Genomic DNA, 72089 nt, shown 5'->3' with positions numbered 1-72089 from the left:
CTCTAATCGAGGGACGACACTTTGGGCCACACCCACTACTGCTGCCACAGTAGTGACATTTCGACCGGCTTCCAGCAGTCCAACTCCAGATAGTAAGCACTCTTGCACACATGTTGCCGTACCACACGCAATGTCGCACTAATCGGTTCCACAACAACCTTCGTCAAACACCGCACTGCATGAGCTGTCAAATTCATACAGAGCGTCCGTGCACAGGGTTCGCTGCAGTTAACAAGTTCCGCCCTCTGCGTTTTCGTTAGCTGTCACTGATCCCGTGGTCCGTAGCAATTGGCGGTTATTCCGTAGCAGCAGTGGGATGTTGAAACAAAATTACGAGGTAAATGGAGGAAAGCAGTCTATTGACACATAACCAGCACGGATTCTGAAAACATCGTTATTTTCATACACATCTGTGTCTTTACTCACACGAGTTAATCAGTGCTATCGACAGGGAGACTCTGGATAAGTTCATATTTCTAAATTTAGTAGAAGGCTTTTGGCACCGTTTCTCACAAGCGGCTTCCAATCAAACTGTTTGCCTATGGTATATAATATCATCTACATCTACATCTACATCTACATGACTACTCTGCAATTCACATTTAAGTGCTTGGCAGAGGGTTCGTCGAACCACAATCATACTATCTCTCTACCATTCCACTCCCGAACAGCACGCGGGAAAAACGAACACCTAAACCTTTCTGTTCGAGCTCTGATTTCTCTTATTTTATTTTGATGATCGTTCCTACCTATGTAGGTTGGGCTCAGCAAAATATTTTCGTATTCGGAACAGAAAGTTGGTGACTGAAATTTCGTAAATAGATCTCTCCGCGACGAAAAACGTCTTTGCTGTAATGACGTCCATCCCAATTCACGTATCATATCTGTCACACTCTCTCCCCTACTACGTGATAATACAAAACGAGCTGCTCTTTTTTGCACCCTTTCGATGTCCTCCGTCAATCCCACCTGGTAAGGATCCCACACCGCACAGCAATATTCTGACAGAGGACGAACGAGTGTAGTGTAAGCTGTCTCATTAGTGGACTTGTTGCATCTTCTAAGTGTCCTGCCAATGAAACGCAACCTTTGGCTCGCCTTCCCCACAATATTATCTATGTGGTCTTTCCAACTGAAGTTGTTCGTAATTTTAACACCCAGGTACTTAGTTGAATTTACAGCCTTGAGAAGACAAGATGTCTGCATGGTGTGAAAAGTATCAGTTGATCATGTGTGCGAATAGATTCTTGAGTGCCTGTTACTTCGTAGTAACTGACGGCAAGCCATGCAGTGCAAACTAACTTATCTCTGGAATTCCCTAACGAAGTGTTGGAGCCCATCTGCTAGTCTTAATCTCGATACACGACTTAAGAGACAATCGGAGCAGACCTCGTGCACTGTTTGCAGATGACGCTATCGTTTATCGCCCAGTAAAGTCTGCAGAAGATCAAAAAAATTTGCAAAATGATTTAGACAAGATGGAAAATTTGTGGTACGTTCTTGTCTTACGCGACCAAACTGCTGAGGTAATCCGTCCCTAAGCTTACACACTATTTAATCTAACTTAAAGTAAATTACTCTAAGGACAACACACACATCCATGCCGAGGGAGGACTCGAACCTCAGACGGAGGGGGGGAAGGGCGAGTGGGGGGGGGGGGGGAGACGCGAACAGTGACAAGGCGCCTGAGACCACTCGCCTACCCCGCGCTGCTAGACAAGATGTCTGCATGGTGTGAAAAGTATCAGTTGATCATCTCGGCATGAGTACTGATAAAATTCTGTTAAATATCCTTTACACGATAAATTACACAAATTTAATGGTTTTCGATTCAACTAAATAACTAAGGATTCAATTACGAACAACTTAAACTGGAAGCAGCGGGTAGAAAATGTCGTTGGGAAGGGTAACCGAAGATTACATTTTACTAAAAGATCGTTTAGAACATGCTGCAAGTCACTAAAGAGACTGCCTACACTAGGCTTGTCCGACGTCTTCTGTAGTGTTGCTGTTTGCTGTGCAATCATTAGCAGATAGGGCTGACGATGGTCATTGTAAAATCTCAAAGGAGAAAAGCTCTTTTGTATTGTCATGAAATGTGGGACAGAATGTCAGAAATGATGTGATAAGCGTCTTGGGGTGGTAATCATTGAAAGAAAGGCTGTCTCATTGTGGCGAGATCTTGCTACAAAATTACTATCTCCAGCTTTCTTCTCCGAAATCAAAAGATTTTCTTGGCTCCGAGTTGCGTATGTAGTAATGAATTGGCAGAACAACAAAAATCAAAGCCCACACGGAGAGATTTAGGTGCTCATTTTTCCCACGTTCTATTCGAGAGTAGAAACGTCGAGAAATATATGAAAGTGGTTCTATAACTCTGTGCCAAACACGTAAATGCGAACGGCAGAGTAATCATTTTGAAGTAAAAGTTTCGAGAACATACCTTCACCGAAGAGTCAAGCAGTATATTGCTCCCTCCTACGTATATCTCGCGAGGAGACCATGAGGATAAAATCAGAGAGATTAGAGCCCACACAGAAGCATACCGACAACCCTTCTTTCCACGAACGATACGAGACTGGAATAGAAGGGAGAACCGATAGAGGTACTCAGGGTACGCTCCGCCACACACCGTCAGGTGACTTGCGGAGTATGGATGTAGATGTCGATGTAGATGTAGAAGTAGATATATCAGAAAAGACATCTTGACGCAGCCAAAAAACTTGTGATGATAATTGTTACCAGCGTCGAGAAGTTACCTAAAGGTAAACTGCAATGCCGGAAGATGGTAATGCAGAAAGACATGCAGAGCATCCACTATGCATCTAGGGACTGGCAGTTGATCGAGGACGTGATTGGTTCAGAAGTGCAATCAGACACCAGTAGTGGTGAAATTTTTGCTGTCACAATTTTAGCTAATCCATCTTGTCTTGCGAGTCAAAGTAAAGCTGGCGATCGTTGTTAAATAGCTTTCACCTCTAGGTGACAGAGGCGCGTAGCGAAATCACATGCATCGGACCTCTTGTGGACGTAGTGAACCGTAGCAGTGGACATCCTCTAATGGTTCAAATGGCTGTAACGACTATGGGACTCAACATCTGAGGTATTCATACTAGATTTAGAACTATGTAAACCTATCTAACCTAAGGACATCACACACATCCATGCCCGACTCAGGATTCGAACCTGCGACCGTAGCAGCCGCGTGGTTCCGGACTAAAGCGCCTAGAACTGCTCGATCACAGTGACCGGCTTGGACGTCCTCTCGAGTTTACAGACAGAAGACTGGTAGGGTAGTTGTTTAGAAGAGTTCTAGGAGTGTGCACAAGCGAGAGTTTGAAACATGATGACGTGAATACAGTTTTCCGTGAAAGGAAATATCCTACTTTCTTTTCACAGGCCATTATGACATACAGACTGTGACACTTGAATTAAAACCCATCTAACGAGTTGCAAGAAGGAGAAAAAAGTAACTCGATGAAGTTTGATGTCCATGTCTCTGAAAAGATAATGCGGTGCGCCAAAAACGCAACAATTCAATAATATAACGCTGCAGTGCTAAAGTTTCAGCAGTGGATTATAAAATGAGAAATCTAGAAATTTAAAGAAATGATAAACATAAAAGAAAAGCAAAATATCCCCACATTTCTGACAGAGGTACATAAAAGAGAAAAAATGAACATAGATGAACTGTTGTGTAGAATATCTGTGTGTGTGTATGTGTGTTTGCCTTTGTGTGAGTGCGTGTGTGTGTGTGTGTGTGTGTGTGTGTGTGTGTGTGTGTGTGTGCGCGCGCGCGCGTAGGAGGGGAGGGGTCACATAAACGTTACGGACCAGTTCCACTCGTGACGGGCAAGCAACGTTTAATTACTGGTATTAGTCCGGACAGGACGTAAACACTCACGAGCACAGCACGCACAATTACCTGGAACTCCAGCTTGTTGCTAACAGCAAGAGTCCGTGAACTATCTCCCGAGAATATGGGGTGCATGTCAATCGAAAAGACAATGTTTTCTGGCGCAGTTAAATGGGCACATGCAGATATCTGCCAATTAAGCAGTCATACACAGTGTGTACTCCCACACTCCGCAGTTTGCACGTCATCGCGTGCCACTGGCAGCGTTACCCATGCAACAGTTTGGTTTCCTAGCTTTCATTTGTTTCCAGACAAGATTTCCCTATCTTGTCCGAGGGAGAGCTCTCGAATGAGTGTTCCGTAATCTGCTTTTCTCGTGTATGAAATGTGTTTCCTTTGGAAGTATCACGAGAAAATGCAACTCATTTACAAGCAAAGTGGCACATAAAACAGTCATCGACTAATTCTTGAGTACCGTTCGTCAGTCTGAGGCTCTTTGGAGGTACAGTTACTATTTTCGACTCGACGCAAGGTCAGATGCAGTTGGCTGGGCGCGACATTTTCCCGCGCCTATCGCAACCAATCAAGTAGCGCGTTTTTCTGAACGTCTGTACAGCAACTCCTTAGCGTTGTTGCAGCTCTACAAAAGGCAATTGTTTTCGCCGACAGCCGTTTGCGCTTCACAGGTGAAAGGTGGCAACAGGGTCGCAGATGTCGACTACAGCGCATCGATTAAAGGACTTGTCGAAGCCGTACCACGCAGAATCGCTGATGTACTGCGTTCCAAAGGTCGACCAACACGCTGTTGAGTAGCTGATTATAATATTTTGGCTCGTCAGAGTACTTTTAGCAGCTGGACAAATTAGGATCAAATTAATTTAAACTATCACAGCACTGCTACAGCTGTTCGGCAATGCTTTCGCGTTATTTTATTTAAATTTTGTAAAACATTTGTAATCACAGGACCGTAAACAGTTTTGAAGGATTGTTCAATATGTAAAGATACTTTACCTTCAACTCCTCCCCCTCTTTTAATTGTTTTGTGACATTTTACAACGTTTTTTACCTACAGAAAACAAATTTAAAGCCACAGAACCATAGAAGACCTTATGTACGTTATTTTAAGTCAGCCAATTCTAAATCTGTTCCCTTCCCACCCCATTCTAATCTCTATAGTTTCAATTTTTATTATTTTTTTGTCAATTGCCATATATAGACTTACAGCCTATGGTATATAATACCTATTTCTGTAAGAGTTATCTTTGATTCACAGAAAAAATTGTGATGTGTATTATAAGTAAAAGGGAACAAGTTACATGTGTACCATTAGCAGTAATGCTGCGCTGTTTTCTACGTGATGGGTATTTTGAAAGGTGCTTTAAACTAATGTTTAGGGTTTAAGGAATTTTAATTAGATAAGGCAATCTGGGACGGTAGCCATATGATGTTAATGGAACTGTTGTATGGGGCCCGAACACTGCGCCTTCTTGTTTGAATTTCTTGTACGGCGTCTATGTATTTGCTCCCACTGACGGAAATGACAATGGATGGGCGCCACCTGTTCAACATATGTGAGTGCTACATGCATTAACCGGTATTTTTACAATAAATGAAAAGCACCACTTTGCTTTTGTTCTACAATATTACTTTTATTGTTAACCGATTTTCGTCTTACAAGGCCATCTTCAGACATTCACTGAGTATTATCACCAAAAAAGTTACAATGTTTGCAAACAACATTGCATTGTATTCCACATAGATTGTAGTTTCAATAGTTAAGGCCTTCTTTTGACTGCGACTTGTATTACTGTCCATGTTTAACACCCCTTGTACTTGTCTCGTCAAGTACAAATTCATATTTTACTTTGCTCATTTATTTAATGAAAACTGTTACACAGGCACTGTTTTGATTATAATGTTAATGTTAAAACGCAGTACCACGACACTATCAAAGATTGCATTTAATGCAGATTCCCTCAAACGCCTCCATTTTCCTGCAGTTATTTATTTCTGTATATCTTACTGATATTACTTAAGTTCCTTATGTACTCTGTAGTTACATTGATAATTGCTTCTTCTTTTAATTGGTTTGTGTATCACTCTCCATTTTTCATACCTCCTGATGTAGCTTTGTCTAGTACTAATGTTATTTTATTAGTTTTGTTTATTAATAGAACCTGCTGCGTAAGGCATGCTATTCCTATTTTGTGCTAAAGGTTTTCCTGTCTACTCCATTGTTATTTATGTACTGTTCAATTATTACTTTTTCATTGCATTATCACCACACTGTCAAAGATGTTACTTACTGTATGTTTCTACTTCAGTCTAGACGTGTTACTTCTCTACCATTGTTGTTTACAAACATTGTAACTTCTTTGCTGATAATACTCAGTAAATGTCTGAAGATGGCCTTCTAAGCCGAAAACCGGTTAACAAAAAAATTAATATTGTAGAACAAAAGCAAAATGCTGGTTTTCATTTATTTTATAATGTTGTTCTACCAAGAACCGACGGAAGATTCTGTTAACATGGTATTTTTATACTTTGCAAATTCTTAAAAAAATTGTATTTATGAACTACTTACGGACGCTAGAGAGTTATATGCTTTTAAGCTGTCGAAAATTATTTGTTAACAGACAATTTGCCTCACGTACCCTAGCGCCGCTCACCGGCCTCTTCAAATGTATTATTTTCGATCGTTCAAATGGTTCAAATGGCTCTGAGCACTATGGGATTTAAGTTCTGAGGTCATCAGTCCCCTAGAACTTAGAACTACTTAAACCTAACTAACCTACGGACATCACACACATCCATGCCCGAGGCAGGATTCGAACCTGCGACCGTAGCGGTCGCGGGGTTCCAGACTGTAGCGCCTAGAACCGCTCGGCCGCTCCGGCCGGCTTTCGATCATTCAAAAGATCTGTTGCACACTGTTTAAAAAGAAGAATACCTTTTTGTAAAACATTGTTAAGTCTTTTCCACGAATTGTTAACTGATGAAATTGTTTTATACGATGAAACGATGAAAATGCAGTTGTGAACAAACGAACGCAGCAGCGCCTAGAGGTTTAGTCCATTTGGTTTCCAATTTGTTCTTTTGGATTAAGAACGTCGACGATGTGGAATGTATCTACTGAACAATTTTTATATGATTGTCATAACACTGATAAGCTAGAAAACCATATTATACCATGTCTGTAATCAACGTTAATATATCTTCATATCTTTTGATACCAGTTTTGTGCTGTATTTTATAGCCTTTGAAAATGAAGGAATGTCTAAAGGTGACTTTGGAAGCAATAAAAAGTGTGGTCAAGACATCTGAAATTTATTAATGTGTATTCAAAGGCCGCTTCGTCTGATGGCATTTTCATGCAAGTTACAGCTGAACTGTCTATTTCTTAATCTAAAAAAAAGGATCAGGTAACCGGAATATGTGTCATTATACACTCCTGGAAATGGAAAAAAGAACACATTGACACCGGTGTGTCAGACCCACCATACTTGCTCCGGACACTGCGAGAGGGCTGTACAAGCAATAATCACACGCACGGCACAGCGGACACACCAGGAACCGCGGTGTTGGCCGTCGAATGGCGCTAGCTACGCAGCATTTGTGCACCGCGCCGTCAGTGTCAGCCAGTTTGCCGTGGCATACGGAGCTCCATCGCAGTCTTTAACACTGGTAGCATGCCGCGACAGCGTGGACGTGAACCGTATGTGCAGTTGACGGACTTTGAGCGAGGGCGTATAGTGGGCATGCGGGAGGCCGGGTGGACGTAGCGCCGAATTGCTCAACACGTGGGGCGTGAGGTCTCCACAGTACATCGATGTTGTCGCCAGTGGTCGGCGGAAGGTGCACGTGCCCGTCGACCTGGGACCGGACCGCAGCGACGCACGGATGCACGCCAAGACCATAGGATCCTACGCAGTGCCGTAGGGGACCGCACCGCCACTTCCCAGCAAATTAGGGACACTGTTGCTCCTGGGGTATCGGCGAGGACCATTCGCAACCGTCTCCATGAAGCTGGGCTACGGTCCCGCACACCGTTAGGCCGTCTTCCGCTCACGCCCCAACATCGAGCAGCCCGCCTCCAGTGGTGTCGCGACAGGCGTGAATGGAGGGACGAATGGAGACGTGTCGTCTTCAGCGATGAGAGTCGCTTCTGCCTTGGTGCCAATGATGGTCGTATGCGTGTTTGGCGCCGTGCAGGTGAGCGCCACAATCAGGACTGCATACGACCGAGGCACACAGGGCCAACACCCGGCATCATGGTGTGAGGAGCGATCTCCTACACTGGCCGTACACCACCGGTGATCGTCGAGGGGACACTGAATAGTGCACGGTACATCCAAACCGTCATCGAACCCATCGTTCTACCATTCCTAGACCGGCAAGGGAACTTGCTGTTCCAACAGGACAATGCACGTCCGCATGTATCCCGTGCCACCCAACGTGCTCTAGAAGGTGTAAGTCAACTTCCCTGGCCAGCAAGATCTCCGGATCTGTCCCCCATTGAGCATGTTTGGGACTGGATGAAGCGTCGTCTCACGCGGTCTGCACGTCCAGCACGAACGCTGGTCCAACTAAGGCGCCAGGTGGAAATGGCATGGCAAGCCGTTCCACAGGACTACATCCAGCATCTCTACGATCGTCTCCATGGGAGAATAGCAGCCTGCATTGCTGCGAAAGGTGGATATACACTGTACTAGTGCCGACATTGTGCATGCTCTGTTGCCTGTGTCTATGTGCCTGTGGTTCTGTCAGTGTGATCATGTGATGTATCTGACCCCAGGAATGTGTCAATAAAGTTTCCCCTTCCTGGGACAATGAATTCACGGTGTTCTTATTTCAATTTCCAGGAGTGTATATATCTTTCTCTTACGAAAAGAAGTGTTCTTCATTACGATTTTTAGGGTACCATATACTGGAGGCTGGCTGAGTGGATGTCCGGAGAGGCTAAGTAAAAAGGAAAGAGAAGCAGGCATTGGCTGCAGGCGGCTTGTACCTCTCGCCTGCGGCACAACAAACGGTGGGCGGCTGCCCGCGGGGAGTGCAGAGCGCATGCGCGTCCTGTCGGTATATTTCAGGGGCGGCGAGCTGGAGGCGCACCGGCGACACGCAATTACCGCGCGTACGGCGCGGCTGCAGCTGCCGCTGAGCAGGTATACCTGCGGCACAATGGCGGCGCCGTGATTTGTCGGCCGGCAGGTCGCATTGTGTGGCCGGCGGCCAATTATTGGCGGACGCTAATGCGACGCTTGTTGCGCTCGCGGCGATACGGGGGCGCCGCCGGCTGCGCAGCGGACAACCGCTGCCTCGCTTTGTTTCGGCGCGAGAACACATCTTCAGGCTCCACGGCGACAAGGGCGACGCCTGCTTCGGATGCGCGCTCCGACTCGCTGTCCACCTCTTTCTTCAGAGGCTCTCTCTTCTTCCTCTTCCACTGCGTATCCACTAATCAGTGTCGTTGCTTCGGTATCTGGAAGTGATTCTGATCCCGCGCTGAGTCTGAGAGTCGGTATGGAGGACAGGTCAGAGGTACTTAGGATTCGTACAAAGACCTTGCTACAGCGCAGGGCGAGACCTCTGCTGTAGGTCGTCCACTGACGTGAGAGAGCCTGTAAATACACTTGTCAGTTAGTTCTCGCTATTGTACGAATCTTTCGATAGCGCCATAAATAGTAGAGTGACTGAGTCAGTTTTTTGTTTCCGACTTGGATTACTCTCTTGGGTTTGTGCACGCTTAGAACAACATCCATTATTTTACTAGACCTACGCTTTGTGAACTCCGCCATCAGTAACTTCCTGTTTATTCCGTCGGTTTCTCCCTTAGCGCCTGTGCGATCGATCATAGAGTGTTCTGCCTACCGTTAGTGGGAAAGAAAAATAACCAGGGTTTGGCAGCTGAGATGCGTGTTTCTGTGGGGGACCAGTCTGGTGACGAGCGAAAGAAAGTGGATGGGCAAATGAAAAGAGGGAGGAGAGAAAAAAGACGAAGGGGAGGAAACGCCGAAATGAACAGAACTGAAACATACGGAAAGTCCGCATTTCTTATTTAGACAAGTGGTTGTAGTATCCTGCTGATAGATGTTTGGCAAAATTTACAATCATAATGTGGCTGGTGAACAACTATTGCGTATGTTCCACATCTTCATCCACACAGATCTGCCACAACGTTATGACCTCTGCCCACTGCGGTATTGGATGCCGTCCAGTGGCGTAGCGGACATGTGACGCGTTAACAAAAGTATGTAAGCGTAGAAGACACGGGCGGGGGATCACCCTAACGAAGATATGGGCTGAAAATGGAGAATGGACTTTGACACATTATTATTACGCAGAGCCAGAGAACAAGTATCTCGAAAACGGCGAAGCTGGTCGAATGTTCACGTGCTACTGTGGTGACCATCTACAAAAAGAGGTAGGAGGACATTGAAACTACCACTAGGCGCTAAATGGTTCGACGTCCACGACTCTTCACAGAACGTGGGATGCTCTGTAAAGTAGGACAGATGGTGATCTGTAGCATCTCTGCCGAAAGAGCGCAATGGTGTTGCACGCACAAGTGTTTCGCAGCACACTGTTTCGGAGCACACTGTCCATCGTATATTGTTGAACATGGGGCTCCGCAGCAGACCACCCCTGCGTGTTCACATGTTGACCCAACGTCATCGTCAATTACTACTGCAGTGCTGACGGGACCGTTGGGATTCGACCGTCTATCAATGGAAACGTGTCGGCTCTTCGAGTGAATCAAATTTTTGCTGCAGTAGGTTGATGGTCGACTCCACAAATGTCGCCATTGAGATGAACGTCGGCTCAAAACATGCAGAGCGCCACGGGCGCAAGCTGGCGTGAGCAATGTTATGCTATGGGAAACAGTCTTCTGCGCTTGTATGGGAGGTGTGGTAGTAATCGGAGACACGCTGACAGCTGCGAACGACCAGCATCACTTCATGCTCGGTGTCTTCCCCAGCTGCGATGTCATCTTTCAGCAGAATAATTATTCGTGTCTCAGAGCCAGAACTGGTTTGAGGAGCATTATAGTGAACTTCAGAGGTGGCATGAGCCCCCTCTCATATTTCTATCTTACGATTCTCCTCTCTAATTGCATGCGGTGGAAAGTTGCTATTCCTTCACACGCGGACTTCCCATGCAGCGTCTCTCGTCACCCAGGTGGTCCGGTGACAGGCGGGCTCCACTCATCTCGAGAGGGTTAAGCCGACGTGTGTGAGGCAGTCGAGTGAATGCTTTCCAGACGCCGACATTGTCAAGAGACATGCCCGCCGGGGCCTGAAGTAGCGGCTGGGCTAGAGGTTCCGTTACTTCGCAGAAACTTAGTGAAAACACTTTCTGGCGGGCTACCAGCGAGGCGTGGGAATGACTTGTGTACCCAGGCAGTTGTGGCGGAAAAATTCCCGCGCTTTGTGCAAAATAATAACTGTGATTGGCTTGCTCAGGGCATAGCTCCGTGACGTAGCAAAATCAGCGCAGAAATTGGCGCCAAGAATCTCCATTGGTGGAATGGTAGTGCTCCGGCAATGGGGTGGAATTTTCCGCCGGTTTTCGAGTTGCTGATTGGAACGTTTAACCATGGCCACTGTCGTGGGGGCGGGAATGTTCTGTGTTCGGCCTGTACGGGTGCTCTTGTGGGGAGTCGGCTCTCGCCTTTCGGTCGAGGACGTCGTAGCAACCAGCCATCGCCTACGGTACGCCAGATCGTGTTCTGGCAGTTAAGAAGACAGTTTGGTAATGTATGTCCGCAGCACCGGCAGATAGGGATTTTCCTAGGTGATAATCAGAGCTCAGCAGAGCGCGCCTGTTCGTCTTTTTCTAACTTTGTTCTGTCTTGAGTATCAGCAATTAATGTTGGGTTAGTTGTGTGTCTCTCTTATGATTTGAGTAGCAAGGAATTGGCTCCACATACCACTTCGTCTTAAACCTCACAATCTAGTTTAGGGACAACTTCACCTTTACAGTGTTTGTATGAGTATCCAATTTGAGCCAATTTGATGTATTGTAAATGTTTCATGTGTTTTGGTTTAGTATTTTGTGTTTAGTCTTAATAAATCATATTGTTATTTTGGACAGAACTTTAATTCTGTTAATCGGTAGAGCAAACCTATCATTTCTCACTATGTTAATGAAACCTTCGTTTATTTAACTTATTTATCAAATTAAATTATTGCAGGTGCCAAACTCTTTTCTACTCCACTTGCAGGGTTGATTACAGTCAGTTCGCGTATATTTTTTAATCCATGTGCAACAGCAAAAGTCGGAGTTAGAATAGGGGGGCGGTTTAGAGCATCATTTACATATGTGGATTCTAGAATTTAGTGTTAAATACACTGCTAGCCCCGGCACCTCGCAAACTCACGTTGATTTCTAAGTAACGAAATTCACCTGATCGGAATCCTATGGAACCAATCCGGGTCGCTATCGGGCGGCATCACCGCGTACGCAGATCAGTGACTCTCTATTTACGCGAATTACATGACCTGTGGGTAGATATCTAATGCCATATACCTCCATAAACCTGTAGTAATACGGAAGAGGGAATAGGCAGGACTCAAGTTGCACAGAACGTTAACTCACGTCTCCTCTCAGTTGCAAAGTTAATTATTTTCAAACATCAAAACCTGTCGTATTATTGTTTCGCCGTAATGTGCGTAACTTTTCATGTCTAGCAGCGATTCGTTTAAAGTATCGAAACCAGAAGAACTGTGAATTCGTTGATAAGTACGATGACGAACGTTCGTCCGAAACGCAGGAGTAGCCGACCCGATAACGTCAGCAGACACTGTCTCTACCGCTGTCTGCGAGAGGTCCTTTAGCTAAGCTCAGTCTTTCTTATGACGGAGCATCTATGGGGTAAAGCCAGCTCAACGAATTTGTTCTGCATGACAGGGAGCATAAAAGTATTATTTTCTCGGAGTAGTTGAGCTATTTGATGCTGCGAAAGCACGAAAAATATTTATTTGAACAACTAAGTCTTCCGTGAATACAAAATGGCTCGAATTTTAATAGTTTTTATGTTATTCTGGTTAAATCAATGGTAATTTAATAATTCTCTGTGGCACAATATCAATGTTCCTTATTTTATAGAGACAGTGGCTTGAGTAACTTCCTCATTAAAAAAAAAGTTTCATATTTGAGAAAAGCAACGTGAGTTTCACTTTGAGTATAGTTTTCAGTTCTCTGCCTTTATAATGTAGAAGTATATGCTTAAGATAACGCGGTATTCCACAGGTTTTTGCGTTACAATAGAAAGACTTATCACGCTACGAAAAAAATCTTTTGCTAATGCCGAAGTACGTTCTTTATTTTGAAAAGTTATGGAGACTGATTTTAAATACGAATTTTACCATTTTTTTTCTTTACATGAAAATGATTTGTATTCTGTGGTTTCTTTTTATCAAGTAAAACAACAAGTAATTAATTATTTGTAGCAGTTAACTCGAATTTCGCCACTGGTGCCAGGTACCATAGTCATGTCGTTGCCAGTAACGGACGTTTGCCTTCTAATTTCTCATAGAGTCGGCTTACTTTGGCCAACCCGTCTGAGTGGTTGACAAGACTCTGCGTTCGACGTACTGCTTACAGATATGCTGCATAACCAAATATGAGACTTCCCCAGCAGATGAAAACGTGGAACAGATAGTCTTTGAGCCAGGCGAGTGACTCGCAACTCGCATATCGATACATAGTATGAAAAGTGTTTCTAAAAGACATCTTTCAATGTGAATTCAGAATCTGAGCATATGTCGACATGGTTGAGAATTTTGATAAAGGAAAATACCGAAGTTAAAATGGCATGTTGAAACAACCAAAGGAGTAATAGTAGATGCGATTGCCTGCTCTAATATTATTCATTTCTATACGTCTACAAAACTTACTTGTGCCCTTAAGAACTGTGTGCCTGGCTTTCATACAGAGTGAACGTTAATACAACCGTCAAATTGTAGGGACGGATTCCTGACTGGTAATGGAGGGAAAACGCTCTTATGAACATGTGTCCGGAAATGTGGCGCTGACACGGTAGATGGGACTGACGAATGACATTTCCTCTGACCACCTGCCGTATGTTGATTGCTTGCTGCAGGCTTTGTGACCCACGCAGGGTATTGTAAGCGGGAGAATGGTCCGGTGTTCGTGTCGGGAACATGCCGAGATGTGTTTGTGTGCGGCTATACCAAAACAAGTACCCTCACAGACACAACCATATCACAGAACATTTCAAGCACTCTTTGGACGTTTGTGTGATGATGGGTCCTTTCAGACAGACGAACGTGCAGGGAGGCGGCGGTCAGTGCGTACAGCAGATTTGGAGGACCGGGTTCTATAGGATACAGAGACGAACCCTAGTATAAGCTCCAAGCAAGTGGCCCGCCAACATGGTGTAAGCCAGTGTACGATTTTGTGTCTCCTGCATGATAACCATAACTATCCCTTTCACCTGCAGCGAGGGCGAGGATTATCAGCAGCAGATTTCCCTCCGCGGGAAGGATTTTGTCGATGGGACGGTTTCTTGTCGTTGCACGCTCGCCGTCCATTTCCGAACAGATGTTCACAGCCGTCTCTCCTCATATTCCAGTAAGGAACCCGTCCGTGCAGCTCGCCGGTTTTATTAAAGTTCAGCCTGTACATTCAAAGTCAATCGACTTTAGAGTCGCTAAACTTCAAGCTGTGGCAGTACCATCTCCCCCAGAGATGAATTAAATACGCATAAAAATTAGTACTCCTGTATGGCACGCTGATATAACTGCATGTATACCATCACCAGATTAATTAACTATGGGAGTCAAATGTCGGACTAACGACGCACATTGAACGAAACAGAAACACTGTGTATCAAACGACATCACTTGGATCCTACTTGCAGTGTTGGACAGCAATATTGGGACTGTTGATCGATTCCAGGCACCAAAATGAGTGGGGATACATCGTACAACCTATTATTTGTGGTGGTCACGTAGATAATTTATAAACACTGGAATCCTGCTGCAAACTGCATATATCCTTAATGCGCTTCAATGCGCAAGCTTGCGTTTTGGGAAAAACGTTCACAAATCCGATGAAAATAGGAGAAAGCAGAGGAACAATATTGTGTCAGGGTTTTGCTAAGCGCGGACAGTTTACCTGCGTACTGCTTCATGGTCTGCTGTAGCAGCAGTGGAATCGGTGGTGCACGAACCCGGCGTCGGAAGAAGAGGTGCATCGTTCACGGAAACGGCTGCTGGACACGTCTTGTCTCTAACACTGTCTGTGTAGTGAGTTGTTGTTACATTCCAGAAACGGTTGGCCTTTCTTCTACTGCGGTGGCACCTCTCTCTTTGTCAACCCAACTGGTATCGTAGTGAATTGGCCTGTCTTGGTATCATAAGAAGCGAGCACAGCAGTCAGTACGTAAATGCTGGGCAGAGTGCAAGAAAGGTTCAAATGGCTCTGAGCACTATGGGACTTAACTGCTGTGGTCATCAGTCCCCTAGAACTTAGAACTACTTAAACCGAACTAACCTAAGGACATCACACACATCCATGCCCGAGGCAGGATTCGAACTTGCGACCGTAGCGTTCGTGCGGTTTCAGACTGTGCAAGAAAGGAAAGAGCCCTTATGTTGCATGTACTGTGGCCAGAAGCAGAGCTAATTGTTGCACATCACTAGAGCTGGGTGTCTAAAGTGCAAATGCAGCAGAATGACGTCATGGAGAGAAGAGGATGTTGTCACAAAGCTGGCCATGCAGAGTGAATAACAAAGCGTTAAGTCAGACTTAACAACAGTTATTCATAACACTGACGCTGCAGCAAATGTCCACCACTATTTCTAAAAGGTAAACTTAAGACATTTTTCAACTATAGCTAGAGAGTCCAAGAAGCTGACTAGTCAAGCAAAGCAGGCCCAGTGAAGCCATCATCGCCTTGCAATAGCAACGCATGCGAGATAGTTTCTGCATAAATGTTAGTCTTGTCCAGTGCCTTGATCCACTTGTACTCAGTTTGCACCTGACCAACCCGAGGCCGGACCTGTGTCGGCCTAACCTGTGCTCGTTCAGACCTCCCTACGACTCTGATGGAGCAGCGAGTCCTGCCAGGAGGTCATTGCCACTTCAAGGCACAGTGTTGCTGTTGGAGACTGATGGGGAGCTGTCGGCGACGTCTCTACATCTACATCTACATCCATCCTCCGCAAACCACCTGACGGTGTGTGGATGAGGGCACTTTCAGCACCTCTATCGGTTCTCCCTTCTATTCCAGTATCGTATTGTTCGTGGAAAGAAAGATTGTCGGTATGCCTCTGTGTGGGCTCTAATCTCTCTGATTTTATCCTCATGGTGTCTTCGCGAGATATACGCAGGAGGGAGCAATATACTGCTTGACTCCTCCGTGAAGGTATGTTCTCGAAACTTCAACAAAAGCCCGTACCGAGCTACTGAGCGTCTCTCCTGCAGAGTCTTCCACTGGAGTTTATCTATCATATCCGTAATGCTTTCGCGATTACTAAATGATCCTGTAACGAAGCGCGCTACTCTCCGTTGGATCTTCTCTATCTCTTCTATCAACCCTATCTGGTACGGATCCCACACTGGTGAGCAATATTCAAGCAGTGGGCGAACATGTATACTGTAACCTACTTCCTTTCTTTTCGGATTGCATTTCCTTAGGGTTCTTCCAATGAATCTCAGTCTGTCATCTGCTTTACCGACGATCAACTTTATATGATCATTCCATTTTAAATCACTCCTAATGCTTACTCCCAGATAATTTATGGAATTAATTGCTTCCAGTTTCTGACCTGCTATATTGTAGCTAAATGATAAAGGATCTTTCTTTCTATGTATTCGCAGCACATTACATTTGTCTACATTGAGATTCATTTGCATTTCCTGCACCATGCATCAATTCGTTGCAGATCCTCCTGCATTTCAGTGCAATTTTCCATTGTTACAACCTCTCGACATACCACAGCATCATCCGCAAAAAGCCTTAGTGAACTTCCGATGTTATCCACAAGGTCATTTATGTATATTGTGAACAGCCACGGTCCTACGACACTCCCCTGTGGCACACCTGAAATCACTCTTACTTCGGAAGACTTCTCTCCATTGAGAATGACATGCTGCGTTCTGTTATCTAGGAAAATTCAATCCAATCACACAATTGGTCTGATGCTCTTACTATGTTCATTAAACGACTGTGGGGAACGCCTTGCGGAAGTCAAGAAATACGGCATCTACCTGGGAACTGGTGTCTATGGCCCTCTGAGTCTCGTGGACGAATAGCGCGAGCTGGGTTTCACACGATCGTCTTTTAAGAAACCCATGCTGATTCCTACAGAGTAGATTTCTAGTCTCCAGAAAAGTCATTATACTCGAACATAATACATGTCCCAAAATTCTACAAATGATCGACCTTAGAGATATACGTCTACAGTTCAGCACATCTGTTCGACGTCCCTTCATGAAAACTGGGATTACCTGTGCCCTTTTCCAATCCTTTGGAACGCTACGCTCTTCTAGAGACCTACGGTAGAATAGGGGCAAGTTCCTTCGAGTACTCTGTGTAAAATCGAACTGGTATCCCATCAGGTCCAGCGGCCTTTCCTCTTTTGAGCGATTTTAATTGTTTTTCTATCCCTCTGTCATCTACTTCGATATCTACCATTTTGTCATCTGTGCGACAATTTAGAGAAGGAATTACAGTGCAGTCTTCCTCTGTGAAACAGCTTTTAGTCTGTCATCCTCTGTTTCAGTACCATTTTTGTCACATAGTGCCTGGACATTTTGTTTTGATCCACCTACCGCTTTGACATAAGACCAAAATTTCTTAGGATTTTCTGCCAAGTCAGTACATACAACTTTACTTTCGAATTCATTGAACGCCTCTCGCATAGCCCTCTTCACACTACATTTCGCTTCGCGTAATTTTTGTTTGTCTGCAAGGCTTTGCCTACTTTTATGTTTGCTGTGAAGTTCCCTTTGCTTCCGCTTATACCACGGTGGCTCTTTTCCATTTGTTACGATCTTGCTTGGCACATACTCATCTAATGCATATTGCACGACGATTTTGAATTTTGTCCTCTGATCCTCAACACTATCTCTACTTGAGACAAAACTTTTGTGTTGAGCCGCCAAGTGCTGTGAAATCTGCTTTTTGTCACTTTTGTTAAACAGAAAAATCTTCCTACCTTTTTTAATATTTCTATTTATGGCTGAAATCATCGATGCAGTAACTGCTTTATGATCGCTGATTCCCTGTTCTGCGTTAAATGTTTCAAATAGTTCGGGTCTGTTCGTCAGCAGAAGGTCTAATATGTTATCGCCACGAGTTGGTTCTATGTTTAACTGCTCAAGGTAGTTTTCACATAATGCATTTAAAAAAATTTCACTGCATTCTTTGTCCCTGCCACCCTTTATAAACGTTTTAGTCTCCCAATATAAATCCGGCAAATTAAAATCTCCACCCAGAACTATAACATTGTCAGCCGGCCGGAGTGACCGAGCGGTTAAAGGCGCTACAGACTGGAACCGCACGACCGCTACGGTTGCAGGTTCGAATCCTGCCTCGGGCATGGATGTGCGTGATGTCCTTAGGTTAGTTAGGTTTAAGTAGTACTAAGTTCTAGTCCCATAGTGCTCAGAGCCATTTTTATAACATTGTCGGGAAATCTACTCGAAATATTTTCCAAATTTTCCTTCACGTGCTCTGCCACAGCAGCTTCTGAGCCAGGGGGCCTATAGAGACATCCAATTAACATGTTTGAACCTGCTTTAACCGTGACCTTCACCCAAACTATTTCACATTTCGGATCTCCGTCTATTTCCTTCGATACTATTGCACTTTTCATCGCTATAAACATGCCTCCCCCTTCACTGTCCAGCCTGTCTCTGCGGTATATATTCCAATCTGACTTTGGAATTTCATTACTGTTTCATCTGGTTTCAGCCAACTTCCTGTCCCTAGTACCATGTGGGCATTGTGACCTTTTATTAATGAGAGCAGTTCTGGGACCATTCCATAGACACTCCTGCAGTTTACTATTAGCACATTAATATTGTTTTTCCCTGTTGCGTTGTGCCCACTAATACCTTGTCACGTCTCAGGAGGCGTCTCCTCGGGCCTAGGGAGGGAATTCTCTAACCTAAAAAACCCACATGTGCACTCCACACGTACTCCGCTACCCTTGTAGCCGCTTCCTGCGTGTAGTGCACGGCTGACCTATTCAGAGGGACCCTACATTTCTCCACCCGATAGCGGAGGTCGAGAAATTTGCACCCCAGATCTCCGCAGAATCGTCTGAGCCTTTCACTCGGCTCCAAATCAGAGGACCGCGATCGGTTCTGGGAACGATACTACAAATAGCTCAGATTCCACCCCGGTGGCCTAACCAGTGTGTCCAGAGAGCAGTCAACATTCGACATCGCAGAGGTGCGTGTCGCAGCCACTGCCTATCTTCCATTCCTGTAGACTCACCTCGATGCTTCAGGCCGTACTCTTGTCGAAGTCCGGAGTATGACCCAGTCTGGCGTTGCACTCTCCGTGCAGAGCCAGTGACTGCTCACCGGGGCTCCATCTACGATGTCAGTTAGTGAATCCTGGCAATCCACTGCCGAGCTGCTGACACCAGAGGCGGTGCGGGCAACGCCGACCGACCTGCGGCCAACGTGTCATGACACGGCTGGGCGTTGAATAAGGGCCTCCACTGCTGCAATGACCGAGGACGCTACGGCTCAGCAATGCCTAAGAAGTGATGGTCCGGCCTGGCCCCGAAGAAGAGCTAATGCTTCCACCTATCGTGGCATTCGGACACCTATCGATTACAGAAGGGACGGTCCTCCTTCAGGAATGACAGAACAATTTGTCTCTGTTGAGTTTCCTGGTGATTTTGCGCGAAGCCTGAGACTGGCAGTACAAGGTGCATTCAAGTTCTAAAGCCTGCGATTTTTTTTCTCCGGACTGGAAACATGCGCATTGTTTTAAAATGAGGCCGCGTTCATTGTCAATACGTCCCAGAGATGGCAGCACCATACGGCAGATGGAATTTTACCGCCAGCGGCGAGAATGAGAACTGTTTTAAATACTTAAAATGGCGACGTTTTCCTTACTTGAACAGCGTGCAATCATTCGTTTTCTGAAATTGCGTGGTGTGAAGCCAATTGAAATTCATCGACAGTTGAAGGAGACATGTGGTGATGGAGTTATGGATGTGTCGAAAGTGCGTTCGTGGGTGCGACAGTTTAATGAAGGCAGAACATCGTGTGACAACAAACTGAAACAACCCCGGGCTCGCACAAGCCGGTCTGATGACATGATCGAGAAAGTGGAGAGAATTGTTTTGGGGGATCGCCGAATGACTGTTGAACAGATCGCCTCCAGAGTTGGCATTTCTGTGGGTTCTGTGCACACAATCCTGCATGACGACCAGGTGGGTACCACGAATGTTGAGGGACGACCACACGGCTGCCCGTGTGGCATGTTGCCGAGCAATGTTGACGCGCAACGACAGCATGAATGGGACTTTCTTTTCGTCGGTTGTGACAATGGATGAGACGTGGATGCCATTTTTCAACCCAGAAACAAAGCGCCAGTCAGCTCAATGGAAGCACACAGATTCACCGCCACCAAAAAAATTTCGGGTAACCGCCAGTGCTGAAAAAATGATGATGTCCATGTTCTGGGACAGCGAGGGCGTAATCATTACCCATTGGGTTCCAAAGGGCACTACGGTAACAGGTGCATCCTACGAAAATGTTTTGAAGAACAAATTCCTTCCTGCACTGCAACAAAAACGTCCGGGAAGGGCTGCGCGTGTGCTGTTTCACCAAGACAACGCTCCCGCACATCGAGCTAACGTTACGCAACAGTTTCTGCGTGATAACAACTTTGAAGTGATTCCTCATGCTCCCTACTCACCTGACCTGGCTCCTAGTGACTTTTGGCTTTTTCCAACAATGAAAGACACTCTTCGTGGCCGCACATTCACCAGCCGTGCTGCTATTGCCTCAGCGATTTTCCAGTGGTCAAAACAGACTCCTAAAGAAGCGTTCGCCGCTGCCATGGAATCATGGCGTCAGCGTTGTGAAAAATGTGTACGTCTGCAGGGCGATTACGTCGAGAAGTAACGCCAGTTTCATCGATTTCAGGTGAGTAGTTAATTAGAAAAAAATCGGAGGCCTTAGAACTTGAATGCGCCTCGTATCTGTGTCTTCTCCAGTGAGTCTGAACTTAACAGATTCTTGGGGTTGTCCCCATACTCATACGCGTCCATCCACTCGATACAATTTGAAACGAGACTCGTCCGACCAGGAAACGTGTTTCCAGTCATCAACAGTCCAATGTCGGCGTTGACGGACCCGGGAGAGGCGTAAAGCTTTGTGTCGTGCGGTCATCAAGGGTACACGAGTGGGCCTTCGGCTTCGAAATTCCATATCGATGATGTTTTGTTGAATGGATCGCACGCTGCCACTTTTTGATGGTCCAGGATTGAAACCTGCAGCAATTTGCGGAAGTGTTGCACTTCTGTCACGGTGAACGATTCTCTTCAGTCGTCGTTGGTTCCGTTCTTGTAGGATCTTTTTCCGACCGCAGCGATGTTGGAGATTTGATATTTTACAGGAGTGCAGTGCTGATATTCATGGTACACTTCATTGCTACCTGGAAGATGCTGTGTCCCATTGCTCGTGCGCCGACTACAACATCACGTTTAAACACTCTATGAAACGTCTCCATAGAAAAATTATACATGATTGTGTTTAAACTGACACATAATATTTTTAGCGCAACGCAATCTGACTTACAAAAATCCCTACAAAAGAATGGCCCTGACTGACATTAACCTATACCTTTCACAAATCACTTACCTCACCAAAAATCTTCGTTACTCGAACTACTGCAATACAGCGAGCGCCACTACTGCCAGCTAAATAAAAGATTCAAACTACTGAAGGCACTAACTGCTGATAGGCATAGTTAGCAAATGAAAGATTTTGATAGAGAAAACACAATGTATTTACCTTACTAGTGTTCAAAAGTCATAATATATATAGCAGTTCATGACATCCAGTCTTACAAAACTCCGCCATCTTTCTCCCCACATCCACCACCGCTGGCGGCTCACCTCCAACTGCGCAACGCTACGCGCTGTTCACATCCAGCTGCCCAACACTACAATGACAGACAACAATGCAAACTAGCCACAGACTGCACACAGCACAGCCAGTGATTTTCATATAGAGCGCTACGTAACGTTGCCAATAAGAAAACATAAACAGCCTACTTACAACTCTTAAGTCTTGATAACCTGCCATTGTAGCAGCAGTAAGCAATCTATCAACTGCGCCAGACACATGTTGTCTTAAATAGCCTTTGACGACCGCAAAGCAGTATTCTGCCTGTTTACATATCTCTGTATTTGAATACGCTTGCCGATACCCGTTTCTTTGGCGCTTCAGTGTGCAGCAATTTCTTTGGCGCTTCACGATGATGATAATGATGATGATTAGTGTTGTAGGGCGCACAACAGCGAGGTTATCAGCGCCCGCGCTTCACGATAATACGTCCAGCTCTGTGGCGACACATCAAAATATCACTACAAGGCTATTTAGCAGACGGTAAGAAGTCAACGATGTCGAATGTACTTGATCATAAGCACGATATTCATCTAGTAAAGCCGGTATATGATAGCATGAGGCTGCCTTTACTGCCGTGGCCTTGAGCAAGAGTTTCTACATCGATGATTTCATACCGTCTTCTAAGGTTAGCGACTGCAATACCATTTACGTGTGAACTCAGGGTGGTCATAAATTCTCGATCCATTCCTGACAAATAACGGATGTATTTACATAAATCGCGTGTATATTTATTGTCAATGCGTACATACATTTTCATCGCACATCAACAGAGCCTCCGTCCGTTTCAAAATGTTGTTCCTACCGCTGAAGAGCGGACGTGGATATGTTGTGAAGTATATCTTGTGAAAAAATCAACGCTGCATCTTGGATTCGGGCTCTTAGATCCTGGAGATCTATTACCTAAGTTTTGTACACCCTCAACTTCACCTATCAAGGCGCAGCAGTCCACAGGTCGAACGCGAGGGCCGTAGTCTTGCTGAACCTCTGTCTGTCCATATCTTGGCGAATCTGCGATTAAGGCAATCCATTACTATGGGAGCAAAATGAAGGGGCGCTCCATCCTTTTGGAACACAATATTGTCAGCAGTTTTTGTGCTGAATATGTGGTTCTAGGAAGTGTGCTGGCATACCTAGGAAATGTTTCCTCTAAGTGACTCATCTGCAAAAATGAATGGACTGTAAACTGCAGCATTTGTGCATCCAAGCCACACATTCACTTCTGGTGTTTCTCTTCGCCATTCAGTGGTCGCGTGAGGTTGCTCACTGTCCCACATGTGGCAGATGTGTTGTTAGCTTTTCATTAGATGTGACATGTGGCCTCATCATTAAACAAAATGTGATCCACGATGTGTTCATTGTGCGCAGCTTCTATCAAATCGTAACAAGAACCTAGGCGAGCTGCATAGTCCTCGTGATCTACTTTGTGAAGTGTCTGAATGTGGTATGCAATTTTCTTCGACTTACAACGTGAAACTTGCAGAATCGTTGATCTTAGCACGTCTAACTCATTGCTTAAACGACGAGTTAATGCATTTGGACGGTTTTCGATCGATGCTGTGATTCGGTGAACAGTCTCCTGTGATACAGGCAGGAGGGGCTCCCGCAGCGTGATTCGTGGGCAACGTTTCCAGTTCTTCGTAAATTATTGACAAGTAACCTGACTGAGATTTTTCACACTGCAGCGGAGTGTGCGCTGATATGAAACTTCGTGGCAGACTAAAACTGTGTGCCAGACCGAGACTCGAACTCGAGACCCTTGCCTTTCGCGGGCAAGTGCTCTACCAACTGAGCTACCCAAGCACGACTCACGACCCGTCCTCACAGCTTCAATTCTGCGACTACCTCGCCTCCTACCTTCCAAACTTCACAGAAGCTCTTATGCGTTGGTAGAGCACTTACCCTCGAAAGGCAAAGGTCCCGAGTTCGAGTCACGGTCCGGCACACAGTTTTAAACTGTCAGGAAGTTTACAGTAACCTGATGTTTGCCTTTGTAGGTGCTACCTTCCGAATATACTCTTGTTGATCTTTCAGATAATACGAGTATAAACCGTGCGGTTGCGCAGTAACAGTAGTTACACGTTCTACAGTCGTAAAGACTCTTCTTGACTGTCCTAAAAAAAGAGAAATAGGTCCACGTTATGAGAGAAATAGATCGTAATTTTGTATATGGAAATGGAACCATTATTTCTTAGAAACGGATCGTGACTTTACGACCAACTTGTATACGATCACTAAGAACACAGTGGCTAGTTATAAAAATAAATTATGTGAACAAAGGGGAGTGAATGGCCAACGAAACTGAACAGAATTCTATGAGAAATCTGAAGCATCCACTGCGGCTAGTGCAGCGGACGCAGCCACGCAACCCTCCGCTGGGCTCTGCCGCAGAGGCGTCCGGCGATCCGCGGGCAGAGCAGAAGCCGTCCGTCTCCGTAATTGGCGGCGGCTCCCGCGTTTTATCCCCTCCGGCAGACAATGGCCCCCTGTCCGCAGTGTAGCGCCCGGGGAGTCCCCTGTGGCAGGAGCTGCGCCGCGGCAACCGTCCGGGACCTGCAGCACACCGCGCCCCTGAGATTCGCGGTGGTCCTGCAGAGCCTGCATTCACTGTTGTTGTTGTTGTTGTTGTTGTGGTCTTCAGTCCAGAGACTGTTCTGATGCAGCTCTCCATGCTATTCTATCCTGTGCAAGGTTCTTCATCTCCCAGTACCTACTGGAACCTACATCCTTCTGAATCTGCTTAGTGTAATCATCTCTTGGTCTCCCTCGACGATTTTTACCCTCCACGCTGCCCTCCAATACTAAATTGGTGATCCCTTGATGCCTCAGAACATGTACTACCAACCGATCCCTTCTTCTAGTCAAATTATGCCACAAACTCCTCTTCTCCCCAATCACATTCAGGACCTCCTCATTAGTTATGTGATCTAGCCATCTAATCTTCAGCATTCTTCTGTAGCACCACATTTCGAAAGGTTCTATTCTCTTCTTGTCCAAACTACTTATCGTCCATGTTTCACTTCCATACATGGCTACACTCCATACAAATACTTTCAGAAACGACTTCCAGACACTTAAATCTATACTCGATGTTAACAAATTTCTCTTCTTCAGAAACGCTTCCCTTGCCATTGCCAGTCTACATTTTATATGCTCTCTACTTCGACCATCATTAGTTATTTTGCTTCCCAAATAGCAAAACTGCTTTACTACTTTAAGTGTCTCATTTCCTAATCTAATTCCCTCAGAATCGCCCGACTTAATTCGACTACATTCCATTATCCTCGTTTTGCTTTTGTTGATGTTCATCTTATACCCTCCTTTCAAGACACTGTCCATTCCGTTCAACTGCTCTCCCAAGTCCTTTGCTCTCTCTGACAGAATTACAATGTCATCGGAGAACTTCAAAGTTTTTATTTCTTCTCCATGGATTTTAATACCTACTCCAAACTTTTCTTTTGCTTTCTTTACTGCTTGCTCAATATACAGATTGAATAGCATCGGGTAGAGGCTACAACCCCGGCTCACTCCCTTCCCAACCACTACCTCCCTTTCATCCTCCTCCACTCTTATAACTGCCATCTGGTTTCTGTACAAATTGTAAATAGCCTTTCGTGGATTCACTGATATCATGCCAAAGGCGGAGTAGAAGGATCAGGAAGGGTAGTGTGCACAGAGATGCACTTAAGCGTTCTAGAGAGGTTTCTGACGGTGTGATCCAGTTAATCAGTCACCATAACTCATGAGAACACTACCTCAAAGGTCTTTTCTTGCTCATCTACACTCAATTTGGTCGGTAGCTGCCTACAACTAGGGACGACCGAAGATAGCGAACAGGCTGTGCCTACTTACACACAATGGAGATCCGGATATTCTGAAATAGCTGGGTAATATGGAACACCGGAGGTTCTCCTCTGTTAGGTGGTGTTGCCTCGTGGAAGTTTCGAACACCATTTCTTTGGCGCTAACGTAATGCTCCGAAGTGAGTAACTGACTATCGACCGCTTGACAGTATTGATTTCTTCGCTGTTCAAGAAAATTTGTGTTTAAGTTTTGTGAGCTTAATGCCGGTAAGTTTCCAAAAATTTATGTCATCTGTCAAGTGTGTGTCCTGGACAGTGACGTCAACTGCAAAGCACGTTCAAAGGGCATTAGTCTGTTATGCACTGACCCTCTCACCGTTTTTTAGCTGGAAACCTGTCCCATAGCTAGAGAAGCAACGGTCTACACTACTGACCATTAAAACTGCTACACCAAGAAAAAATGCAGATGATAAAGGATATTCATTGGACAAATATATTATACTAGAACTGACATGTGATTACTTTTTCACTGAATTTGAGTGCATAGATCCTGAGAAATCAGTACCCAGAACAACCATCTCTGGCCGTAATAACGGCCATGATACGCCTGGGCATTGAGTCAAACATGGCTTGGATAGCGTGTACAGGTACAGCTGCCCACGCAGCTTCAACATGATACCACAGTTCATCAAGAGTAGTGACTGGCGTATTGTGACGAGCCAGTTGCTCGACCACCGTTGACCAGACGTTTTCAATTGGTGAGAGATCTCCGAGAATGTGCTGACCAGGGCAGCAGTCGAACATTTTCTGTATCCAGAAAGGCTCGTACAGGACGTGCAACATGCGGTCGTGCATTATCCTGCTGAAATGTAGGGTTTTGCAGGGATCGAATGAAGGGTAGAGCCATGGGTCGTAACACATCTGAAATGTAACGTCCACTGTTCAAAGTGGCGTCAATGCGAACAAGAGGCGACCGAGACGTGTAACCAATGGCACCCCATACCATCACGCCGGGTGATACGCCAGTACGGTGATGACGAATAAACGATACCAATGTGCATTCACCCTGATGTCACCATCATGATGCTGTAAACAGAACCTGGATTCATCCGAAAAATGACGTTTTGAAAATCGTGCACCCAGGTTAGTCGTCGAGTACACCATCGCAGGCGCTCCTGTCTGTGATGCAGCGTCAAGGGTAACCGCAGCCACGGTCTCTTACCTGATAGTCCATGCTGCTGCAAACGTCGTCGTACTGTTCGTGTAGATGATTGTTCTCTTGCAAACGTCGCCATCTGTTGACTCAGGGATCGAGACGTGGCTGCACGATCCGTTACAGCCGTGCGGATAAGATACCTTTCATCTCGACTGCTAGTGATACGAGGCCGTTGGGATCCAGCACGGCATTCCGTTTTACCCTCCTGAACCCACCGATTCCATATTCTAGTGACAGTCATTGGATCTCGGCCAACGCGAGCAGCAATGTCGCGATACGATAAACCGCAATCGCGGTAGGCTACAATCCGAGCTTTATCAAAGTCGGAAACGTGATGGTACGCATTCCTCCTCCTTACACGAGGCATGACAACAACGTTTCACCAGGCAACGCCGGTCAACTGCTGTTTGTGTATGAGAAATCGGTTGGAAACTTTCCTTATGTCAGCACGTTGTAGGTGTCGCCACCGGCGCCAACCTTGTGTGAATGCTCTGAAAAGCTAACCATTTGCATATCACAACATCTTCTTCCTGTCGGTTAAATTTCGCGTCTGTGGCACGTCATCTTCGTGGTGTAGCAATTTTAATGGTCAGTGGTGTAGTTGACGAGACACGGAGGATAGCCAGGTGGAAAGCCGTTTGCCCAGTCTGAACTGTTACGCTAGATAAAGGCTAAAATTGTCCGTCTTTAAAATGTATTTAGATCATCTACGTCCTGCTCCTGCAGGTAGGTCTCAGTCACGCACTTGATATTTACCACCTTGCCAGTCGGAAGAATTATGTAATACATGTAGCGTAAACTTGCAGCAATGATAGCTTCGGCTCCCGTCAGAAGTCAGGCGATGTCGGGCTTGGATAGCACTTCGTTCGGTCACCGTCCAGGTCAGCCGAGTGCTGTTAGCAGGTGGGGTGGACTCAGCCCTTGTGAGGCGAATTGAGGAGCTACTTCATTGAGGAGCAGCAGCAGCTGTCAGGAAAACTGACAGCTGCCGGGAGAGCAGTGTGGTGACCACGTGACCCTCCGCATTCGCATCCGGCGACACCTCAGGGTCGGTCGGTGGTGTTGGGCCTGCACGGCCTGTTGGGACGGTGTCTGTCTGTCTGTCTTTTATACAGCGTGAAAGGCCCAATAAGTTCATTATTAAGATATCTATTTCTGTGGTACAATGGACAACGTGGATAGGAATTTATTGTGTTCCTGATGGGTATACAGGCAGTACGGTAAAATAACATCATGCAGTCGGCGAATTTAATTCACAAACGGCCAAACTTTCGTTTAATAGTCGATATACTCGGTGCTCATGCTCAGATTGTTCTATTTTGGGTGATAGTAAGGGGAAACGAACTTACTGTGGTTATTCATATCAAAGTCTATTGATCACAAGACTGTCTTATTAATTAACATTGTAAATGAAAACCTTCCTCTGGTACACAGTCCTAAAAAATAAACCAGTCTGACATTTAATACAATAAAACTGATTCTTAACTAGTAAACTCTCTTTCACAACAATGAAATGAAATGAGTAAACTTTAATTAGGTACATTAGGTACAAGAGAGGAGGGGGAGGTGGGTACATGCACGATTTATTCTTACAGTATGCAGGCACATGTGAAACTATTGAAACACCCTGCTAAACCCACAGCGCAGGACAGTTAGTTTAAATTGTGGAAAGGGGCCAAAATAAGCGGCTGTCAGTTACACTCAGACATACGACTTTATTTACTTGACCAAACAGTACAAGAGCCAAGAATTTTTTTTTTAAAAAAAGAAAACACAACATTAATTTTTGGAACTTAATAACCGGCTGAATACACCATACACTCTCATGCCTTAAGGACAAGACCACTTTAATTTAAAATCTGCTGAAAGCCAATAACTTAAGACTCAAACCAAAATCAGAAATTTAAAAGGCAGAAGCCCTTATCTTAAATCAGTTCTCTCAATTAGGCTGAAGGCCCAAACAATCTGACACCTTAAGGGCAAAACAACCTTAATTTAAAAGTCGGCTGGAAGCCATACAAATACAAACAACAAGAACAAATAAGAAAAGGCAGTACACCGAACCGCACTCAGAAGTTTGCAGGGTCGGCCTCTAATTCAAACATCAACGGTCGCTCAGGTGAGACAGGTAGTCGGCCCAACCATTCTCGATACAATGACAACCCAACCGACAGACAGTCAACTGACCCACCCACAGGAGAACTTCTGCTCCACCCGACCAGCACACAACAGGGAGTTCAATGGAACAACGTAGAAGGTGTTGGTGCCTACAACCAATTATACATTGAGCTGTCAAACTACACACAGTGCTGGACAGCGACAAAACGATGAGGAAAATACACTGCCTGAATTTACGTCAACGGCCAGCGCAGCTAAGAAGAACGTTAAGGCCTCAAGGCAGAAGATTCCACTGGTGCACTTCAATTCAAAATAACCAAGCACAGTTAAACTCCACCGGAGGGAGGCTAAAATTTGGCAACTTGAAAACACACGTTGTCGCTTGCGGGAATGTCCCACTAGCCGACAACGAAATCCAAACGACACAAACAGTCGTGACTTGCTGGTACATTAAGTCAAAATTCAACTTTCGTGTCCAGGATCGGTGAGCCACGGACCTCGTAGCAGTGGGAACAGCAGCACACACTCCGAACCGCGGACCCGGTCAAACTAAGCGCCGCGGAGATTTCCTCGCTGCTCCACGCCAACCGAGCAACTGCTCGCACTCAGCACAGCCGGAAACTATAAGCGCCACGCCAAAGATAGTACAAGAGTGCGAAAATCGATACACGCTGCTGCTGCCACTCGCGGAGACAGAGGATAACAGCATAATCGCGCTAACCGCGGGAGACTAAACACAGAATAGCAACCAAGGTTTAATCCAATGAATAACATGAGCCAGCCACTGCTCAAATATTTTCAGCTAAGTGATTAAACGTTTGGTAGATTCTAGAGAGCGCTGGGGAACACCAGATGGATCTTGATGGATGGCCAGAAACAACAATCAATGCACGCAAGGGCGCAAACATATGTCATTAACTGGCAGTACGTTTTCATAAATATGCATAAACATCGAGTAACACGGCTGAAAGCAAGGGGAAACTATGGCCGTAATTTTTCCCGAGGGCATGCAGCTTTACTGTATGGATAAAAGATGACGGCTTCCTCTTGGGTAAAATATTTCGGAGGTAATATCAGGTGTTCCCCAGGGAAGCGTCCTGGGACCTCTGCTGTTCCTGATCCATATAAATGACCTGGGTGACAATCTGAGCAGTTCTCTTAGGTTGTTCGCAGATGATGCTGCAATTTACCGTCTAGTAAGGTCATCCGAAGACCAGTATCAGTTGCAAAGCCATTTAGAAAAGATTGCTGTATGGTGTGGCAGTTGACGCTAAATAACGAAAAGTGTGAGATGATCCATATGAGTTCCAAAACAAATCCGTTGGAATTCGATTACTCGATAAATAGTACAGTTCTCAAAGCTATCAATTCAACAAAGTATCTGGGTGTAAAAATTACGAACAACTTCAGTTGGAAAGACCACATAGATAATATTGTGGGGAAGGCGAGCCAAAGGTTGCGATTCACTGGCAGGACACTTAGAAGATGCAACAAGTCCACTAAAGAGACAGCTTACACTACACTCGTTCGTCGTCTGTTAGAATATTGCTGCGCGGTGTGGGATCCTTACCAGGTGGGATTGACGGAGGACATCGAAAGGGTGCAAAAAAGGGCAGCTCGTTTTGTACTATCACGTAATAGGGGAGAGAGTGTGGCAGATATGATACGCGAGTTGGAAGTCATTAAAGCAAAGACGTTTTTCGTCGCGGCGAGATCTATTTACGAAATTTCAGTCATCAACTTTCTCTTGCGAATGCGAAAATATTTTATTGAGCCCAGCCTACATAGGTAGGAATGATCATCAAAATAAAATAAGAGAAATCAGAGCTCGAACAGAAAGATTTAAGTGTTCGTTTTTCCCACGCGCTGTTAGGGAGTGGCATGGTAGAGAGATAGTATGATTGTGGTTCGATGAACCATCTGCCAAGCACTTAAATGTATATTGAAGAGTAATCATGTAGATGTAGATGTATAGATGTAGGTAAAATAGTCCCCCATTCGGGTCTATATGCCAATTAGCTCTGCAATTGATGAAATGTATGATGAGAAAAAATAAATTATTCAAGTAGTGAAAGGAAACGAAAATTTAATAGTCATGGGTGACTGGAATTCGAGAGTAGGAAAAGGGAGAGAAGGAAACATAGTAGGTGAATACGGATTGGGGCTAAGAAATGAAAGAGGAAGCCGTCTGGTAGAATTTTTCACAGAGCATAACTTAATCAAAGCTAACACTTGGTTCAAGAATCATAAAAGAAGGTTGTATACCTGGAAGAATCCTGGAGATACTAGAAGGTATCAGATAGATTATATAATGGTAAGACGGAGATTTAGGAACCAGGTTTTAAATTGTAAGACATTTCCAGGGGCAGATGTGGACTCTGACCACAATCTATTGGTTATTAACGGTAGATTAAAACTGAAGAAACTGCAAAAAGGTGGGAATTTAAGGAGATGGGACCTGGATAAACTAACTAAACCAGAGGTTGTACAGAGTTTCAAAGAGAGCATAAGGGGACAATTGACAGGAATAGGGGAAAGAAATACAATAGAAGAAGAATGGGTAGCTTTGAGGAATGAAGTAGTGAAGGCAGCAGCGGATCAAGAAGGTAAAAAGACGAGGGCTAGTAGAAACAGAAGAAATATTGAATTTAATTGATGAAAGGAGAAAATATAAAAATGCAGTAAATGAAGGAGGCAAAAAAAAAAAATACAAACGTCTCAAAAATAAGATCGACAAGAAGTGCAAAATGGCTAAGCAGGCATGGCTAGAGGACAAAGATAGATACTGCCTACAGGAAAACGAAAGAGACCTTTGGAGAAAAGAGGACCACTAGTACGAATATCAAGAGCTCAGATGGAAACCCAGTTCTAAGCAAAGAAGGGAAAGCAGAAAGGTGGAAGGAGTATATAGAGGGTCTACACAAGGGCGATGTACTTGAGGACAATGTTATAGAAATGGAAGAGGATGTAGATGAAGATGAAATGGGAGATATGATACTGCGTGAAGAGTATGATAGAGCACTGAAAGACCTGAGTCGAAACAAGGCCCCGAAGTAGACAACATTCCATTACAACTACTGATAGCCTTGGGAGAGCCAGTCCCGACAAAACTCTACCATCTGGTGAGCAAGATGTATGAGACAGGCGAAATACCCTCAGACTTCAAGAAGAATATAATAATTCCAATCCCAAAGAAAGCGGGCGTTGACAGATGTGAAAATTACCGAACTATCAGTTTAATAAGTCACGGCTGCAAAATACCAACGCGAGTTCTTCACAGACGAATGGAAAAACTGGTACAAGCCGACCGCGGGGAAGATCAGTTTGGTTTCCGTAGAAATACGGGAAGACGTGAGGCAATACTGACCCTACGACTTATTTTAGAAGCTAGATTAAGAAAAGGCAAACCTACGTTTCTAGCATTTGCAGACTTAGAGAAAGCTTTTGACAATGTTGACTGGAATACTCTCTTTCAAATTCTGAAGGTGGCAGGAGTAAAATACAGGGAGCGAATGGTTATTTACAATTTGTATAGAAACCAGATGGCAGCTATAAGAGTTGAGAGACATGAAAGGAAAGCAGTGGTTGGGAAGGGAGTGAGACAGTGTTATAGCCTCTCCCCGATGTCGTTCAATCTTTATATTGAGCAAGCAGTAAAGGAAACAAAAGAAAAATTCGGAGTAGGTATTAAAATCCACGGAGAAGAAATAAAAACGTTGAGGTTCGCCGATGACATTGTAATTCTGTCAGAGACAGCAAAAGACTTGCAAGAACAGTTGAATGGAATGGACAGTGTCTTGAAAGGAGGATATAAGATGAACATCAACAAAAGCAAAACGAGGATAATGGAATGTAGTCGAATTAAGTCGGGTGATGCTGATGGAATTAGATTAGGAAATGAGACACTTAAAGTAGTAAAGGAGTTTTGCTATTTGGGGAGCAAAATAACTGATGATGGTCGAAGTAGAAAGGATATAAAATGTAGACTGGCAATGACAAGGAAAACGTTTCTGAAGAAGAGAAATTTGTTAACATCGAGTATAGGAAGTAGTTTCTGAAAGTATTTGTATGGAGTGTAGCCATGTATGGAAGTGAAACATGGACGATAAATAGTTTGGACAAGAAGAGATTAGAAGCTTTCGAAATGTGGTGCTACAGAATAATGCTGAAGATTAGATGGGTATATCACATACCTAATGAGGAGGTCCTGAATGTGATTGGGGAGAAGAGGAGTTTGTGGCATAACTTGACTAGAAGAAGGGATCGGCTGGTAGGACATGTTCTGAGGCATCAAGGGATCACCAATTTAGTATTGGAGGGCAGCGTGGAGTGTAAAAATCGTAGAGGGAGACCAAGAGATGAATACACCAAGCAGATTCAGAAGGATGTAGGCTGCAGTACCTACTGGGAGATGAAGAAACTTGCACAGGATAGGGTATCATGGAGAGCTGCATCAAATCAGTCTTAGGACTGAAGACCACAACAACTACAACATTGAGTAATATAAGAACGAGCTCAAGAAGCAGTTTTGGTAGCATTCCACTAGCGTACATACTCATAACACGTCACTGGCCAGTGATCGAACATCAGTCAGTTTTCTTAAGTTCAGAAAATACAAAGTAATTCACAACAATAAATGCGTGCGGATATTCGTTGAACTTAGAGGAAAGTGATGTATACATTAAACAGGATCATGAGAAGGTAGCTTTAAACTAATGGGCAGGCAGTGGGCTTATGATCAAAAATCCACCAGATTTCATAAATTCAGAAACCGGAAACTAATGAAGAATTCATGAAAGCTCGTGCATGCAAGTGTTCATTGAGCTCAGGAGGAAAATATTAGACATGATAACGAGAAGAGAGGTTGATTGAGGGAAGAGAGATTGATTGAGGGGTAGAGGAGGAGGAGGGGTGGGGAGGACTATGGGCGAACCCTGCATCTGCATTCAGTGACGCAGGACATCGGCTGTCTGTGATTTTCCAGTGTCTCTGGTCCTGCCTCAATCGGCTTAAAGGTTCGGGAGGCGCTACAGGCCTATGACTATACAAAGACCTCCGAATACGTTGAGTTGATGTTTCAACTCAACATATATCTTCCCAACTGGCACGTTCACACACGTACAACGAAAAGGTAAAGAGGAAAATGAATCACATAAAAGAAAAAAAATAACAACGAATAAACACACTACACACTCTTTACCAGAGGTTATACGATTGCTGTTACAGCGAAACGACGGCAATGAGGAAAAAGTTGCTAACAAACTAGTCGCCGTCAACAAATTTAGGCACAAGTTGTTCTCAACTTCCATGAAAGTAAGGCGACACAAAATTTATGAAATTATTGCTGATTGTATTGACGGTTTTAAAGTTAATTTGCCGTTAATTTAACAAAAAGAAGGTTGAAGTAGACTGATTACCACCAGCCACGAATAGACACGAAGAAATTCGAACAATGGAACAACAGCTGAGGACACTTCGAAGAGACGTGAAAAGGTTTGGATCTACTTCTGTGTACAACACAGTTTTGATAAAATATTTGATTATTCCGGTAAAGGCCTAGGATGTATACTTAGAACTTATCAAAATGTATCTGATTCACGTTGTAATAGAGTATCAGGGACGATTCTATAGTGAATGAACAGGGACGATTCTATAGTGAATGAAAGCACACGGCATTGCAAAGTATCGCACCCGTTTCACAGTAGCACTGACCCAATTCCACGTTCCAGTACATGAAGACTCAACGACCTGCACTTCCTCTGTGCAACAGCAAAATGACGCGGAACGTAACATATACAAGACGCCACGCCGGTGCTGACCATTCGACACCTGCTGGGAGTGGTAGTCGCTGTTGCGCGGGATACTTGGCGTGTAGCCACATGTGACGTCCACTACTCCGTTTCGTCATCGACTGGGCGTCACATCTTCACCTTCCTCCCTTTTTCTCTACAGGCAAACTGCATGTCAGTTTCACTCTTTGTCTATCTGTCTGCCCTCCCCCCCCCCTCACTCTCTCTCTCTCTCTCTCTCTCTCTCTCTCTTCTTCCCTTCCTCCTTTTTTCTGCTTTCGCTGGTAGACCCTCTCCTCTGGGACGTAGGGCGAGTGTGAGAAGCCCTACACGTGTGCCGAGGCTTCCCACGCGTGGAGGCCGGAAGTGTGCGTTTCATTCGGATTCTGGCGCTCTGGACACGGTGCGGTACGATACGATACGACAAAGCGCTACTTCTCTTACCGCACGCGGGCGCCAGATCGCCTTCAACGTCCCAGGGCTGGATCGCGTGGCAGCGCTGGCGAAACTCAACCACCTGCTGCTCACCTCTCGAAACCTTCCAGCTGCAAGAAGGAACCTCCCAAGCCGGCCGCTGTGGACGAGAGACTCTAGGCGCTTCAGTTCGGAACCGCGCTGCTGCTACGGTCGCAGGTTCGAATCCTGCCTCGGGCGTGGATGTGTGTGATGTCCTTAGGTTAGTTAGTTTTAACTAGTTCCAAGTTCTAGGGGACTGATGACCTCAGATGTTAAGTACCATAGTGCTCAGAGCCATTTGAACCATTTTGAACCTCCAAAACAAACAAACTTCGCTGTAATTGAAAGAAAAACAGCCCTCGGTCACTATTTTTAACGAATTAACCGGGTTTCAACCCTGCTAGGAGGGTCTTCCTCAGAATTGAAATCAAAGAATGGTCTATATTCTATAACATGGTCACAGAGTTATGTCTTAAAACGTACGATAGAGTATAAGTACGGAATTATTTAACACATCTATAGAAGAAATTTACCAGAATATTCACAAGTCAAGAAATCAGGAAGAAGTGTTATAATATAGATTAATTACTATTGGGAAACGAGTGAAGTTATGTTTGAATATAATCGTTCAAGAAATCGGAAAATTGGCATCTAACTTCAAATAATAAAGCTGGATTTATAATTTTATGTCATGTTATCTTCATTGATTATTTCATCATATTAGGTGTTGTAGAACAGACCTTCAGGAATTTACGAAGGGTTCCTTAAGTCAATTCAAGTAAAAACGTTCAAACAATTGCTTGTCCAAAAATGCTTCACTTATGAGATACCCGCCCAATTTGGCTTTAAAACATCTCTGTTTATCGAGATGAAACTGGTACAATGTTATTTCATCGAAATTGTTGGTTTACTAAAGACAAAGCTAATTACTAAAGACTGATGCTAGCAACCTTAGCGTCACAAGCAGTCTGTCTTTAACACTAATGGATTTGAAACTTCCTGGCAGATTAAAACTGTGTGCCCGACCGAGACTCGAACTCGGGACCATTGCCTTTCGCGGGCAACTGCTCTACCAACTGAGCTACCGAAGCACGACTCACGCCCGGTCTCACAGCTTTACTTCTGCCAGTATCTCGTCTCCTACCTTTCAAACTTTACAGAAGCTCTCCTGCGAACCTTGCAGAACTAGCACTCCTGAAAGAAAGGATACTGTGGAGACATGGCTTAGCCACAGCCTTGGGGATGTTTCCCGAATGAGATTTTCACTCTGCAGCGGAGTGCGCGCTGATTTGAAACTTCCTGGCAGATTAAAACTGTGTGCTAGACCGAGACTCGAACTCGGGACCTTGCCTTTCGCGGGCAAGTGCTCTACCAACTGAACTACCGAAGCACGACTCACGCCCGCTCTCACAGTTTTACTTCTGCCAGTATCTCGTCTCCTACCTTCCAAACTTTATCCATAATAGTATCTACATTGGAAATTCTGTATCCAATTATAAGAAGTTTTTCTTCCAAGTTCATCGTTGTCATTCCCGTAAAAGCTTTACAGTGAGATTCTTGCTGCTCCAAATCCCGCCGCCCTATCCGCTCTCTTATCCACCACTAACACGATCGTTTACTTTTTTTTTTTTCTTTTTCGTCTGAAATACACTGGGTGGCAAAGATGAAGGGATAACGATATGCACATATACAGATTGCGGTAGTATCGCGTACATAAGGTATAAAAGGGCAGTGCATTGGCGATGCTGTCATATGTACTCAGGTAATTCATGTGAAAAGGTATCCGATGTGATTATGGCCGCTCGTCGGCAATTAACAGACTCTGAACTCGGATGGTAGTTGGAGCTAGAATCGTGGGACATTCCGTTTCGTAAATCGTTAGGGAATTCCATATTCCAGATCCACAGCGTCAAGAGTGTGCCGTGAATATGAAATATCAGGCATGACATCTCACCACGGACGACGTGGTGGCCGACGGCCTTCACTTAACGACCGAGAGCAGCGGCGTTTGCATAGAGTTGTCAGTGCTAACAGACAAGCAGCACTGCAGGAATCACGAACGTATTCGTTAGGACAGTGCGGCGATACTTAGCGTTAATGGGCTGTGGCAGCAGGCGACCGACGCGACAGCCTTTACCAACAGCACGACATTCTCCTTGGCTCGTGACCACTTCAGTTCGACCCTAGACGACTGGAAGATCGCAGCGTGATCAGACGAATCGCGACTTCAGTTGGGAAGAGCTGACGGTTGGGTTTGAGTGTGTCGCAGACCCCACGAAGCCATGAACCCAAGTTGTATAAACAGCACTGTGCAGGTTAATGGTGGCTCCATAATGGTGGCTGTGTTTGTATGGAACGGTCTGGGTCCTCTGGTTCAACTGAACCGAACGTTGGCTGCAAATGGTTATGTTCAGCTACTTGGAGACCATTCGCAGCCATTCATGAACTTCACGTTGAATTGCCCTCTCTGTTTATTCATTGGATGGCCACTGAATTGCTATTTATTTATTTAATGCGATAATAATAATTATTAAAAGGTGGCAATTTTATTTACGCACTGTTTTTACTCTTTCGATTGTTGCGAGTCAGCGATAGTGCAATGCTGCTCGCTTTGGAGAATACACGTTTTATAGAAAATATTTGGTGCAGGAAACACTTTTGCGACCACAGTTGCGATTTAGACGGTATTCGCGTAATTGTACTGATTAAAAGTTATCGTTTCCGAAAGACGCAGGTTCGATTAAAGCTGTGTGCACTTTTTGCGCGTATAATGAAAATATTCATAACACGTCGCGTAACAAAAAGAAACATGCGAATACAACCGTGATCAAACGAAGAAAATACAATGTTAATACAAATGATTGAAGCGATTTCACAGCTCTACAATAACTTTATTATTTGAGATATTGTCACAATGCTTTGCACACACATACAAAAACTCAAAAAGTTTTTTTAGGCATTCACAAATGTTCGATATGTGCCCCTTTAGTGATTCGGCAGACATCAAGCCGATAATCAAGTTCCTCCCACACTCGGCGCAGCATGTCCCCATCAATGAGTTCGAAAGCATCGTTGATGCGAGCTCGCAGTTCTGGCACGTTTCTTGGTAGATGAGGTTTAAACACTGAATCTTTCACATAACCCCACAGAAACAAATCGCATGGGGTTAAGTCGGGAGAGCGTGGAGGCCATGACATGAATTGCTGATCATGATCTCCACCACGACCGATCCATCGGTTTTCCAATCTCCTGTTTAAGAAATGCCGAACATCATGATGGATGTGCGGTGGAGCACCATCCTGTTGAAAGATGAAGTCGGCGCTGTCGGTCTCCAGTTGTGGCATGAGCCAATTTTCCAGCATGTCCAGATACACGTGTCCTGTAACGTTTTTTTCGCAGAAGAAAAAGGGGCCGTAAACTTTAAACCGTGAGATTGCACGAAACACGTTAACTTTTGGTGAATTGCGAATTTGCTGCACGAATGCGTGAGGATTCTCTACCGCCCAGATTCGCACATTGTGTCTGTTCACTTCACCATTAAGAAAAAATGTTGCTTCATCGCTGAAAACAAGTTTCGCACTGAACGCATCCTCTTCCATGAGCTGTTGCAACCGCACCGAAAATTCAAAGCGTTTGACTTTGTCATCGGGTGTCAGGGCTAGTAGCAATTGTAAACGGTAAGGCTTCTGCTTTAGCCTTTTCCGTAAGATTTTACAAACCGTCGGCTGTGGTACGTTTAGCTCCCTGCTTGCTTTATTCGTCGACTTCCGCGGGCTACGCGTGAAACTTGCCCGCACGCGTTCAACCGTTTCTTCGCTCACTTCAGGCCGACCCGTTGATTTCCCCTTACAGAGTCATCCAGAAGCTTTAAACTGCCCATACTATCGCCGAATGGAGTTAGCAGTTGGTGGATCTTTGTTGAACTTCGTCCTGAAGTGTCGTTGCACTGTTATGACTGACTGATGTGAGTGCATTTCAAGCACGACATACGCTTTCTCGGCTCCTGTCGCCATTTTGTCTCACTGCGCTCTCGAGTGCTCTGGTGGCAGAAACGTGAAGTGCGGCTTCAGCCGAACAAAACTTTATGAGTTTTTCTACGTATCTGTAGCGTGTCGTGACCATATGTCAATGAATGGAGCTACAGTGAATTTATGAAATCGCTTCAATCATTTGTAATAGCCCTGTATATGATAACATAAATGTTCTTCGCTGTTATTCAGGACAGGCTCAGATTAGACCTTGCAATTTTTAGTTATAGGAAATCACAAGACGTTACACTTTAGAGATATTTGTTTTGAATAAGTTGTACTTACCTTCTCTCTCTCTCTCTCTCCTTTTTACAGCCTTTATACCTTCACATCGATTAAGGAACTTTGCCTTCTCTACCGACCAGTACGAGAACAAAATTCAGACTCAACAAAATGTCTTACATCGAATTATTACATGCTTAAGCCTTAACAATCATATATAGTTTCGTAGTACAAACAACGCTAGTTTATTCCGTGCACTAGAAAGTCTTTGATACACTGAGTACAAAAATGAAATTAATAAAATTATAATTACATTTTTAATATCATGAATACTTGTTTAAATCATGAAAATAAGGTTTGACATCGTCGTAATATTAATTTTCATCGTTGTAGCACTACAACGTTGCCGTACAACAATGGAATTTTTATGGATGACAAGGAATCATGTTACGGGGACACAGTTGTTCGCGACTGGTTTGAAGAACATTCAGGATATTTACAGCGAATAAACTGGCCACCGAGGTCGCCCGATGTAAATCCCATCGAAAATTTATTGGACACAATCGAGCGGTCAGTTCGTGCACAGAATCCTGGACAAGCAACCATTTCACAGTTAGGGGCAGCTGTAGAGGCAGCGTGGCTCAGCACTTCTGCAGTGGACTCCCAGCGACTTTTTGAGTCCATTTCTTGTCGAGTTGCTCCACTACGGCGGGCGAGAGTAAGTCCGACAAGATGTTAGGAGGTATCCCACGACTTTTGTCACTCCACTGTATGTCCAATTACGGATTTCACACTGTATTTCACTATTTTTGTTCAACCGTGTATGTAAACGTATCACACGGAACTGAAATCACCTGTATATGGAATCTCTTCATTTCCATGTTTGCCATCACAGAGAAGTTTATGACGTGGGGCGAAGGCAGTGTTAGATGCTGAAACACTCCGTCTTTAGGCCAGGAGTGGCGTACCGGGACCAACCGACCGCCGTGTCATCCTCATGGAGGATGCGGATAGGAGGGGCGTGGGGTCAGCACACTGCTAACCCATTCGTTATGATGGTATTCTTGACCGAAGCCGCTACTATTCGGTCGAGTAGTGTAGTGTAACGACGTAAGTTTTTTATAAATGATTTTCTTTTGACATATGACCATGTGTAGACTTCGTCACCTACGTCAGTTACAACACACTTCAAAATTATTTATATTCTTTTTAAATTGTCTCAGAATGGTTCTTGAACGAAACTATAATTAAAACATCATCATTTGAGTCGTATGCGCAGAATTAAGTCACTCAGTCCAATTGGTTTGTGAAAACTTTTTTTAATTTAGATGTCGTTTGTTTCTCCTCAGAAATTATATTGATGCACGTTATCTGATTTAATAAATATTAGAACCACATTGAATAAACTTTCGAGATTCAAACTCGCGATGAACGTTGTCAAAAATTAATAATCTTGTCAAATATATTATTAATTCATTCACATAATTCCTTATAAATAAATTCTCGGAACACGTATTTGAACTTTAGCAGTATCCACCAGTTTATTATCTTCCTACATATAGACGTGAACCTGAGCCTTGACAAGATAGGACTAACTATTTACAACATGATTAAACTTTCTATGACATCATTGTTGTACAAAATTAGAAAATTTTCGGGTTTTAGAAGCACGACGCAACAACTCGGTTTCAGGATCTTCTGTTGCTCTTTGGCTGTCGACACGCGACGTATAGTGGCCAGCAATTTTCTCTCTGGCCCCGGCAGTGAAGATACTGTCTCCGTTCGTTGCGCCGCCCTCTCCGTACATGAAACATAAAAAATGAAATACAAACTTTAGACAATTCACAACTATTACAAATATGACAAAAACACATAGAAAAAACACTAAATTAACTTGTATTCACCTGCAAACTGGGCTGACACTGGTGGATGGGTGACGCTTCAATTTCGCGTCCCACTACAGTAGCTACACAATTGGCATCACGAGGCTGAGTGCAGTCGGAAAAATGGCAACAGCACGTGGCGGCCAGAATGGTCACCCATCCAAGTGCTGACAACGCCCGACAGCGCTTAACTTCGGCGATCTCACGGGAACCGGTATATCCACTGCGGCAAGGCCGTTGCTCAGAAGCTCAAACAGCACAGGTAAAGTTTAGAGTGAGTGGGGCCATTACCCTGCATATGGATGTGGACACAGCTTTGCTCGATAAGACGCAGAGGAGAAGAAGTCAGACGTGGCGTTATTGCACGAAGCGTTGTAGGAGAGCTGAGACACGGAACGCGAGGACGCACGCAACTGCCCCACGCCGCAGCCTTTAAGTACCCGCCTGGCTGTGCTCGCACAGTGGTGCCGCGGCTTAGCATGTGCGGCACGGCCGCGGCGCGCACGTCGGCAGGCGATAGCCCGCCGTCCTGTCCATTATGCTTATCTGCCGCTCCCAAACCGGGCCGACGCCGCCGACGCCGACGCCGACGCCGACGACGGGTGGCGCTGCCAACTGCGGCCACACGCGCTGGAATGCGCCACACTTTGGAAAGCCCGCATCTCGCCGCGATCCGGACGTCTCCGCCCAAAGCCTTTCCCTGGAACGCCTCCAGCATTCTGCTGTCTCTCTCTCTGTCTCTCTGTGGCAGTCGGTGCTGCGATGTAGATACCGCCACTGCGCTTACACAACAGCGGAAAACGGAAAATCGACGCTCCGAAGCAATAGCCGCGCGCGACAGAGGTTGAATTCACGTACGGTACAGGGTTCAGTAATACAATAACAGCGGAGGCTGGAGAATATACCTGCAGATGTTGAGCTGACGGCCCAGATGACATAACGGGCTTTCATCACTGACGTTCAGCGGGCCTTACTCATGCAGCAATGCTGACTGCTGTTCGTCGCCGATGAAGGATGGAATTTTTACCCCATTACCGCAACTGGGCACCCACCGAGCGGTAACAGTTGGCATTTTCAGATGACAGATGGCCGTTGACATGTATGGCGTGAAACGTCTAAATGCAAACACCTTGTGACAATTGTCTGTAGGGTTCAGGAGAGATGACTTAGCGTTATGGTGTGGGAAATGTTTTCGCGTCATTCCCTGAGTGATCTCGTCATTATAGATAAACAAAAGTATGCGTCTATCCTTGGGGACAATGTCTATCCCTACAACCAACGTGTTTTTCCTCGGCGCGATGGTATCTACCACCTGGAGAGTGCAACGTCCCACACAGCTCGTAGTGCATATACATGATTCGAGGACCATCAGGACGAATTAACCGCACCTCCTTGGCCTCCAAATTCCCGGATTTAAACTGAATCGAGAATCTGTGTGACTACTGTGGTGTCACCGCCAGACACCACACTTGCTAGGTGGTAGCCTTTAAATCGGCCGCGGTCCGTTAGTATACGTCGGACCCGCGTGTCGCCACTATTAGTGATTGCAGACCGAGCGCCGCCACACGGCAGGTCCAGAGAGTCTTCCTAGCACTCGCCCCAGTTGTACAGCCGACTTTGCTAGCGATGGCTCACTGACAAATTACGCTCTCATTTGCCGAGACGATAGTTAGCATAGCCTTCAGCTACGTCATTTGCTACGACCCGGCAAGGCGCCATTACCAGTTACTATTGATGCTGTAAAACATGTACCGTCAAGAGCGATGTTCACCAATTATGGATTAAAGTTAAGTATTCCAGAAGATACGTACGTTTTTTGCTAGTCTCAATTACCTTGTCCTGTTCCAGACCTCACGCCAGCCTGCGTGAGCTTAAACGCGTACCTTTCGGCTTCCTGTCATAGTGGGTTGGCTGTCTTGCCAACCCACAACAACTACCCCGACCGGGCTCTTTGCGCAATGGATCCTTAACCGATAAACCTAGCCCAGCTGACTGACCACGACACTGCAGTCAGCATAGCTCCATATCCCTGTCGCTACCTTGCTTAAACTTACTGGCTCTCTTCCTACATGTCTAGCAGCGGCCTGCGGTGCAAAAGGTGACTGTTCAGGCTTTTAACAGACGCTCACATTAATTTGACTGTACGGTGTATGTTAGTGAGCAGCTGAATGAGAGGCAACTGTCGTGTTGGGGGGCTTCTTTGCAACGGTGAATGCAGTAGCTAGTGTTCTCACCTGACCAGAATGTCGCCGTCATGGCAGTCGACTTTATAACGGGCATATGTCAGGAACCTTTGATGGCGACCTGGCCTGGTTGTGTGTGCCCGAGGGTCGTGACACCACCTCCCACGTCGTTCGGTCACTGGGCAATCCACGCACCACCGCTGCCACTATCATCGTCTTCCAGCGGCAACAACGTGCCGTTGCAGCGGGTAAGAGAAATCAGACGTGCAGCAGGGTAGTCATTCACTCTTCAAGTCCTCCTCAGGTCTGGCTGCCGCCACACCTGCTCCCTACCAGCCGCCGTACGGTGCGTACAAGAGGGTACATTTAACCACTACTGTTGAAACGTCCCCTTAGAAAAATTTATGAATTACTGTGCTGATAAACCTCTTACATTGCTTTTCAAACAGCTCAGCAAAACTGAACGTACTCAAACATTCACTAAAGTGACACACAATATTTTTTTAGCGCAACGCAATCTGACTTTCAGTAATCGCTACAAAGAATGGCCCTGACTAACATAACCTACACCTTTCACAAAATCACTTACCTCACAAAAATCTTTGTTACTCGAACTACTGCAATTCAGCTAGAGCCACTACTGCCAGCTAAATAAAAGATTCAAACTACTGAAGGCACTAACTACTGATAGGCATAGTTATCAAATGAAAGATTTTGATAGAGAACAAACAATGTATTTACCTTAATAGTGTTGAAAAATGATAATATACATAGCAGTTCATGACATGCAGCTTTACAAATTTCAAAACTCCGCCATTTCTCTTCCCACATCCACCACTGCTGGCGGTTCACCTCCAACTGCGCAACGCTACGCGCTGTTCACATCCAGCTGCCGCTGCCCAACACTACAATGGCCAACAACAATGCAAAACAGCCACAGACTGCACACAGCATAGCCATTGATTTTCATACAGAGCGCTACGTGACGTTACCAATATAAAAACCTAAACAGCCTACTTACATAGCCCCATGCTCCCCACAAAAAATTTTACGAATTGTTTTGGGCAGTGGCCAACACAGATTTGAAAAAAATTTTCATAATTATAATAACAAAGAAATCGAATGCACACACTTATCGATACAATGTTGGTCAAAAGATAAAATTTTCTCACAGTCCATAAAGACAGTCCTGATCATTCATCACAGTAAAATTGCAGTGTTTTTCACAAAGTTTGAGCAGTAAAAGAAAATGCACACAGAAGTAGTGGAGTTCCATGCTGTCTTGAAGAAGTAGTGTTGTCCTTCTAACGGAAAGACAGTGCTGACTCTTGACATCCAGACAGGTAATGGGCCACAACAGAGCAAACCCACAGCAGAGTCAGTCGAAGTTTTGAAGAATATTGGTAGGTAGGTCACCACAGAGCAGACCCACTGTAGTCCTGGTAGAGAGTATGATACTGGTGGGCCACCAGAGGTGCAGACCCACTGCAGTCCTTGTAGAAATAATGGTATTGGTGGGTCATCAAAGGTGCAGAGCCACTGTAGTCCTTGTAGAGACGGCCAGCAGCCATCTGTTGCGACTGTGCAGGTGCACAATCACCATCGAAGAGTCTTGCAGACAATATAGCAAGTCCATAACCACCACTTGTGCACTCACAATTTTTTTTTAAATGTCCTTAGAACCAGCAATGCTGTTATACAGCCCTTGCTCAATTATTAACACACGTGCAAGCACTATCAGTCCCTACTTCTCACATATTGTCCATATACTATGACCAACAGAAACGTGTGCAGTGAAATGTAACTTACAAGTTACTTAATTTGATGAACTGGTGTCAATTACAATTTTATAACATAATAATACAATAACAAAGATAAAAAACACATCAATATTCAAACTACTGAAGGCACTAACTACTGATAGGCATAGTTAGCAAATGAAAGATTTTGATAGAGAACAAACAATGTATTTACCTTAATAGTGTTGAAAAATGATAATATACATAGCAGTTCATGACATCCAGTCTTACAAATTTCAAAACTGCGCCATTTCTCTCCCCACATCCACCACTGCTGGCGGCTCACCTCCAACTACGCAACGCTACGCGCTGTTAACAGCCAACTGCCCAACACTACAATGGCCAACAACAATGCAAACGAGCCACAGACTGCACACAGCACAGCCATTGATTTTCATACAGAGCGCTACGTGGCGTTTCCAATATAAAAACCTAAACAGCCTACTTACTGTCATCCCTGTCTCTGTTGTAAATCTCCTGGTCTTTCATTAAATATTTTTTACGTGCAAATGTATATCCTGAATATGCCTTCAATTTGAATATCCTCTCAGATATTAAATACAGACGCTATCTGACTGCGCTATTAAATAAATATTACAACAAAGACCAGAAGTATCTTAGTTTGTGCGAAGTATTATTAATGAGCGTCAGTGAATGGTTAAACTGAAGTACATGAACCTGGTAAATTGTAATAAACATACGAATTCACGTGAATAATGTTTCATGAACTGAGCTTGTAGCTAACATTAACGTGCATTCGATATGCTTGCGCCAGTCTGTGAGCGCAGCAGTCCCATGCTCATATTTGTAAATGCAAGACGTAAAGTACTAACGTTTTATATTCAGTGGTGAACTGCCAGCTCTCTCAGCAACTGCAGTGGCTGATTTTTCTTCAGTTCTCTAAAATCACGCAGCGTAAAATACAAAGCTTATTGCTTACGGTAATTACTCAAACACTTTATACCGATTGCAGTGATATTTCAGGAAAATTACTATATTTGCTGAAGGCAAAGCTTGATCGTGCCTGAAAATAGCAACTTGGCCATAAAGACATCAGATTTTGAAAAAAAATGGCAAGGGATCATGAATGGCGTTAAGAGAGTCTGAGTAGAAAAATATATAACTGCATTTAAAGTAAGATTAAGCCACCATGACGCAAACATCATACGTATGCATAGAATATGGTCAAAAAAAGTCACAACACGTGAAACGCTTGAACAAAAGAATATTTATATACCTCAGAAAATACGAAAGAATCTCATTAAATGAGAATGTGGTGAGTTTAATTCGTCTAATATTTTGATGGGTTGATGGAAACCGGATACTGTACCGTCCTTCGAAAATCACTCACGTTACAAAGCCACGAACGTAACAACTCAACATAGAAAGCACGCTCTGACGTTATGAAAACACTGTCAGTATCACCACTGCAAGCCTTGCAATACGAAATAATCTTCACCACAACAGCCCATCTCAAGCCACAGCGTTCAAGTAGACTCCACACAACACTCGCTTTCATTCAGACACGCTGTTCCCTAGCCCTACCACGTACCGCGCTCGTTTCTCATTGGCTCGGGTGTTGCCGCAACTTCAAGACAGTTTCCTTCTGCTGTTGTACTGAATGTGTCAAAGACAGTTACGGTTACAGAGATAGCCAGAGCGGTACAGAATATAACATTGCAAAGTGTCTGCTATTTAAGAAGACGCGAAGGGAATTTTATACGCGAGGAGGGGAGGAGCAGGGGGGGAAGAAGATTGTCGATAGCCTTCTACACTAAACCGCCAAAGAAAGTGATATCGGCATGCCTACCGAAATACAGAGATATGTTAACAGCAGAATACGGCTCTGCGGTAGAAGACAACAGGTGTTTGGCAGCACACGACCGATGGAGCACAGCATCTCCGAGGTAGCGATGAAGTGGGGATTTTCCCGTACGACCATTTCACGAGTGTGCTGTGAATATCAGGAATCCTGTAAAACGTCGTATCTCCGACATCGGTGCGGCCACAGAAGATCTTGCACGATTTGGACCAGCGAAGACTGACGAGAATCGTTCAGCGTGATAGAAGCGCAGCCCTTCCGCAAATTGCTGCAGATTTCAATGCTGGGCCATCAACAATTGTCAGCGTGCGAACCATTCAACGAAACATTAGCGATATAGACTTTCAGATCCGAAGGCCCACTCGTGTACCCTTGATAACTGCAAGACACAACACTTTACGTCTCGCCTGGGCCCTTCAACACCGGCAATGGAATATTGATGACTCGAAACATGTTGCCTGTTCGGACGAGCCTCGTTTCAAATTGTAAAGAGCGGATGGACGTGCACGGGTACGGAGACAACCTCATGAATTCATGGACCATGCATGTCAGCAGGGGACTGTTCAAGCTGGAGGAGACTCTGTAATGGTGTGGGGTGTGTGCAATTGGAGTAATATGAGATCCCTGATACGTCTAGATACGACTCTGACAGGTGACACGTACGTAAGGATCCTGTCTGATCGCCTGCATCCATTCACGTCCATTGTCCATTCCGACAGACTTGGGCAATTCCAGCAGGACAATGCGTCACCACACACATCCAGATTGGCTCCAGGAACACTTCCGCTGGGTATCAAGTACCCCAGACAGTAACATTATTGGGCATATCTGGGATGATTTGCAACGTGCTATCAGAAGAGGTCTCCCCCCCCCCCCCCCCTCATAGTCTTACGGATCTACGGACAGCCCTGCTGGATTCATGACGTCAGTCCCCTCCAACACTACTTTAGACATTAGTCGAGTCCATGCCACGTTGTGTTGCGGCAGTTCTGCGTGCTCGTGGGGGCCCTACGCATATCAGGCAAGTGTACCAGTTTCCTTGGTTCTTCAGTGTACACGCGCTCGAATCCAATACGCAGTGGTCGTTACATTAGACGTACTTTCGACGATGCAGTATCTTCTATCTATTTTTCTTAGGTAGAACACAGTTTATGATCCCTCGCACTGGAGGTAAAGCAGAGGTCGGTGGAACAGACAACGGGTTACTGAAGTCGATCACGGTAGAGTTGACGAAGCGAACGGCTAACCAAAAACAAGTCCAGAGCGCATCAGAGACGTCTTAAGTGCATCCCAAGAGTCAAGTAACCAACCCAATCAAAAACATAATACAGGCCACGTCAAAACTCTATACGGATCAATAGCGCGTCCACAAAGCTTCAGTGAAGTAACGAGACTGACTGACAAAGTGTCGAGCGGTGGTAATTACAGGCAGTCTCGCGTAGTGGACGGTTCTACGTGACATGCTTGCTGCGGCTGCGCCTCGTGCACGGGTTGTCATATCTTTTATTATCTGCTGTAAGCAGAAGACACGTGTAGAAAAGGAAAAAGTACTAGAGAAAGAGGATTATTAAAATTTTACTTTATGGAAATCGTTTCACCCTCTCATCCTCTTCTTTGGTTCTGCTAGTTAAAGTTAGAATGTTTTTCTAAGCACTGAGTTCTGTTGAATGTACGTCACAGTCTTTACAAATTTTATTAATAAGAATTTTGGTCAGTTTGACTTTCTTTGTTTTCATTTATGGCTTATGCTTAGTATGTCGGTCTATTTCACAGACGTAAGATGTTAACTTTCAACCAAACTGCATTGTACCACTTTGCTATGTTGAAGCTTCACTTTTTAACATACGCTGTAATGTTTTTATCTTTAACGTGGCATTATCTTTGACTACTTCCCATATACTGTTTGACTTATTTTCGTCTTTTAGTTTGTTATTGACTTTCGATGTGAATAAGCCTTCTGGAAACAATTGCTCTCTACAATTATTATATTACTGACAATTTTATTGACTACGGTTGGCCTTAAACAGCAACTTGCAATCGTCTAAATAATGGTATAACATTCCTGCGATTTATGCCTGTAAGTACGGTATTCACAACCTTACACTAACTTGTCACATTGTAGAATCTCTAACTTGAAAATTGTCTATGACCGATACTAGTAGCGCTGCGCAAAATAAAAAACTTGTGAAGGTTTTCACCATTAGCGACTGATTCTCCCCACCTATAGCTATGCATATATAAAATATATCCCTGACCTGTTCCCCATGTCGATACTCGGGCTGCGGAGAATCGGAATCACTGTCGGACAGCAAATCATCTTGGCTCATTTCAATATGTGGTCTCCCATAATTTTGCGAGAAAGACATACTTCTCTTGCGTCGTCTGCCACTGATTTTTTTCTATAAATTTTTGATACTCCCAGGCTTATTAAACAAACCTGTTAAGACTCATACAGCCCAACTTCGCATTTTTTCCACCTCCTCAGTTTACACAACTTTTATTTAATGCTGTTGAACAATTGTCATGATTAGGTCGATCGAGGCGTTTGTAAGCGATCTGATTCATGTGATTCTCAGGATTCTTGCAGTAAATGTGACACTGGGAATTATCGTCTCCACTGATAGATTTATATGATTGTTATAGCTCAACAATTAGATCCAAAATCTGCAGACCAGTATGAACGGCATTGCAGATGGTAGTTCCAGTTATAAAGTCCATTTTGCCATCTTCTCTGGGTCTCTAATTGTTTCTGTATAACATCATGCAAAACTCATGGTTGATATTCTATTTTAGGCCCAAAAATTATAACATGATTATAGAAAAAAAACCATGAACTTTTAACGATATTTTACAGATACAAATCGAGACACACAGAAGATGACACATAGGGGTCGAAACGTGATGTCTGGGTAAACATAAAAAGAAATACAGGGTCCAGAATGAGATTTTCACTCTGCAGCGGAGTGTGCGCTGATATGAAACTTCCTGGCAGATTAAAACTGAGACGAGGTACTGGCAGAAGTAAAGCTGTGAGTACCGGGCGTGAGTCGTGCTTCGGTAGCTCAGTTGGTAGAGCACTTGCCCGCGAAAGGCAAAGGTCCCGAGTTCGAGTCTCGGTCGGGAACACAGTTTTAATCTGCCAGGAAGTTTCAGAAATACAGGGTGTTTTGCGTAGGGCAGAGTTTAAAAAACATAAATTCAATTTGCAATCTCCGAAGAACCGAACAGAAGCTTCCAGTCCGAACATAGTGATTCTTATTTTATTTTGTCTTTGTTGTGTAAGGTAGCGATACGTAGGAGGCTGTATTATATTCCTAGAGTTATCACTTAAATACAAGAGTGTATGGATTTTCTTGGACAACAGTTTCAGTGATGTTGTACAACGCAATAATTTCAGTATCTTGTAGAGCTTTACATGACTACAATGCATATACTCTCTCGAAAAATAATTTATCATACCCGAAGTGTAGTCTTTAGTCGTGCGTCATGTGCAGAGCCGATCATAGAGATTTCAGATGCCCTCTTCGAACAGAACACTTCCATAGTGTTCCACCTATGGTTGCATTTCCGTAGGCAACGTCGTTGGCAATGCAGGCCGTAACAACTTATGATTCTAGTGGGACACAAGACCTGCAGACCTGCTGAGAGAACGCTGTTCCATCACATTTTTGTGGCGCCAACTGGAGGGCTCGTTGCTGTTCTCCACGTATCCTGAAACTACGACAGGTTCTGCCACAGGACTTTACCTGTTTTGTTCTAAAGTATGTAGTGAGTACAAGGTGGGCAGAGTATATTTGATCTTCTCTCCTTCCAGTATTGTACATGCCATGATGAACTACGAATTTCTACTTCTTTAAGCTTGTAGCAAGTACATTACTGGCATACTTACACAAAGTTTTTTGACATCAGGGTCGTGTGCATTTGTGATCTGCGGCCGCTACTCTTCCAGCAGTGAGCACTTCGGGTAGGGTAGCCTAGTTCGGTGACACCGGCCCCAGCGAGCAATCCAAGGCCACACAATTCGGTTAAGTGATCTACTGTGAACAGCGGACAATTTGAAGACCTCGGCGGCCACTTTGAAGGTAAACTTACGCGCCTTTAGTTTTAATACATTTTCCCTTGAGTTACGTCAGAAACATAATGTCTCAATGAAGTAAGTAACTGCGAGATAGAAATTTAATTTATGACCAAGCTGAAACCAGATACTATTTAACGACTTTTTTACGTACTACAAAAAATGTGCCATAACAATTTGTTCATAACTGAATGCAGCTTATTACATTAGCATGAGCGCGAATTGTATGTAGCATGTCGTTGTTTAGTGCTCCTATTTTTGAAGTGAAATGTATTTTGGAACACATGATTCCTTTCAGTATCTGATATACTACGTTATTATCGTTTCGTGCCGTATGCAATATGGGAGTGAATCCTGACACCTAACTGTGTAGTGTTCTTAGCAGCATCTGAGCTTGTTTACACCACCACAAAATGAAACGTTTTGAGCAGCATATCCACCGGTGCTGTCAAAAATAGCAGCTAATGTTACAAAAAGAGTTCAGTCCTTCTGAAAAAGTCAGTCCTATGACTTAAACTCCCTAATATATAAAACCTCTAAAATTATCGACGTACCTGTGAAAGATAATATTGGTTCCTTTCCGGAATTTATTGCTGCAATTAAACGCTGTACAGCTCTTCTCTAATTACCTGTGTGTACTTTGGAATAAGTTGACAGTAATGTTACTACTAATAAATACCAATGAAAATACACTGTTCAGGCTGGGTCCTTAGAAGCCATATTATAACAGGCTCATACCAGTATGACGGCGTCCAGCCAAAGGTTCAAATTGTTCCACGTCTGTAGCGCTCAGGGAGTCGGGATATTATTACAAGGTCTTTGGACTGACCAGTAATACAGAGTGAAAGGACTGGCAAGTATCGCGAAGCAATGTGATTCATTTCCTTAATTTTGTTATTTTCAGTGCGTTTTACTGCAATATAAGTGCTTACAGTAAAATTTTCTAGAATTTTGTTAAGTTGAACAAAGAGGTATTCCATGTACAAGAAGACAACTACTGAACTATATGGAAAAAAAAACGTACATCAGTTGAAAACTACGGCGTGCACGCATTTATTCAACATGTAAACGCCACTACGGACATTCGGATTTAGGTCCTGACATGTTCGATATGCCTGGCGATGATGTGACGCAGACGAATAGCGAATTCCTGCATGACCCGCTGAAGTATCGGAACATCGATGTTGTCGATGACCTCTTTAATGGCTGTTTTCAGCTTAGCAATGGTTTTGGGCCAAACAATCCTGTTGGAAGAACATCCGCAACTGAGCATTTTAGCAGAGGTTGAAAATACCGCTTCAGTTGTAAATTTCTTTATTTTCACACGACCGGTTTCGGACTATTATAAGCCCATCTTCAGGTGTCGTACTGGAAATAGCAAAAGACGGGAGATAATTTGCACACGCTGCAACATACGTAAAAAAACCAAAAAAAATCTCTAAAAAGTTTTAAAAACTTTAAAAAAAAAACATATCGAAACCGTCGGTGGGGCTAGGTGCTGTAATACCTTTGTCAATGCGCAAGTGGCACCAGAGTGTACTACTGACAACTGCCTGGGTAGGGAAATATACAGGGTGTTAAAAAAAGGTACGGCCAAACTTTCAGGAAAATTCCTCACACACAAAGAAAGAAAATATGTTATGTGGACATGTGTCTGGAAACGCTTACTTTCCATGTTAGAGCTCATTTTATTACTTCTCTTCAAATCACATTAATTATGGAATGGAAACACACAGCAACAGAACGTACCAGCGTGACTTCAAACACTTTATTACAGGAAATGTTCAAAATGTCCTCCGTTAGCGAGGATACGTGCATCCACACTCCGTCGCATGGAATCTCTGATGCGCTGATGCAGCCCTGGAGAATGGCGTATTGTACACTCCTGGAAATGGAAAAAAGAACACATTGACACCGGTGTGTCAGACCCACCATACTTGCTCCGGACACTGCGAGAGGGCTGTACAAGCAATGATCACACGCACGGCACAGCGGACACACCAGGAACCGCGGTGTTGGCCGTCGAATGGCGCTAGCTGCGCAGCATTTGTGCACCGCCGCCGTCAGTGTCAGCCAGTTTGCCGTGGCATACGGAGCTCCATCGCAGTCTTTAACACTGGTAGCATGCCGCGACAGCGTGGACGTGAACCGTATGTGCAGTTGACGGACTTTGAGCGAGGGCGTATAGTGGGCATGCGGGAGGCCGGGTGGACGTAGCGCCGAATTGCTCAACACGTGGGGCGTGAGGTCTCCACAGTACATCGATGTTGTCGCCAGTGGTTGGCGGATGGTGCACGTGCTCGTCGACCTGGGACCGGACCGCAGCGACGCACGGATGCACGCCAAGACCGTAGGATCCTACGCAGTGCCGTAGGGGACCGCACCGCCACTTCCCAGCAAATTAGGGACACTGTTGCTCCTGGGGTATCGGCGAGGACCATTCGCAACCGTCTCCATGAAGCTGGGCTACTGTCCCGCACACCGTTAGGCCGTCTTCCGCTCACGCCCTAACATCGTGCAGCCCGCCTCCAGTGGTGTCGCGACAGGCGTGAATGGAGGGACGAATGGAGACGTGTCGTCTTCAGCGATGAGAGTCGCTTCTGCTTTGGTGCCAATGATGGTCGTATGCGTGTTTGGCGCCGTGCAGGTGAGCGCCACAATCAGGACTGCATACGACCGAGGCACACAGGGCCAACACCCGGCATCATGGTGTGGGGAGCGATCTCCTACACTGGCCGTACACCACTGGTGATCGTCGAGGGGACACTGAATAGTGCACGGTACATCCAAACCGTCATCGAACCCATCGTTCTACCATTCCTAGACCGGCAAGGGAACTTGCTGTTCCAACAGGACAATGCACGTCCGCATGTATCCCGTGCCACCCAACGTGCTCTAGAAGGTGTAAGTCAACTACCCTGGCCAGCAAGATCTCCGGATCTGTCCCCCATTGAGCATGTTTGGGACTGGATGAAGCGTCGTCTCACGCGGTCTGCACGTCCAGCACGAACGCTGGTCCAACTGAGGCGCCAGGTGGAAACGGCATGGTAAGCCGTTCCACAGGACTACATCCAGCATCTCTACGATCGTCTCCATGGGAGAATAGCAGCCTGCATTGCTGCGAAAGGTGGATATACACTGTACTAGTGCCGACATTGTGCATGCTCTGTTGCCTGTGTCTATGTGCCTGTGGTTCTGTCAGTGTGATGTATCTGACCCCAGGAATGTGTCAATAAAGTTTCCCCTTCCTGGGACAATGAATTCACGGTGTTCTTATTTCAATTTCCAGTAGTGTATCACAGCCGCCCACAATACGAGCACGAAGAGTCTCTACATTTGGTACCGGGGTTGCGTAGACAAGAGCTTTCAAATGCCCCCATAAATGAAAGTCAAGAGGGTTGAGGTCAGGAGAGCGTGGAGGCCATGGAATTGGTCCGCCTCTACCAATCCGTCGGTCACCGAATCTGTTGTTGAGAAGCGTACCAACACTTCGACTGAAATGTGCAGGAGCTCCATCGTCAATGAACCACACGTTGTGTCGTACTTGTAAAGGCACATGCTCTAGCAGCACAGGTAGAGTATTCCATATGAAATCATGATAACGTGCTCCATTGAGCGTAGGTGGAAGAACATGGGGCCCAATCAAGACATCACCAACAATGCCGGCCCAAACGTTCACAGAAAATCTGTGTCAACACAAGCACCGAAGTGAACATTACCTTCCTTCAATTGGGCCAATTGGCGGTGAATCGAGGAAGTACAGTACATACTGACGAAACTAAAATGAGCTCTAACATGGAAATTAAGCGTTTCCGGACACATGTCCACATAACATCTTTTCTTTATTTGTGTGTGAGGAATGTTTCCTGAAAGTTTGGCCGTACCTTTTTGTAACACCCTGTAAACAAATGATATCGCGACACTTACGCCGTGCTGTGGTCCCCAAGCGTCGCGTGTACCAGGCACGGTGTGCTGCCTATGAGCGCAGAACAGGGAGTACCGTACGCGAACGAGGAGGCAAATTGGTAAACCAGAGTGACAAAAGTGCTGCCATCTATTGACAGAGAGAAGAACGCGGGGCCACTAGCCCGGCCGTTCACTATTTGAATTTAGTGGTTTACATCTAAAATGAAGAAAAAACAAAAAAACAAAAATTGTATTAAAAATTCACGAAATAAGTTAAAAGTTCATAATGCGTAGTAAAGGAGCGTATTGAACAGGTCAGTACAGAACTGTGGTAAAACTGAGTGGAAGGTGCGATATAAAAACCTAAAAGCGCAACGAAACTTCCCTTTTACATGAGTGGCAAACAAGTTATAAATTTAGTGGGGATATAAGTGGCAACGTGGAAAAACGCACCACACATCTGAAATGCAACGTCCACTGTTAAAAGTGCCGTCAATGCGAACAAGAGGTGACCGAGACGTGTAACCAATGGCACCCCATACCATCACGCCGGGTGATGCGCCAGTATGGCGATCACGAATACACGCTTCCAATGTGCGTTCTCCATGATGTCGCCAAACACGGATGCGACCATCGTGATGCTGTAAACAGAATCTGGATTCATCCCAAAAAATGACGTTTTGCCATTCGTGCACCCATGTTCGTCGTTGAGTACACCATCGCAAGCGCAGCTGTCTGTGATGCAGCGTCAAGGGTAACCGCAGCCACGGTGTCCGAGCTGATAGTCCATGCTGCTGCAAAAGTCGTCGAACTGTTCGTGCAGTTGGATGTTGTCTTGCAAACGTCCCCATATGTTGACTCAGGGATCGAGACGTGGCTGCACGATCCGTTACAGCCATGCGGATAAGATGCCTGTCATCTCGACTGCTAGTGATACGAGGCCATTGGGATCCAGCACGGCGTTCCGTATTACCCTCCTGAACCCACCGATTCCATATTCTGCTAACAGTCATTGGATCTCGACCAACGTGAGCAGCAATCGCGATAGGCTACAATCCGACGTTTATCAAAGTCGGAAACGTGATGGAACGCATTTCTCCTCCTTACACGAGGCATCACAACAACGTTTCACCTGTCAACGCCGGTGAACTGCTGTTGAGAAATCGGTTGGAAACTTTCCTCATATCATCACGTTGTAGGTGTCGCCACCGGCGCCAACCTTATGTGAATGCTCTGAAAAGCTAATCATTGGAATATCACTGTGTAACCTCCCCCTCACTTATCGACCCTAATGACAGTGAAAAATTAAACAGCGTGTACCTAATGGAAATTTGGGAAAAGCAATCGGCACCGAAGTTAATCTGTCGGTAAAGAGGGAGGAAAGGGTTACATCTAAATGACAGGAAAAATGCAAATGAAATTGGTGGAAATTAATTTTGAAAAGGGGTAAAGTTAATAAAGAAAGTAAATGTGCGGCCGTTACGTTAACAATTAACTAGCGGTAATTAGATATTTGAGATTTGGGGGAACTTACGGTCGCCAGTCCTAAGGACAATTACTATAGTAACTGAAAAAGAAAGGCTATTACACATATAATTAGCATTAGAAGCGTGGCAACTGAAGGTTGACACGTGTAGTGTGAAAACTGAAAGTTTGTCAGAAGTAATAAATTTCGCTACACTCTGACTTAATTTAGCAAAAGAATTAATAAAACCGGCAAAATTGAAAGTTAATTTAGTGACTGAAGTTAATAGTGAGCTTTCTTTCTGAAGCACATCGAAGTTCAGTAAAATACGGTTAGTCTTGGACTACCTCAACAATCATTTCAAAAGCTACTTGAATCTACGCAATTTAGAAATAAGGGATTTAACTTTGAACTTGAATTAAATGATTCTGAACAATTAACAATAGTAAAATTTAGTACGTACCAAGCTGAGCTGCAGTCACAGGTAAGCTAAAATACGGTAACAAAACTCGCACTCATAATTTGTGTTTGTGTAATCTAAATATTGTAGCCAGCTATGAATACCTTAACTGAACTTTGAAATTATAGCAGTGAAATCGAATGATGCTGGCGTTTGAATTTCAACGACACTCGGGTTCATTCCGGAAAAGGAAGGGACCCTGCTTGGTAATGCAATTGGGACAATGACCAACAAAGGTTCATGCTACGTTGCTGTAATTTTGTGATTTGAACAGTTTCAAAAGCTGAGGTCTGCTATACGGTTCTAAAACTTTACGTGCTTCCAGTCTTCCTTGTTGGTTGATTGAAGGTTTGAAGCCGTCGATCGAGGAGGTGGCGACAGTCACTCATTGTCGGCCGTCGCTGTTGCAGAAGCTGGATGTTGGCGCGCCTTCTTCTCGACACGGTCACCAGGCGAAACGGGCTCTTGACGTGCGCCAGCTAACGCTTCCCGTCCGCGACACCGTGTCAGAAACTATCATCGCAAGTCGAGCGCAATTACATGCTGCCCAACCCTGTAAGCGCGGCAACTCGCGGGAGTGTCACACAACACACCTGTTCCACTGCACTATCCCAGCCAGACTCTCCCTCTTCCCGCGCTCCACGCGACAGAGTTAACAATACCAAAGATCCTAAACACTTTGGTTCTCCACACGACCTATCGATGTATTCGTTCGATAGCATAGTTTTCCCTAGGCCAGACCCAGCGTATAAATACAAATAATATTCACAAAACAAACCAACGTAAATACATAAATATATATATATACAAACAGTAAAACAATTACAGTATATAAAGCCATAGAAATGTCATATCTTCAGGTAACAAAATAAGGAAAAAAATTGATAGTGCAGCAGATGGAAATAGGAGGATATGCATTTCCGGCGTTACAACTGCATCTTCTTCCTGTCGGTTAAATTTCGCGTCTGTAGTACGTTATCTTCGTGGTGTAGCAATTTTAATGGCCAGTAGTGTTGTAATGCGTCATAGGCATAGCATAAAATGAAAACATGCAACTTTTATTAAGAGAGGACAATTTTACTGTTATGGAAAATGAACTGGGTGGACCTTGCGCACCTCGCTATTGGAAACAGGCATATGCCGTACATACGTTAAGCAAAGAAAAAAAAAAAAAGAAAAAAGAACCAAGTAGTATACATGTATGGCGTACAGTAATTAAGGACCAGAAACAGAAGGAAATGAGGCTGGACGCTGCTTCAAAAAAGAAAAATTATTCAGCAGGGATGCGTGCTTAAGCGCAGTTTGGTCGTTCAAAATGCCACACGGATCACGGGAAATGCTGCGGATGATTTCTATTTCTTCTAAAATGTTTAAAACCGAGCCCTTGGGATGAATATGTAGAATGCTGCAATATGTGTTTATATTTGAAATGGAATGGTTATGCTTCTTCAGGTGGTTAGTGAGAGCGTATTTGGCAATTCCTAAGATCCTGATGCTCTCTGAACCGTATGTTAAAAAAACGGCCAATTTGGCCTATGACGCGCAAGAGCACTCACTACACTGGATGCGATAGACGCGCGATTGTGCGTAGCGATTGTCTTCTCTGGTATCGTGGTGCTTCAATAGGAGCCCGACGTTATGCGGGGTGTAGAACGCTGGTATAAGGCCCTCTTTCCTAAGCCGTTTACCAGTCCTGTCAGATATAACACCTACATATGGGATCCTGCAAAAAAAAAAAAAAAAAAAAAAAAAAATTAGAGTTATCATTATTAGTAGATGACAGGGTAATCCCGTACAAGTCGTTGAAAGCGCCTTTCGATTGCATTTGCTGATCAAGAACATCAACAACATTTGGCTGGTAGCCATTACCATGTGCTATGAATTTAATGGTATCCAACTCGCGCTGGTAATTTTCTTTTGAGAGAGGGACTCTGGCCACGCGGTAAAGCATAGCACGAAGAGCTGCCATTTTTTGCTACTTTGGGTGAACTGAAGGGGAATGAATAATATAGAACTAGTCGTAGTTGGTTTGTTGAAGTGAACATTACTGTTCGGTAACGAAATTTCCAGATCTAGAAACGGGAGTGTAATGCCAGAGTGGTATTCTACGGTACACTGAATCTTGGGGTGCATTTTGTTAAAGTCGTGCTGAAAAAACTGCAGCTGGGCGTCGCTCCTGTTATATAAAAGTATGGTGTCATCGACATATCTTTTGTACCATACTAGTCTTTGAAGATGTGGGTGGGTTTGTAACACCACAGCTCTTATGCTGTATGGATTTATTTATTTTTTTGCTTTTGCTTTATTTAATGTCACATTGTTGATCTTTTGTAAATGTGTTTGAATCGATAACATAAAATTGTATACTCCTTTCGTTGTACAAACTTTGATGTCATGGTTTGGTTCTATGCAAAGTAGTGTATCTCTCGTTTAAATGCTTTGACCCATTTGGAGGGAACAATACTTACTGTATATGATTGTAATTTTGTGTGAATAATTTTTGTAGAAGTGTCAATATGTGAAAATATTCTGTTTTATTTAATACATTTGGTTGCTATTATGTAAACTGCTGATCCTCACTTGGGGCTCTTAGTTATTCTGTATGTAAAAGGTAGTGTGGTTCCCCTCGGGAACGGAACTGTGTAGCGCGCGCAAATTGTGGTTGGCCTAGGTGGAAAAGGTGGAACATATAGTCAGTCGGGGACGAGCCAGCAGTCGGAGGCGAACTACCAGTCGGGGACGAGCCACCAGTCGGGGATGAGCTACCAAACTGTGCACTGCTATGCAAAGTGTGCATATTGTGCTGATTCCGAGAGAGGCTTTTCCTGCTTCTTTCCAAGGCCTCGGGTGGATGGATAAATAGCTGGAACTATTCTGGAGTTTGTATCTATCATCGCCACCAAGAAATGACAGAGTCCAGCAATTCAGTCTGCGGTTCCACCTACCAACATGCAGTTGCCACCACGTTGCGCAATCACTGTAACGTAATACTATAATAATGTACAGTGAAGGATCAGCTTAATGGAGGTGTTATTGTGCGCAAATATAAGGTTATTTATATCTGAATTTATGTACCAACCTTGATTTTTCTCCTCATCATAACACCTCTCAGGTTCCTTTCCGTTTGAACTAAAGTAATCACCGAGTGTCCCTACTGAAAGAATTTTTATGACCAATGTTATGCTAATTAAAACCTCTTGAACTTAGTAAAAGGAAATTTAAAGTTAATGTGGCAATAGAATGAGTTAAAGTAAATGTTGTTTGTCGAAAATAATTTTCTTATTAAAACTGCTTATTACAGTGCTGTCGCCAACTGCAAAATTAAAAGTTCTTAAGACTGAGGTTTCTAAAGTTTTGCTTAGCTATGATCACCTTGATATCTGTAGTAAATTCTAAAAGGTGAGTCAGTTTCTTGCAATTTTGTTAACATTGTGTCTCATGGTAGTAAAAGTGGAAAACTGCATAGTAGGAAATTACATGTTCATGATTACTAAGTGTTTGTCTCTTTTGTGTGCATATTAACAGTGTAAAGACCACTCAGTTTGTGTAAGCCTTGAAAGTGATAGTGTTTTTCTGTACGTGTTATAATTTTGCAAATAGTTTTTGGTGCTCCCCCAGTTGTTAGCTTCAACCTTAAAGCATATGTGTGTCAGAGTTCATTGCACTCGCGTGTGACCTAGTCTAGGTTGTATTTGTCCGTTATAGTTACTTTACCTACTTTCATAAACGAGAACGTTATTCTTTCTCTTGCCTAATTAGGCTGGCGACCGTTTCCCTTATTCTGTAAACAATATAGCTAGGCAAAATTTTGTTTGTTACTATTCCAATTTTTACGTAATTTTGACTTTCATTTCCGATAAGCCACCTCCGTTAGGAACGACACGGTCAACATAACAAAATTCCTCTCAGAGGGTAACACTGCTCTGTTGCTTTATACCATAACTGCTATAACAAAATAATTCTGTTTTGCAAACTGCCTCCAGTTTTGAGGTTAGGGTAGAGCAGTAGCAGAGTGGAGTGTTATAGGTTGAAAAAAAGTAATGTTCAATGTGATTGATGTAAATATGAGCTATTATACTGGCAATGGGGGATCCCACGGCTAACCCATCAGTTTGTCCATATATGGTGTCTTTGAAGACGAAGTAATTATGGTCCAGCACAATTGGGGTTATTGCTGTACACATTGTCTTTAATATAGTCCTGCACAAGGGAGTCACATGTGTTGAGATCTAGAGAATATGGCGGCCAATCGAGGCCCATGCCAGTGGCCTCTGGGTAACGCAGAGCCAGAATGCAATCCCCAAAGTGCTCCTCCAGGACATCAAACACTCTCCTGCCTCGATGGGGTCGTGCTCCGTCTTGCGTGAACCACATCTTGTCGAAATCAGGGTCACTTTGGATAATGGGGATGAAATGATCTTCTAAAACCTTTACATACCGTTCTGTAGTCATCGTGCCTTCAAGGAACATCGCACCGATTATCCATGACTGGACATTACACACCACACAATCACCCGTTGAGGGTGAAGAGACTTCTCGATCGCGAAATGCTGATTCTCAGTCCCCCAAATGCGTCAATTTTGCCTATTGACGAAACTAGGCAAACGAAAGTGGGCTTAGTAGCTAAACCAATCCACACAGCGCATACTAATGTCCATGCCCAGATGCCAACCATGTAGTTTGAAGGTCCTAAAGCAAACCGTGCAAAAGTTATGACTAATTTATTTCAAATAGTTCAATAATTGTCACGTTTTGCATTGAGTTGGGAAGGGTCTTATAGTGTAAGAGAGAGCGAGAGAGAGAGAAGGCGAAATCCTTATGCACTGACGTGTCCTACGCTTAATGAATAGTTTTTTCAGGTTTCATAAATAATGCTGCACCAATGTAGGCACCTCATCCCACTTTGGGAGGGGTTGTATTTTCGTTGTCAGTACTTAATTCTTCAGATGAACAGAGATTCTGAGCTGAGCTTACGTTAGGTGCTGTTTGGTAAGATTTTTAATTCATACCGTTTTGTTTTCGACGCAGGTCGAAAGTAGGCCTACATGCAATTTTTCTTCGTTTGTTGTGATTCTTATTCCCGCAGGGATCTCAGGTCAAATTGAGCACAGTAAATGTACTTCCACAGAATTTGCTAGTCTGATTTGAAACCAGCTGATATATTTCTCGTATTCTCCGTCTAGCCACTGTAATACCCTCAGCCAAACTCCTACCTTGTCCACGTGTGATAAGACAGTACAAACGACCACGAGCGTGGTACAGTGTTGTTGTTGTTGTTGTTGTGGTCTTCAATCCAGAGACTGGTTTGATGCAGCCCTCCATGCTACTGTATCCTGCGCAAGCTTCTTCATCTCCAAGTAATTACTGCAACCTACATCCTTCTAAATCTGCTTAGTGTATTCATCTCTTGGTCTCCGTCTACGATTTTTGCCCTCCACGCTGCCCTCCAATACTAAATTGGTGGTCCCTTGATGGCTCTGAACATGTCCTACCAACCGATCCCTTCTTCTAGTCATGTTGTGCGATGAATTCCTCTTCTCCCCAATTTTGTTCAGTACCTCCTCATTGGTTATGGGATCTACCCAATATGAAATAACTGCAAGAGTAAATACTGCTTTCAAAGTGCCTGGAATGAGATGTATACCGCAGATACCACGAATAGGATTGTAGAGCCCATTCTCCGATCCGTATTGTCGGTGGGCTATGTACGAAAGACCATGCGAGGCCGTTGCAACCGGAAAGACGCTGGCAGCGGCCTCTGTACCGGCCTTCCTACGACCCGGACCGGCCTCCGCTAGCGCGTTCACAGCTGCCAGCACTCCCGTCGCCACCAGCCGGGACGGGCAAGGCTGCCGCCGCCCACACGCGAGGCCGGCGCTTTGTTTACGCAGCGCGCCACTTCGCAGAGTGGTCGCGGGGCGGCGCTGCCAGCGGCGCTCTGCCGGAGCATTGGCATGTGGGGGAGTGTGTGTCGTGTGTCGTGTGGCCGCCCACGCATCACGACCGCGACCCGGGCGCAGAGCCCGCCGCCACTCTGCAATCAGGGCGCGCGCCGCCCCCGCTGCGGGTGGGGTCCCTCCCCTGGCTCACGATCCTGCAATAGCCGGGCCCCCTGGTCCTCGGGGCAGTCAGTCCTGGGACGGTGGATGCGGAACACGGTGGCAGCAGGGGCACAAAGACGTGGCGACCTTCCGGGGCAACGACCTGCTCTTTGTCCACATACTGCGCTCCCTGGCTATTGCCGAGTGGTAACTATAGCCCGAATATACACTGCTGGCCACCGTAAATGCAACACCCTGAAGGAAGCATCCGAATCAAGTGAAATTTACACCATGGGTTTGCAGCGATGAGATATGCAACTGATTAGAATTTCAGCGCAGACGCACATCACGCGCGCCTGTGGCGCCACCTCACAGCGCCATTTAAGGCTTTGCGATTTCGACGAGTGTACGTTCGGCACGTGTGTTTACATTGTGGTTGTTTCACAAGACGATCAGTTATGCCTCGTAGACAACAGTGAACATCGTTTGATCAAGTATCCGAGTTCGACAGAGGAAGAATAGTAGCTTACCGAGATTGTGGATTATCATACAGAGAAATCGCTAGTCGTGTTGGACGAAACCAAACAACTGCAATGCGGATATGTGACCGTTGGATGCAGGAGGGTACGACGGACCGACGTGGTCGATCGCATTCACCTCGGTGCACCACTGCACGTGCTGATAGGCAAATTGTGCGCATGGCAGTGACGGATCGCTCAGTGACATCCCGAACCACAGCACAGCACATTGCGTCTGTAACGCATCATCCAGTGTCTGCGCGTACCATTCGACGCCGTTTACAGCAGAGTGGTCTGTCCGCAAGACGTCCATTGCTTCGTCTACCATTGACGCAGAACCACAGACGTCTCCGTCGCCAATGGTGTGATGACAGACGGATGTGGACGGCAGAATGGAATGACGTTGTCTTTACTGACGAGGCACGCTTCTGTCTGTAGCACCACGATGGTCGGATTCGAGTGTGGAGACACCGTGGAGAGAGGATGCTGGACAGCTGAATTATGCACCGCTCACTGGTCTTGCACCGGGTATTATGGTGTGGGGTGGTATTGGATATTACTCTCGCACGCCTCTAGTACGCATTGCCGGTACTTTAAATAGCCGGCGCTACATATCCGAGGTGCTGGAGCCAGTTGTCCTTCCTTACCTTCAGGGCTCGGCCACAGCCATATTTCAACAGGATAATGCGCGACCACACGTGGCACGCATTGTCCAAAGGTTCTTCGTCAATAACCAGATTGAATTGCTTCCCTGGCCGGCTCGCTCTCCGGATCTTTCGCCGATAGAAAACATGTGGTCCATGGTTGCTCAACGAGGGACCCAGATTACATTCCCAGCTGCCACACCAGATGATCTTTGGCAACGTGTGGAAGCTGCTTGGGCTGCTGCACCCCAGGAACACATCCAACGTCTCTTTGACTCAATGCCGAGACGTGTGATCTCCAACAATGGCGGCTACTCTGGCTACTGATTCTGGCAGGAACCACACGTCACAGACGTCTGTAAACGTAATCATTTGATACTTGGTCAACATGTTATCTACAAAATAAATTTTGTTGTGCTACCTCTTGTCTTTCTTGGTGTTACATTTACGGTGACCAGCAGTGTAGTTACTTGTTAGTTGATGACGGTCAGCCATACCGACTGTCGAGTACCGCTCAATTACAGGGGGCACACAAACAATTTGCTCACTTCACAAGTGCTGTTACTTCGTGTGCAATCATTGCATTAGCATTGTGTGCGTGTGTGTGTGTGTGTGTGTGTGTGTGTGTGTGTGTGTGTGCGTGTGTGTGTGTGTGTGTGTGTGTGTGTGTGTGTGTGTGTGTGCGCGTGTGCGTGCGTGTGGTTGCAATGGCTCTCAGCACTATGGGACTTAACATCTGAGGTCATCAGTCCCCTAGACTTGGAACTACGTAAACCTAACTAACCTAAGGACATCACACACATCCATGCCCGACACAGGATTCGAACCTGCGACAGTACCTATCTAGGGAGCGGCTGTCGTCAAGTATGACGGAAACGGAAGACGCTCTGTCGATACCCGGTTTTAAGTGACCAATGACTGAACTGCCGCAGACGATGTCTTTTTTAGCTCGGAGTTAAAAGCGTGTCTTAATTGAACCACAACCTTATGACGTGCAATGTATCCGAGAAAACTCCGATCAACAATCTGAGGGACAACTATTTACCACTTTCGATATTTTCAAGGCGCTTAAAGCTAGACTTCTACTAGCAAACTAAAGACGAAAAAAAAAAAAGTTTGGACGCTAAAAGCAAACGGAAATTTCTCGATTTCATTGATTACCTGAAATTATGCCAACACTGCGTACACGAGCTGTTGTGTTGAAACGGAACTTGTCCCGTTCCATATATTTTTTTCAATAAGTTCCGGTACAGGAGAATTATAGCGAGAGTGTTTTCACTCAGCAGCAATAAATCAGTGGGTAACAAGCAGGAGAGAATGGACCAAACGGTGTTTATTTATGTATTTATTTTACTCTATTTAGTGTGAGCCACGTTTCCCTGCATCCTTTCCCTTGTGCGACCTGGGCTGTATGAATGAGAAATTATGTGAAGTAGCAGAAAGCTTTAGTCACAGGTTGTAACACTGCATCAGTAGAGTCGTTCTGTGGTCAGGTAGTACCTTACCAACCCGTAAACGCGAAGAAGTTTGGCAGAGGAAGTGCGCAAGTCAGGTCAGAGAGGACGCGAAGGCACGAGTATTGGCTCTGTCAGGTTGTTTAACCACCCCCTCCACCACTTTTTGAACGAGCAACGGTTATGGAATGTGGCCGCAGGTCCGCTTGTTCCTGGTTAGCCACAGTGGACAAACGTCAACACATAGCTCTCGCCTTATGGTTGTAAGTAGGCTGTTTAGGTTTTTGTGTTGGTAACGCCACGTAGCGCTCTGTACGAAAATCACTGGCTGTGCTGTGTGCAGTCTGTGGCTGGTTGGCATTGTTGAAATATTCGCTATTGTAGTGTTGGACAGTTTGATGAGAACAGCGCATAGCGTTGCGCAGTTGGAAGTCAGCCGCCAGCAGTGGTGGATGTGGGGGGAGAGATGGCAGAATTTTAAGAGCGGACGATATGGACGTGTGTCCGCCAAAAGAGTAAATTTGTAATACTCGATATCATGAACTCATATATATATTATGACTTTTGAACACTATTAAGGTAAATACGTTGTTTGTTCTCAATTAAAATCTTTCATTTGCTAACTATTCCTATCAGTAGTTAGTGCCTTCAGTTGTTAGAATCTTTTATTTAGCTGGCAGTACTGGCGCTCGCTGTATTGCAGTAGTTCGAGTAACGAAGATTTTTGTGAGGTAAGTCATTCATGAAAGGTATAGGTTATTGTTAGTCAGGGCCATTCTTTTGTAGGGATTTTTTAAAGTCAGATTGCGTTGCGCTAACAGTATTGTGTGTCAGTTTAGTGTTGATCAGAATAAGTAAAGAGAGTAATGTCTGAGTACGTTCAGTTTTGCTCAGTTGTTTGAAAATCAAATAACGTAGAGGTTTATCAGCAAAGTAATTCATTAATTTTTCTAATGGGACGTTTCATGGTAATATTAACAAAGGTATTAGAATATTTCAAATCTGTTTGTTACTAAAGTCCAGATGTTAAAATCAGGTGTGAGATTGCCGCTAAACCCCATAAGAGAGTTGATCATGGTAATTTGGTCATGTTTCTGTAACAACTTTGCATTTGTGCCTTGGTCAGGCCACGTACCGTGGGCCTTAAGCTCACGGTCGTATTATTGCTCTGTGCATAACAGAAGTTAACTCATCGAATGTATTTTAATGTGGTGTTTACTTCACAGTAATATTTTGGGGGATTATTTTTATGTCACATATGTTTTCTTTGTGTACTTGGTTTACCGCCACGTGGTCAGTTGGAGCAACCGCCACATTGGTAAAGTGCATTCTCGGTCTGAAAAAAGACATTAGACGAGTGAGTAACTATACGATAGTGCATGAGTGTAAGATAGGGAAGGAATAACCTTGTGTGTCGGTATATATATATATATATATATATATATATATATATATATATATATATATATACTTTTTTTTGCGTTTCTGTTGGCTGCCGCAACTTGGCCACGTGTGTAGAATAGTATCAATGTGATAATTACTTAATGTTTCTCGTGTCCCCCATAACTATTTGATTCGCTTGCAGTGTTACATAAATGCGTTACATAAAATATACGGGTTAAACTCTTGTATCTATGTAAAGTTAAGATTTTAATGCCCATTGATGGGATAAATATTTGCGCAATTTTCCCGCCATATAATAGTTAATGTTCTTCGCCCCCCCCCCCCCCCCCTCCGCAGCTCAGTAACGCGGTGTTGTTTCGGAACGCAAGATTAAACCAAAATTGGGAGTCATAGTCAAGTGTACCAATTGCTACCCCTCTTCAGCGCACGTTTTTAATGAAAATTGAAATACTCGTATCTGGGCAGATACTCTTCCGCCCCGCCCGAGTTCGCTTCTAGTGTCTGTGCTGACTTCGTTCTGCGTGACCAGTAGTAATTAAACGTAATATCAATAGAAGGCGTGGGTTTAAGCTGATTGTGTGCCTGCATAAAATTTCATTGAAGCCAAGTCTGCGCTCCCCTGTCCCTTTCCATTATTACGTGGCGAAAGTAAATCATGTTAACTAGAGAGACCAATTGTGATGACGTGTAATATGAGAGCTCCTGTTATTGCATGAGAATGGGCAGTAACTATTCCAATAAATACACGGCTAGTAGTTGAAATGCAATAGGTATTAAATACACATCAATTAATCTATATCCTCGAGTTATTATTTCCTCCCTTCATAAAAAAGAATAGGTGAAACTTCAAGATAGTCATTACCTCAGTCGCATGCTAGGTCGACAAATGAAAGTAAATAAAAGCTCTATGCTGCCTATTAAGCCCTGCATAAGTGCTTTCTGTAATGGTTGTAAAAAAATTGCCCTAAAATTTTTACCGGTTGGTCAAATCCACCCCCTAGAAATTATTAATACCCCAGTAACTCGCAAAAGCCTGTAATTTCGTGGACCACACGAATCTGTTAAACCAGTACTACAGAGGGTGACTTGCAGAAGCTGTAGGACATGATCAGCACCGGTAAGCTTCCTACCAGGTCGAGTTTTACCAGTAACACCGATAGTAAAGGTTGTGTTGCAGTGTTGGTGGTGGTGGTTAGTGTTTAACGTCCCGTCGACAACGAGGTCATTAGAGACGGAGCGCAAGCTCGGGTTAGGGAAGGATTGGGAAGGAAATCGGCCGTGCCCTTTCAAAGGAACCATCCCGGCATTTGCCTGAAACGATTTAGGGAAATCACGGAAAACCTAAATCAGGATGGCTGGAGACGGGATTGAACCGTCGTCCTCCCGAATGCGAGTCCAGTGTGCTAACCACTGCGCCACCTCGCTCGGTTGTTGCAGTGTTACCAAGAGATAAACAGCCCTGGCTACAGTTGTAGTTGATACACGCAGATTCCGAACGGAAAAAGAAAAACAGGGAAAAATAAGAGAAATTGAAAAACGTCAATACGATGACAAAAATTACACACCGAAGTATTGGAAAAAGTTACATTTAAACCAAATTATTGTAATCAAAATCATTTTGAAAAAAATTAGAAATGAAAAAATTTCAAAGTGTGAGACGAGATTCGAATCCACAACCCTCTAAACGTCAAGTATGTATCACAACCACTACGCTACACCTCAGTTCTAAGCTACATTCTTTCATTCACCACTTTCCAGAATCGGTCACAACTATAATTTGGTGCCTTTAAAAAGATAGGCCTCTCGTACGGAATTTATCTAGTGTAGACCGATCTCTATGCTGACAATAACTGTACATATGACACCGAGTCGCCTCTTGTGCGAAAGGATCAGTTGTGTTTGGTTAGTTCTGTGTACGAAAGGTGCGTATTTCATTAGCATTGCGTCTGTTTGTGTTTGTGTGTGTGTGCGTGTGTGTGTGTTTGTGTGTGTGTGTGTGTGTGTTCAAAATGGTTCAAATGGCTCTGAGCACTATGGGACTCAACTGCTGAGGTCATTAGTCCCCTAGAACTTAGAACTAGTTAAACCTAACTAACCTAAGGACATCACAAACATCCATGCCCGAGGCAGGATTCGAACCTGCGACCGTAGCGGTCTTGCGGTTCCAGACTGCAGCGCCTTTAACCGCACGGCCACTTCGGCCGGCTGTGTGTGTGTGTGTGTGTGTGTGTGTGTGTGTGTGTTATCATATCTGATGATATGCGAAATAAAAAGGGCAGGCCCAGGAATCGGGATCCAAAATTCCGAACACATCAAGGTAGAAAGCCGGTCAAGAGCCTCGAAGTGAGCTGACCAATTGTTGTGGCACTCTGTCAACGCCTAACAGTTCGATCGTGAGATTGAGCGCTCTTACTGAAGGGAACCAACACCAGCACCTGAAGTGTCAACCAATAAGTAATTTTAATCAGACTGTACTGGTTCCGCCGTCTTCTAGCCACGCTATTAAATCCGACGTCACTGATGCTTAGGCTATTTTAAGCATATCTGCTGCCTCTGACAAGATGCTATAGACAAAATTGTTGAGAATTTCGTAGCCAATTGATTGGATCACATCAGTTCCATTTTCCCGCAAGACGTCAACAAGTTATTTCACGCATTTCTTATTATAAGCTATTTTATCTGGAATGAATTTTATGAACAAATGGATTTCGTCGCCATGGGTAGTGCGCTTATCCTGGTGCTTGCCAATTTCTTCGTGGAGCATTTTCAGAGATGGTGTGGCGCTTGGCACCTTGTAAATCTAAGATGTGGTACATGCAAGACGAAAACATTTTTGTCATGGTGAGGAACATGTCAGTGATTTCCTAAGAAATACGAACAGTCTCCATGCCACCATTAAATTTAGCGTGGAGGTAGAAAAGAACAGCTACCATTCCCAGGTGTGTTGTTTACGAAAAATGGTGAGAATCTGAGCCACAGCGTGTATCGAAAACCGAGACGTACGGAACGATATCTGCACAGACTCTCATATCACGACCTCAGCGAGAATGGAAGAATGGTTAATACTCTCGTAACGTGCACAAGACGGACGAGAAGTCCAACACCTGGAATGCGTGTTGAGGATTTGTGGGTACATGAGATTTGCATATTAAGTATCACGAAATCTAATACCGGCTAAATGAAACGTCGAAGAAGGAAACAACGGCTGATGCCTCTCTACCTTAAACCCTCATGGTGACGGGCAGAATCGGCCGTAAAGGCTATTTTTAAGCCGACCAAGTAGATCAGAGAGTGTCTCAGATCGGCAAAGGGGAAAAGGAACCCACTCGCAGTGTCGGGAACGCACCGTATACCGTTTACCTGTGGGGAAAGTCTGTGATGGAATGACAGGACGAACCACCAATACTAGGATCGACGAACATAAAAGGTATTGCACGTGGGGAAAGACGGAGAAATCGACCGTAGTGGAGCGCATTCGCTTTGTGAGATCGACCGTATAACACGCTAAGCGGTTTATTCCCGAGATTACTATTGGGTTTCTTTTGTACATGGAAGGCACTAAAATTCACGAATATCGCAGTAGTTTTAAGAAGAAATAAAGAAGCAAGTCTATAGGTAATCGGGTCCTGGATTCCTGTACTGCAGCCAAAGGCCGTTCCGGGTAGAAATACAGTGGTGATGACCAGGGAAAAGCCCTCAGACATTAGCACCGCAGTACGTATTACCTTCGGCTGCATGACGGACTCCAGTTCGCCACAACCAATGGTGGATGAATCTTTGACAACGCCAGTCACTCGTGCTGGCGAAACCTTAAAAATATCACTAAACAAACGTCGGCCGAAAATCCTGACACGGAATGTTTCAAATGGCTCTGAGCACTATGGGACTTAACATCTGAGGTCATCAGTCCCCTAGAACTTAGAACTACTTAAACCTAACTAACCTAAGTACATCACAAACATCCATGCCCAAGGCAGGATTCGAACCTGCGACCGTACCGGTCGCGCGGTTGCAGACTGTAGCGCCTAGAACCACTCGGCCTCCCCAGCCGGCCTGGCACGGAATCCAACACACAATACGTAAGACAGACTTTGTCAAATTGTACCGCCGTCAGACCTCAAGAGTATCAAATACGTTGCCAGAAATATGTTAGTACACCCTATTAGAGGTTTCTAAATCACTCAAGATTTATTGTTGCAACAGTGGATATGGAGTACTGAAACGATTACGTTTACAGATCAGCAGCACAAGCGGTTCTGAAATTCCGGGAATCGGCATACGCTGAAACACCCATATTAGTAACGGTGTAGCTTCCGCTGGAGGAAATGTGTCACTCTGGCACCTAGTCTATCGTACAGATGGCGAATACTGTCCTGGGATGTGCCACGCCTGCTCGACCCATTCACGTAGTTGTGTAAGAGTTGCTGGTTGTACGAGTCAATTCTCGTCCCATACTATCCCGCACGTGCTCGATGGAGATCCGGAGATGGTGCTGGCTAGGGAGATTGCTATACGTCTTGGAAAACACGCTGAGTTTCACGAGTAGTGTGCGGGCGAGCATAATTCTATTGGAACATCACATCACCTTCCTGTTGCAAGAATGGCAAAAGAACACGTCTAACAGCGTTCTGCACGTACTGGGCGCTGGTTACCGTCCCCTCCAGAAACGCCAAAGATGAAAGGGATGTGTAGCTTATCGCACTCCAGACCACAAGGCCTGGGATGGGGCCAGCGTGTCTTCGATGAATGCATTCTACAAGACAGCGCTTGAGGCGTAGCGCCGTATACCGATCCTGCCTTGGAGGCGGTTAAGTGGGA

At 44.7% G+C, this 72089-nt stretch overlaps 2 non-coding genes and 1 pseudogene across 2 annotated transcripts; 1 reads left to right on the top strand and 2 right to left on the bottom strand.

Annotated features, from left to right (window-relative positions):
* Nucleotides 1–36384: 36384 nt before the first annotated feature.
* On the bottom strand, nucleotides 36385–36459 carry Trnas-cga. Its single transcript has one exon. It is a non-coding gene; the product is annotated as a tRNA-Ser (tRNA).
* Nucleotides 36460–41624: 5165 nt separating this feature from the next.
* Nucleotides 41625–41742, bottom strand: LOC124723004 (annotated as a pseudogene).
* An 8613-nt stretch (nucleotides 41743–50355) lies between these two features.
* On the top strand, nucleotides 50356–50430 carry Trnas-cga. The gene has a single exon. It is a non-coding gene; the product is annotated as a tRNA-Ser (tRNA).
* The last annotated feature ends 21659 nt before the right edge of the window (nucleotides 50431–72089 follow it).

The sequence above is a fragment of the Schistocerca piceifrons genome, chromosome 1 (assembly GCF_021461385.2).
Source record: "Schistocerca piceifrons isolate TAMUIC-IGC-003096 chromosome 1, iqSchPice1.1, whole genome shotgun sequence".
In the NCBI taxonomy this organism is placed as follows: domain Eukaryota; kingdom Metazoa; phylum Arthropoda; class Insecta; order Orthoptera; family Acrididae; genus Schistocerca; species Schistocerca piceifrons.
The sequence above is the reverse complement of the archived record's forward strand: the minus strand, read 5'-3'. Positions and strand labels throughout refer to the sequence as shown.